This window comes from Sphaerodactylus townsendi, linkage group LG09 (genome assembly GCF_021028975.2).
Source record: "Sphaerodactylus townsendi isolate TG3544 linkage group LG09, MPM_Stown_v2.3, whole genome shotgun sequence".
NCBI lineage: Eukaryota > Metazoa > Chordata > Lepidosauria > Squamata > Sphaerodactylidae > Sphaerodactylus > Sphaerodactylus townsendi.
Genome location: NC_059433.1, coordinates 52676245 through 52748333, shown reverse-complemented (window position 1 = coordinate 52748333; position 72089 = coordinate 52676245). Strand labels below are relative to the sequence as shown.

Genomic DNA, 72089 nt, shown 5'->3' with positions numbered 1-72089 from the left:
GAAGTCACAAAACAAGCCATTCCTGGCCTGTCCCAGGATGCCTGGCTTAGGTATTCTGCTATCCCTTGAAATAGACTGTGTACCACTGACTTCAGCTCAATAGTTCCCTTCATGAAAGGCTCACTGATGTCTGTTTCCCAAAAGCAGTTCTGCACAGTTCATGGATAGCTGCCTGACAACAGAGAGCAGTGGCAGAGACTTAGTGGAAGTGATGTGTTCTGCATTTCAAATAGTAACTTACAGCTGTATTATTATTATTAATTGAATAGCCAGCAGAGAACTTTTTCTGAAATGAACAGAAAGGCCTCATGCTAAGTAGGATAGCCAGTTTCCCAACTGCAGATGTAAAGTGAATAAAAACAAGCTGCTGTTTAAGGCGCACTTAAGTGCTTATACTGATCCATCATTCCAGATTAGAAAAAGAATTACCACTTTTATGTCTTAATGTATGTCCTGGCAAAAGCAAAATGTGTGGATGTATTAAAATGCTGTTGGTTACTTTTCAAAAGTGGCTCACAGGGAGATATATGTAAATCTGTCCATTAAGAACAATAGCAGTGATTTTTGCATGAGGTGATACAAATCGTGCTGAAGCATTCTAAAGTTTTGCATCTATTGAGAGTCACAAGTAAAGCAGGTGGAGCTCCATTATACTGGAAAATTTACAGGCACTATAGAGAATGTACACTAAGAAGATGAAGTTGGTGGGTGAATCACTAAGGACAAAGCTATTATTTTGTTCTCTCACCTCAATTGAAGATTAATGCTGAGCATAATTTCTTCATGGATATTTGCCTTCCATTGCATTACGGGTCTATCAGGGAAGTTATCTACAAAGTGCACATTTGCAGGGAATAAAAGAAAACCAGAGATGGTCAGCACAAGAGTGACAGAGAGCTGATTCCAGTGTTAGTCCAGTTGCTGCAGCTTAGGTCATCCTCAGAGAAGATAAAAAAGTCCTTTCTCCAATCCACAGTTGGAGCAGTTCTATGAAAGAAGTGCTTTGATCAGGAAACCACATTGACCAGGGAGCACTTTCTCTAAGAAAGGCCTGTAACAAAAGCACAGACATTGTCAGACCCCACACACCCCTTTCCAGAATCACAAGAAAAGATAGATAATGAATTATCTTCAGAAATGTATTCTATTTTAGCTGTGACCCTTTCTTTTAGATCAGGATCTAGCAGCTTTTCTAACCCTGTGAGTTGTCTCTAACAATGAATTCTGTATAGGGTGTTCCTGAAAAGTATTTGAGATTTCAGCTAATATAGAATATGGCAGCCAGATTTCCTGATTAATGTATGTATGTCAGCAGCACATTATACCACTTCTTCACAATCTACTTTGTGATCCAATAAACAGAAATTCGAGAAACTGAAACCAAGAGAAATTGTCTTCTATTGAGCAAATTTCTGATTTGCTGCATATCTACATGAGGGGGTTCAACCCAGACCAGAATTAAAGTCACTGTATAGAAGAAGAAGCAAGCCTTTATTGGCATAGACAACAGTACAACAATAATAAAAAAACGGATTAAAAAGCATGTACAATACAGGTCAAAGGAAATCTACTGGCGTTTAGTAATTTCCAGGAGAAAGTCTGCCACTATCATACAGAGAGAAGGATCAGGGTTGTCCAACAAGTAGTGTAATCTAATTAAATCGGGGAGATGGGGTAAATGTAAAGGAGTAAGATTCACATACTTGGATCTGATTTCCTTGAATCTGAGACAGTGTAGTAATTGGTGGGCCAGAGATTCAACTGAGCCATCGTTACATGGGCACAATCTTTTAGCCTTTTCTTGCTTATTAAATCTGCCATGTAACAAGGCAGAAGGCATAACATTAAACCTGGCGAGCATTATGGCTCTCCTTTGAACAGGGTTTATTAAGCAATACAGGTAGTGTGCCAGTGGCCCCGTTCAAATGGGAGAGAAAAATACAGGGAGGAGCATGTTTTCTGGGCTGCGGTGATTAGGGTAGAGAACTCTCTATCCAATAGTTGACCTTTTAATCTCCTATAAGCTTCTGAATAGGACAAAGGGCAAAGTGAATCCACTGACAGTCCAATAGAGGCCATTTTTTCTTCAATTATGGAAAACCAGGGGTTGGAATGGGTGTCAGAGAGCAGACGGTGGACCAGGGAATTACAGTCTGAAAGAAAATGAATTCACAGCCAGAATCTAAAAGTCTTCAGCCAAGCAGCTGATTCCAAGGAGTTTTGATCTAACTCCAGACAAAGAGCTGCATAGGGCACGCAATTTGGGAGTCCAGTTATCTTGTGAAAAAAATTGAATTGAAGAGAATTCAAGGAGTGGTTAATAGCTTGAATCCAAATTGGGACTCTGTAAAGCAATCTCAAGGCGACTTTGACATTGAAAAATTTGAGGGCAGGAGGGATAAAGGAGTGGCCACTGCTGTAAAAGAATCGTAGTAATGCTGACATACTGTTAGATGTAGCTAGGAAAGCAGCCTTCCTCTGGGTTGCCCATGAAAGGTTAAAGGAGAATGAGAGGCCAAGGTATTTATAGCACTTAACCTGTTCAATTTGGGTGCTTTCATTGCCCATGTGAGCTTCTTAAAACGCCTAGAGAAGACCAATACCTGGTTTTTTTCATAATTAATTGTCAGTCTGTTGGATTCACAGTAATCCACACAGTGCTTCATTAAGCGTCTGAGGCCAACTCTGGATCGAGAGAGAAGGACAGCGTCATCTGCATAGAGCAGAATTGATACATGGGATGTACTCAGTTTGGGGGCATGGCTGTTCACTGCTGAGAGAGTAGAGGGGAGGTCACTTAAGAAAAGGTTGAAAAGAGTGGGGGCCAGGACGCAGCCCTGTTTGACCCCTTTGGAAATAGGAATACTGTCTGTCAAAAGGCCTTCGTAGGAACACTTGATCCGGCAACTGGTATTTGTGTGCAGTTGCCTAATTAAGAACAAGAGTCTGGCATCAATGTTGAGGACAGCCAGTTTTGCCCAGAGAAGTTCTCTCGGCACAGAATCAAAGGCAGCCTTTAAATCAATAAAGGCAGCGTAGAGTTTGTTATCTGCATTGATTGAGTATTTACTGGCTAGGTGTAATAGCACCAAGGCATGGTCCAGAGGACATTTCCCCTTGCGAAAGCCTATTTGTTCAGCCCCCACTGCACCAGATTGGGAAAGCCACAGAGTGGGAAAGCCAAGTTTCTTCAGTAGCATAAATCTTCCCTATCACTGAGAGGAGGCTGATGGGGCGGAAGTTGGCAGGCTCTGAGTGACTTCCTTTTTTATGGATGGGAAACACAGTCGCAGACAGCCAAGTCTTGGGTAGGATACCTGAGTTGTTTACTTGGGTAAAAAGAGTAGCCAGATAGGGGCCCACCAATCGGTATGAAATTTTAGAATCTCTGGAATTATAGAATCGGGGCCAGGGGCTTTCCTTCACTGTATACATCTTTGGCATCATAATGTTCCTCAGTTCCTGAATGTCTAAGTAGTGCTGCCATCTAGTGGTCTCCATTGCTATGTATGGTACCTTTTTTGCAGTCAAGTCACAGCCTAATTATGGCTACCCTGTATGGTTTTCAAGGCAAGAGATGTTCAGAGGTGGGATGTTCAGAGGTGGTTTGTCATCAACTGCCTCAGGAGCATGAGCCTAGTATTCCTTGGTGGTCTCCCATCCACATACTGACCAGGGCTGACTGCTTAGCATCCAAGATCTGACAAGATCAGGCTAGTACATGTTCTCTAGCAAGTCTTCAGGCCAAACACTTATAATATCAGTTAAAAATAGTATAGGGAGATATTAGTTATAAAACCTCAAATGCACATCAGGATGAATGTTGTTTAAATGAATTTCCACAACTATGTATTCATTACAACTACATCCTGAGATTCTCAGACTGAGAATAGCGGAAGCAGGTATTTCGGTTCCCAGGTATCAATGATGCGACTGGCCTCCACGCGGGCTACATAGGGCTCTTCTGACTCTGGCCGGCCTGAATGGAACAACACCTCTCCTCCAAAGCTGTTAGGGCCTACGGGGACCTTAACGAGTTCCGCAGGGCCTGTAAAACGGAGTTGTTCCGCCGGGCCTTTGGAGGGACCAGCCACTGAAATGGTGCCCCAGCCGGCCAGTCATCTCGGCTACCATCTAATGTGGCTTGCCACCCTCCCCACCCCTTCTTTTCTCTTGGGAGAATTTTAACGAAAAACGGGGTTGGTCGGACGCCTTCCCATTATTATTATTATTAGTGTTATGTAACCGCTGTTTTAATGATTTTAATAATTTATTTATTATGTTTTATGTTGTACACCGCCCAGAGCCCCTAGGGGATGGGGCGGTATAAAAGTTTAAACAATCAATCAATCAATCAATCAATCAATCAATCAATCAATCAATCAATCAATAAAATAATTTTTAACTGCAGGTTCAGGTCGCTTTTAAGGATGCTTATTGTCCATTTTGAGCATGATAAATATAGATTGTATGTTAAACTTGCATTGCATCACCAGACATAAATGGGTGTGTAAATAAAGTATTTATTTTCTCATCAGTGACTCTGGCAAAAACAATGAATATAGCTCTTCTTCAGAAATTACACATTAATCTCACAAGGGGGAAAAAATCCTCCCACCAAATCATTCAGGAGGCACATTTTAATGGATTGTGTATGCATCAGATCTTGAAACAATTACACCAAACATTTCCCAAAATACAAAAGCAATTAATAGATTAAACCTTCTTTATTATTCTTTTTGTGTGTATATGTGATTAGTTTAAAGATCAGAGAGGCTAAAGTGAATTAAAGATGGAATGAACACCAAAGCAAAGCAAAGTGCACTTTACCCATAGGTGAAAGAAACAAAATGAAATCACATTGCTAAAGTGTTTGAATGGTTCAAAAAAGGATTATACTTTGAAAGTTCTTAAACATATCTTGCAAAATATAAAGCCCTTAAAGAATTAGATGATGGCATGTTTGGGTTGGATCCAACCAGCTTTTCCAATGTGAAAGAAACAAGGGAGTCCATGTTGACTAATAAAAAAGCTGTGCATGGAAGCACAGGAATTTCGTAGGGGAAAAAAGTCATGTTGAGTGGCATCTGAGTGTGACAGAGGTGAGAAAGCTGTCCAACACTTTGTTTTCAGTAGACTCAATAGCATGGCATGGCAGCTGTATGTGTGTGAACTACCTAAGTGAGCAACACTTCACTGATGCAAGAATAGGCCACATGGTATTTATATCTAGTAATCATCTTTCTGCACTGTTGCATAAGCTCAGAAAGTCAGTCAACTGTAAAGTCACTCTCAATGTGAGTAAAGCACTGCATCTGGCAAAAAATGTCATGCTTGCCATGGGAGACCAAAAAAGTTGGGAGGCCACTGTATGAAGCACCCAAGTATATTTCTTTTTTATGTAGTGGGTACGTGGGGCCTCAGTTCAGACCAAAAGTGTACAGCAAAAGGAGGAGGTTACATCCTCCTCCCCTGACCCACCAATGACATTTTACCAATTTGAAATGGCTCAGCAGAATTGCTTTTTGCCTTGTTTGGGGAAAACAGACAAAACCTGTATGTTTTTTGTCTGTGAATGAATAGCATCTGCTTCAAGTCAGGCTTAATTCCCACTTCCCACATAATTGGTCCTAATATGAATCAGAGTTCCCTGTGTGGCTTATCCAAAAGAAAAACAAATAATGCTTGGTAACCCATAAGGAGAACTTCCAGCGTCACATCTGCTTTGGCACCGAGGGAGAGTGAGATGAATTTTTTAAGCCAGTGGGCAGGCAAAATGGCTCACATAGGAAGCTCAGCTTCAATATCCAAGGGACATTTACAATTTAAATTGTAAAAATAAATTTGTTTGCTCCTCTTTTACACCACCAAGCAAATGGTCCTGGGCTATACTTTGTATGATTTGGACACTATGGCACAGAATACATACTCTAATTATAGTCTCAAATACGTACTCATTTTACAAGAATTCACTGATAGATGCAGTAAGCTTTCAAGCGCTAGTTCAAGATGCATTAATAGAGAGGCAAGAATTCACAGCTCATCTACAAGTAGCTGTTAAGTTGTCAGGCAAGTGAACGCTTGCAGTTAAATTTAGGATTTTAATGCTGCCTTATGAAGAACCAACATGAAATAGTGTTAGTATCCAGAAACAAAAAATGAGAAGCTAGATTGCTAGAAACTGGGTTGCTTAAAGTACAACTCTCTGGCAGAAATATGCCATGCAACAGCAAATCAATACTGAGAAATTCTCACAGTAGAATAGAATGAAATAAGTCAAATACAGAACTTATAGCAATGTGTACAAGGCCCTTGTTTATTCAGCATGAAATTAAAAGAAGCAAAGCAAATTCACAGAGATCGGAAGACAGTAATCACTTACAGTAGGTACAAATAAAACATTCATCAGAGGAAGAATGACAGAAAACGTGGACTATTTCTCTGGCAAAACTGCTTAATTTACCACTGTATGACATGACATCATTCTCCTGTAACAGTTCTGGGTTCAAATATAACGGACCTGTCACAGGGGCTGATCATGTTTCCAAATTTGTTTTAAACATACATGTTAGTAGTTATTCAGTGAGTACTATGAACCCACCAGCCCACGGCATCTCCCCTTTTTGCTTGCCTTTGTGCATCTGCCCACTACAAGTGCCCCAATCCAATTGCTCACTTGTGTGTCCTTCCCCCTGCCACCTACAGGCTCTTCCTCCAGCCCATCATTTCAATTCCTCTTTCCCCAGCAGCTCCTTTTGGCTTCCAAAGTGCACTGCTGAGAGGACCCTTTACAGACAAAAGATCATATGGCTGAGATGAGATTGCTCCTCTCCCATCAGCAAAACAATGATAGCATACAACCTTCTGTGTTCAGAATAAAGATTTCAAAAATTAACAGGCAGCTAATGTTCCAGAAATCAAGACTTCAGAAATTTTTATTGAGCACTAAATTCCTTTAGTAGTCTGACTAAAACTTGACATTTCACAAAAAGCATGATTGAACTTCCTCAGTGTTACAATCCATTCTAAAGAGAGAAATGTTGCTCTTTTAATTTTACCTCTACTGTCCAAGAGGACTGAAAAAACAGAACAGGTATCCAGATCTCTATGAGTAGAGGGCCATCCATGAATTGAGTAGTGGAGATTAATTTTCAGTCCCTTAATGAGGTGCAAATTGCGCCAACACATTAAGCATCAATTATCCTTTAGTTAAATGCAGCCTGTGCATTTTAGTGGCTTATATGTGCACTGATAATAAAGTGCAAATAATTTAGATGCTCAAAGGTAAGGGATCCAATATGAATGCTCCATTTTTACTGGCTCTGGCAACAGAAATGCTGCTTGCACTTGAAAGACTTATTGCCCCTCCTAAATCTCCAAAAGTGTGATATGATAATAGTCTTTTAACCTAGGGCCAATCATCAGGCAAGGGATTCATTTTTGAGTCTCACAAAATTCCTAATCCCAACACTCATAGTGAATTCCTAAAGTCTCCCTGTTTTGTTTGTCTAATGTGGATTGGAAGACCAATTGACAGGGAGAGTGCAATTTTTGGGGTACTTTGCTAAATGGTAATACTGGCAATATGTCTGTGTCATCAGGTCATTAGCATTTGGAGGACAAGCCAGAAAAGGCATTTGCCCAGGGTTCTGCAGATATGTGGCAGCAGATTATATACTGTCAACTATATTTATAGCTTTTCTTATCCTTTAATCTAATTTTGCTTTTCCATGAAAATTGCTTGTGCTGTTGGGAGTGATAATCATGTAATTAACTGTCACCAGGGAAATAGAAATGTTTGACTAAGCCTTGTCAAATGAAGTTCAGCTATTTTACTCCAAAATCCATTTACTTGTAAAGCTTGGAGTGGTTTCTTCAATCCACTAACAAAATTAATATCTGGTATGTTGGGATGGTTATTTTGTTCTCAAAATCAACCCTAGTATTGATATGGCAAAAAAAACCCCTCAAACAATAACTAGAAGATATGGCAATCACAGATAATCATGGCAAATCTAAAACTCTGTACCATATGCTCATCAGAGTTGAGCCTGCCTTGAGTTCATAATTTTAATGGCAATATATAGTATTCAGATTGCTATTCAATCTATTGAGACCTCTGAATTCCATTTTTCTTTAATTTTGAATACAAGCCTGTGACTTGTAATTCCTCACACTCACCTGCATCAACTGCTGTGATAGTGTTGCAAAGGAAACTTCAACACTCCTCCCCACATTCATAACGCTTCTGTACCTTAGAAGTCCTGTGATGTGTGGTTTTTCCCACAGTATCTGAAATCCATACAAGGGCATTAGGCACTCTGTAAAAACTACAATACTCAGGTCAGCTGCCTCTTGGAGGCCCATTCTGCATGGGCCATTTAAAGCGGGCTATGTCCGCTTTCTAACTCGTTTTGTGTGGGACCTTCACATGGTTTCCACTCAGTGGTGGGATTCAAATAATTTAACAACTGGTTCTGGTGGTGGGATTCAAATAATTTAACAACCGGTTCTGGAGGTGGGATTCAAATAATTTAACAACTGGTTGTTTACAAGCACCATTTTAACAACCAGTTTTGCCAAAGTGGTGCGAACCAGCTGAATCCCACTACTGTTCCAACCCCTAAAATGAGTCAGGGTTGCATTTTAGTGGCCAAACCGGGTTTTTCAGGAATCGCTGAAAACACAATTCTTTTGGAAAAACCCGGCAGTGACCTGGCACCATGAGAAGGGGCTGGCAGGAGGCAGGTTTGTTAAGCCCGCCTCCAGCAATGGCGACATCCATGCTGGCACCATCCATGCTGGGGAGGGAGAACCCTCTGCCCTGCAGGCCGCTTCCTGCTGGATAAATGGCCAGGCAGGGTTGGAAGCTGCCAGGCTAAGCAGGCAGCCCAGAGCACAACCCCAGGGCTGCCTTTTTTCTTTTTAGCATATTGTCCCTACATTGCTATGCAGAAGCACACCCGTGTGCAACTGGCGTAGCATGACCAAGTTGGCAGGATGGAGTGAGGGCACTTGGAGGGGATGATTCTCAACTCCTGGGTGGCCCAAATGTCCAGTCTGGACAGTGGCTCTGGGCCTGGGAGGGGTTGCCTGAGCTGGACCTGACAGAGCCTACCTGTCAATCTCTCCACCTCAGCCACTGGAGAGGTCTCTGGGTCTGGGAGGAGTGTCTTGGGGGAGTGACCAGGGAGTTTGGGAGACCTTGGAGGGTACTTGGGATTTGGAAGGCATCTGCAGGGAGAACTGTCTGTCAGGGAAGGAGCGTGGTCAGTGCAGTAAGGCAGTGGTGGGGCTCCACTGCTCCAGGGGTCCATTTCTCACACATGGCCTCCACAAGGGCAGGTGATGGAAGAGTGCCAGGGTGTGGGGTAGCTTGGAGGGACACGGAGACACAAGACCTACTAGCATTCTGGGCCAGTCATCCAGCAGGCATTGGGCAGGAGCCACAGCAACCTGGATTCTTTGAGAGGGTGGACTAAGAGATGAGGCGCCTGGGCCACCAGTGCATGGTCACTGAATGCTATCTCAAAAACCAAAGCCATGAGGCATGAGTACAAGTGTGTGGTCCAGCACAATAAAGGGACAGGCAATGAGAGACCCAGCTGCCCCTTCTATGAGGAGCTAGACCACATACTTGGGGGAGACCAGAGCATCCAGCCCCTGCAAGTTGCCAGAAGCTTCCGCCTGAGGGTCGAGGCTGAGCCTGAGCTAGGTCTGTCCAACCAAGCACTGGCCACACTGGAGCAGGTGTCCACCCCCCAGCCTGACGCAACATCTGCCAGGCCACCCCATGCCCCTTGCAGTCCCCCTGGATTCAGGTAAGAGGGGAGAGGACCTCTATCACCCTGTGCCCCCTGGCCTAGTACAGAGCAACATTCCCGGGGGCTCCCAGACAAATGCAGTCCTCAGACAATGGGAGCCTTGGATGCTTACAGTCCCATTGGCAGCCTCTCCCCCGCACAGCAGTTGCAGCTGCAGATAAGGGCAGAGAGCCTTGAGGGTCCTGGAAAGGGGTGGGGCCTGGTCAGAGTCCATGAAGGCAACTACTGGCAGAGGCTGGAAACATGACTGGGCCCTGACAGCTGCCTGGCCATGCCCCATGTCAACCACCCCAAAAGACTCAATGGAAACATGGAAAGCAATTTTAAATACATAAATAATACATTCTATCCCAATATACTAACATTGACATACCTTTGGAATAACATCTGAGGCTATAAAAAGAAAAGAGCCCTTTATTTGATTTGTATAGGCAGCAAATATGTGAGAAACTCACAAGGAAAGGCAAATCACATTCTCCTTTTCATCTTTTATTCAGACTCCCATCACCCCTGTAGTTTTCTCTTTTGTCCATCACCACCTATTGATATGCAGCCCCCAAATGACAACTTGTGATGATATGTCATGAGATTTCTTTTTTTCCCTTTAAGTCACTTTGGGCTAGTGCTAGTCAGTTCCCTCACAACTTTCTCAGCCCATTAGGAGGCAGGCAATGGCAAACCACTTCTAAATGTCTCTTGCCTTGAAAGCACTTTAGGGTTGCCACAAATCAGCTGTGACTTGACAGCACTTTATACCACCAAGTTGCAACACCATTAAAACTCTCACTTTCCCTCTCCCCTTTCTGAAGAAGTTCCCTTATGCTGAACTGGACCATGGACTTATCAAGGGCAGTACTGTCTACTCTGAGTGGCAGCAGAGACTTCAGGAAGAGACCTTTCACATCAGCATCTACCAGATACTTTTAACTGGGACCTGGGACCTTCTGCATCCATAGCAGATGCTCAGCTACAGATGTCCTAGCCACAGTTTTTCACCTATTTTTCTGAAAACCAGAGGGTTCCCCTATGCCTGGATGGCTCCTCTTTCACAGTTTTCTGATTCACTTAGAGAGGTCATGTCCAGCATTAGATATATTACCAAACAAGCATTCATCTCATAAATCTACACTAATGAGCCATCATTGTTGTGAAACATATATCCAAGTTAGTGAACCTGATCCAGCTATTTCCAAGGGGCATAAAATGTCTAACAGGTAAACAGAACCCCGTACAAATGTTCCATTCATTTCAAGGGTGGAAACAAGGGCAGATAAGCCTGTATTCATCATACTGAGGAACTCTGTATGCTGAGGAACCCTATATGTGAAACTCTGGGATCTAGGACTGTACATTTAGGATTGTAGTTTATCTTTTAGGGTCAAACTGAGTATGAAGTAAGAGATTTGTGATTATAATATACTTCTTTAAAGAAGGTAATAAGCATCCTTGCAAGGTTGCTTTAAAAATCAGGGGTTAGGTCAGGGACATAGGTATAGATTTTTTATGAGGGGGGTTCTGTTTACCCGTCCCTATGGCATGGCCACGCTTCCCCAAGCCCCGCCTCTGGCTCTCCAAGGCTGAGGACAGCAGACTCCCCCGTCCTGGCCTCCCATCCCCCCATCAGCTGGGCTCCCAGCCGGCAGCTGGCAGTTCCTTCTGCCTTCCCCTCTGGGCAGAGGCATAGAGGGAAAATGGAGCCCACTGCAAAATCTGAGTTTTGCGCCCCCGCCTCTGTGATGCTGGAATCCACCCCCAAACAGCATCACTTTCAATGGTGTTTAAACTAGAGAGCCCAAATTCTCCTTTTAAATCTACCTTAAAGGGAGAATCTGGGGTCCCCAGTTAAACAACATTGAAAGTGATGCTGTTTTGGAGTGGATTATCCCCCATTGTGAAACAGCATCGCTTTCAATGTGGCATAGTGGTTAAGAACAGGTGCATTCTAATCTGGAGGAAGTGGATTTGATTCCCTGCTCTGCCGCTTGAGCTGTGGAGGCTTATCTGGGGAATTCAGATTAGCCTGTGCACTCCCACACATGCCAGCTGGGTGACCTTGAGCTAGTCACAGCTGTTCGGAGCTCTCTCAGTCCCACCCACCTCACAGGGTGTTTGTTGTGAGGGGGGAAGGTCAAGGAGATTGTAAGCTCCTTTAAGTCTCCTACAGGAGAGAAAGGGGGGGATATAAATCCAAACTCTTCTTCTAAACTGAGGACCTGAGATTCTCCCTTTAAATTTATGCTGAAGGGGGTGGATTTAAAAGGAGAATCTGAGGAAATTTGGGAGGTGCCTGATGTCAGGGGTGCAATTGTTAAGCTAGCAGCACCAAACTTTTAGGGTATCTTTAGGAGTCTCTCCTAATGATACCACCCAGGTTTGGTGAAGTTTGGTTCAGGGGGTCCAAAGTTAGGGACCCTCAAAGGTGTAGCCCCATCTCCTATTACCTTCCATTGGAAACAATGGGGGATGGGGCACCCCCTTTGGAACTCGATAGCTTTGGGCCCCCTGGACCAAACTTCACAAAGCCTGGGTGATATCAGTAAGCGACTCTCCTGACGATACCTCCCAGGTTTGGTGAAGTTTGGTTCAGGGTGTCCAAAGTTATGGGCCCTCAAAAGTGTAGCCCCCATCTTCTATTAGCTCCCATTGGAAACAATGGAGGATGTGGGCACCCCTTTTGGGAGTCCATAACTTTGGACCGCCTGAACCAAACCTCACCAAACCAGGGCAGTATCATCAGGAGAGTCCCCCAAACAATTCCTGAAAGTATTGTGCTGCTAGCCTAAACAATGCGCCCCCTGCAGGCCAAAAACCAAAAACACTAAAATGTTTTAAAAACCCACAAACGGGTGGGCGGAGCTTCGGACATGAATGGGGAGGATCTGAACCCGAGAACCCCTCCCTTACCTACGTCCTTGGGTTAGGTGGTTGTTTCCTCCTGTCTCCTCCAAAACTGAAATTGCCACAATGAGCATCACTGGGAATGAGAGAGACAGGTACAAGTGCTGTACATGTCTTCTCCTTAGTTGAAGAAATAATTGCATCTCTGAGGTAACATTTTAAATAATGTAAGGGAGGAAAGAGTCAAGCCCTTCCACAAACCTTTCCCAGACATTAAAGATGCTACATGGGACTGATATTTAGATTTTTAAAAACCCTAATTTTTCATTTCATTTGTTAGATGTTATGTCTAGTTGGGTTTTTATCTACCCTGTTTGTGTAAGTGAGGCCATGAATGTATAACACTGCCGTATCAAATTTAATTTGGGTCAACAACATATTTATGATTAAGCAATGTATCAGTCACGGTACTGAAAGGTTTGCGAGCTTATTCCTGTTAGGTTCAAATTATATCATATCATTTCTTGGATAGGTTGTCATTCTGTCATATTTTACAGTGCTATCCTTAAGCAGCTGTAATTGTACATCATGAGAATTTGCCCAGAATGGATTCATTTGTCCTTGCATCATGGATTTTCAGAGTTATGCTGCTCACTCTTTCTAATTAACTAGAATGGTGCCATTGCCAGGTCTAATCACTTGGAAAATGTACTGCTTTCATTTTAAGCAAGCTGACTTAAATAAAGCATTCTGGGGTTCAAAAGCATCTCTCTATTAGTGAACCCTATTAGCAAGTTATCCATTATTGATGCAAAATTGTCTCTGAAGCTGCATTTAGTTTCAAAGAAGGCAACCCACAAGACACCTCAGAGGGCACAATTAACTAAACTCAGGAATGACACCTGACAAGGTCTGCAGAAAAGCCCTTTTATCCAACAGAGCTGCCACAAGATGCTCTTCTTCTGATATTTTCTGACTCTCAGAGCACATATTGACCATGACAAAGCTCATTTAAGTGGGAAATGTTCGTGATTTTCTCATGGAATATAACTGTTCCATATCATTGCCTTCAGATCTACTGTCCTCCAGTTTTCAAATCATCCTTGGGGGGTTAACTGGACAATGACTGTCTTTTCTGCTCTAATTAACTTGCCTTCATTGACCAGCAGGAAAATGATGAAAGAACATGAAGGTCTTTTTAAAAAAAGGAAAAAGAAAAGACATAAAAGTAGCTAATTTGTTGCAGAAAGTTTGAGAAGTAAAATAGGATTTTCTGTGCACTGCCTGTTGCATCGGGCAGCATCACCTCCTTGCTGGCTATTTTTGCTGCTAATTATTACAAATGGAATAATGTCAAGCAACATATGCATGCATACAATTTTCACATGACAAAATATGTCAATTTTGCAGTGTTTTCCATGGAAACATGCAACTTTGACCTGTGGAATCGGTAGGCAATATGAAACCTCTGTACTGGCCAGTCTCGGCATAATTACAGATAGTCTCCTCCCATACTTTTCAGCCCAGCATTAAAGCCTTTTCTCTGTGTCTCACTCCTTCAGAGGTGAGATGGGTGGTGATTAGAGACAGGGCATTTTCAGTGGTGGAATCTCACCTTTGGAATGTTCTCCCCCTTACGTGCAGAGTTACTTGAACTTGTATTGTTGAAGGTTTTCACGGTCGGAATCACAATGATGTTGTGGGTTTTCCGGGTTGTATGGCCATGGAACACTACTGGAACATGGCCATACAACCTGGAAAACCCGCAACATCCTACTTGAATTTATTTATTATTTATTTTGTCGCAACATTTATATTGTGTATTTCTGCCAAATCAGAACCACTATGGTTGCTAACAAAACAACCACTTGTTCTACTGCTTTTCACATTACACCTGTGTATACCTGGGATGGGACTCATTGGTTGAGGCTGTGTGTGTATGCGTGAGAGAGAGAGAGAGAGAGAGAGAGAGAAGTTTGGTGATCAGGCTATTGTGGACCATCCAGGGTGGGGCAAGGCCATTAGCAAGCTGAACAGATCCAGGGATGGAAGTTGAAATTTGAGTAGTGTTGCCAGGCTAAGGTTTAACTGTTCTGGTGGGGTCTTGCTAGAGACTTAATAATAACATTGCCAGCACCAAGATGACATCACTTCCAAGTGATGTTGGAAGCAGCAGCATCATGGCGCTAATGATGTCACTAAGTTCTGTCCCAGCTGTACATAACTGTCGTATTAAAAGCAAAAGAGCAAATGTCTGTTTTAATTGTGAGCTGCTTTGGCAACCCTGATTGGGCAGAAAGGCAAGATATAAATTTTGTAAAACAAAAAATAAATACATAAACTCAGGCAGTCCAGCCCTGGACTCCCTCTGCATGGGTTCTCGTTTACCCAGATATGATATTATTATTTCTACTCTAACTCCTCTGTCAGCAGTGCTAGATGAAAAACACACATGGGTATATGCTAAGGGGGGAAAAACCTTAAATGGAATTCAGCAAACTGACAATGAACCAGAAAAATTACAGCCTTTGCTAATGGTGTTCTTTGATGTGCCTCGTTTTCAAACCCACGTGTTTGCATTTATTGGCTATATTTCTTAAGCCCTAGTTTCTGCTGATTAAAAAAATGAACCATCAGGCTTTGTATCACTGATGATTTATCAGCACAAAGATGCATTCCATTTCTTTATTCTCCTGCTGTGAGTTCCTGTATGGCAATCAGGAAAAAAGTGTGCAAGCAGCAGGTCAGTAACTCTCATTTCCTACAAAAAAAAATCTTTGTTAAAAATTAGACTACCAAAGAAGATAAATCATGGAAACTTTGTGTAGCAAAATAATGAACTAACAGGGCAATACTAAGTGGAGTTACACCAATATAAGTCCATCAGTGAACTTAGAAGGATACAGCTCCGCTAAAACTACCTGGCACAATAGACAGAGAACACTTTCACAACTGAAGCTGAAAATACTCTTCTTCGCACTGTTTTGGATAGGTATGCCAAGAACATATTGTTGAAGGCTTTCACGGCCAGAATCACTTGGGTGCTGTGTGGTTTCCGGGCTGTATGGCCGTGTTCTAGCAGCGTTCTCTCCTGTCATTTCACCTGCATCTGTGGCTGGCATCTTCAGAGGATCTGATAGTTGGAAAGGAAAGCAAGTGGAGTATATATACCTGTGAGTAAAGGTCAATAGGTGAAGGCATCTGAATAGGAGTGGCCTGGCAAGTGAGTAACAATGACGTGTAGCATGTGAGTAACAATGGAGATAGCAAGGTCAATAGGTGAGGCATCTGAATAGAAGTAGTCTGGCCTTTGTTCCCTATTGACCTTTACTCACAGGTATATATACTCTACTTGCTTTCCTTTCCAACTATCAGATCCTCTGAAGATGCCATACAGCCCAGAAACCACACAGCACCCTATGCCAAGAACATCCATTACTTTCAACCCCCAAAATAGAAATTGCATATTTGACTCTGTCATTTGTTTGGCAAAGCTGGTATTTTTGCAATCAGCTTTAAATGTTTCTAGAAACTGATAGTAATGGAATTGTTTTTTAACATTGGTGGTTTCTGCACAGCATAAATATAATGTCTTTAGGACATTATAAAAATGTTTGGGGGAAGAACTTCTCACAGTTCTCTTCCCCTAAACGACTTCAGTCCATTTTATTTCTGTCAACCCAGGTTTTTCAAAAATTGCTAAACTAAAGATCTTTCCCCCACAAACAGTAGGAAACACTTTATTTCTCCCACCCAAACCTCTTATTTTCATTTTTGCAGCTTGCACCTGCCATTTTGTGTGCTAAAGCAGATTTTCCATGAAGATTCCCCACGTCAAAGATTTTATCTTCCCGTTCACTCAGTTTTCTCTGCTTTCAGATCATTTGTGAGCAATTTCACTGTAAAAAGTAGATGAATAAAATTTGTTGTGCCTAGCAATCCCAATCAAGTGTTGTTTTTTCTCTTTTTTGTTTTGAGGGGGATGACTGCAAAGCTATGGTGACATAATTATCTCTGGTGCCTTATGTACCATCTGCTTACTTGAACATCAGCCGGTCCCCTCCCGGGGTATAATGCCAGACGTCATTTATTTAGTTACTTATGGATGGGTTATTACTGCTACTGTTTTTATTGAAATGTATTTATTGTTTTAATTGGGATTATTCGATTTGTGTCTTTTAATTACATTGTATTGGTTGTTATGTTGTAAACCGCCCTGAGCCCTTTGGGGGTAGGGCGGTTTACCAAATTGAATAAATAATAATTTAAAAATAATTAGAGAAGCTGCAATATGTGCATATTTGTGTCACTGTAGCTTCACAGACATCCCCCTCAAAAAAATGGGGAAAACAACTCTTGCAGGGGATCACTAGGCTAAACAAACTTAATTCATCTATTTTTTACAGTGAAATTGCTTATGGATGAGCTGCAAGCAGAGGAAACCTCTGTGGGAATCTTCATGGAGAATTAACTGCAGCACACAAAATGGTGGGTGCAACTGTGAAACTGACAAGAGTTCCACGCAGCAGGTGGGGGGAAAGATCCATTTTGTCCATCAATGCTTGTGTTCTCTCACTGTAGGAACACAAAATTCCAAAATGGATCTTTTAAAAACGTCCTAAAGATGTTATATTTATGCTGTGCAAAATCCACCAGTATCTTTTATTAATAGGTTTAAGTTCACATTTGTTATCTTAAAAATCCAGCAATTCTCTATAAGTAGAACATTTTTCTTGCATATTTCTTATCCACTTCTTGTAATGTTGCTGAATTTACCTCTGTTCTTTTATTCACCTCTTCTAATGTGGTTTGAAGTTAACTAAGGATCTGCACCAAATCTGCAACACTGAGTTTTTCAGGGATCAGTGTCATCTCCTTTGGGGCATTTGATGTATCATGTAGAGGCATGTGTTGCAGAGTCTCTCCTCAATGGGATCTTCAGGTCTCACTGAGTCCTGCTTACCAGCCATATTCTAATTCTTCAGATTACAATTACCAAATCAATGTATTGTCGAAGGCTTTCACGGCCGGAATTGCACTCACAATGGGTCTGTGTGGAGTGGAGTCCTTGTGGATTTTTGGGAGTCCATAAAGACTTTATGGAGTCCATAAAGACTTTATTCTAGACTTTATGGATTCCCAAAAATCTACAAGGACTCCACTCCACTCAGACCCATTGTGAGTGCAATCGAATCCCCTACATATGATTTGGCAAAATTCCTGGCTGCTCAACTACAAATCCATATTGGACTGACATTAAGGACTTTGCTCACTTCATTGAAAAAAAATCAGCAATCTTAAACTCAACCCCAATGACAAACTGATCAGCTTTGATGTGGTTTCCCTATTCACCAAGGTCTCCATAGCAGACACCATGGCACTCATTAACCGGAAATTCCCAAAAGACATCACAGCCCTGTTTGAACATTGCCTCACTACCAGCTACTTCCAGTGGGATAATGAATTCTATGAACAGAAAGATGGGGTAGCCATGGGTAGCCCTCTTAGCCCTGTAATAGCAAATTTTTATATGGAACACTTTGAGGAACAAGCCCTGGAAACAGCACCAAAAAAGCCCACCATATGGTTCTGTTATGTGGATGACACATTCACCATTTGGAGCCACGGAGAAGAAGAACTAAACAAGTTCCTGGACCATATCAACAAGATCCACCCAAACATCCAATTTACTATGGAAAAAGAAAATGAAGGAAAACTGCCATTTCTAGATGTCTTAGTCATCCGCAAACCAAACCAACAATTGGGCCACACAGTATACAGAAAACCGACGCACACAGATAGATATCTACACAAAAACTCCAATCATCATCCAGGACAAAAAAGGAGCACCATAAAAACTTTGGTAGATCGCGCAAACAGAATCTGTGAACCCCACCTCCTTCAAGATGAATTGAATCACCTAAACTGGGCTCTACAGGCTAATGGTTACTCTACTACAGACATCAGAAGAGCTGCAAGACCAAGAACAAGCCACATGAACAAGGATAAAGAGCCATCTAGAGGGAAAGTGTTCTTACCATACACCAAGGGAACCACTGACCGTATAGGAAAACTGATGAAGAAACATTACCTACAAACAATCTACAGACCCACTAAGAAAATTCAACAAATGCTACGTTCAGCAAAGGATAAGAAAGATCCTCTAGCTACTGCAGGAGTCTACCGCATATCATGTAGCTGTGGACAAGTCTACATAGGAACCACCAAACGCAGCGCTCAGACACGAATTAAAGAACACGAAAGGCACTGCAGACTATTTCAGCCAGAAAAATCAGCAATAGCAGAACACTTGATAAACCAACCTGGACACAGAATATTATTTGAAAACACAGAAATTCTGGACCACTCTGACAACCACTACGTCAGACTATACAGAGAAGCCATTGAAATTCACTAGCACATGGACAACTTCAACAGGAAGGAAGAAACCATGAAAATGAACAGAATTTGGCTGCCAGTGTCGAAAAACTCTAGAATCAAGACAGTGACTTATCAGCTCTACACAAACACAGGACACACATATCCCACACATATTGTCTGACAGCAATTTGACAGGGATGTTTGCAACTACCAGGGTTTCTTAATCCACCTCTTATTAAAATTCCCTCTTTTTAATCAGGCTATCCAACTGCAAGAATTGCCTGAGAAAACAGGTTTACAGCATTGTTGAATTTCTGCTATGCACACAATCCAAGGTTTAACTGCATAGCCACAGGATGTAAAGGCAATTCAGTATGAATTTTTAAGGATGAAGGATGGTATTTTTAAGGATGGTATTTTTAAGGATGAAAATGAAAGTTACATTACAACTGTTATGAAGTTTTGGAAATTCTGATGTAGGTGTAAATATTGTTGTACTGGAAAGTGCATAATAACTGCAATACTGTCAGTATCTGGAACAGGCATTTGCATGATAAAGGATTAACCTATGCTTTTGTGCAGGTAAAGGAAAGCAGGATAATCAAGTCAAAGAAACCCATTGTAGACATGCTATGCTGAAATATATAGGAAGAAACCATCTACATAAAATGATCACCCTGAATATTAATTACTAGAAGTGATACATCTGTTTCTTACAGCAAGAACTTTAAGCAAGTAAATGAAGGTTTTTTAAAAACAGTTTGGGGAGATGTACAATATATTGAAACAATATAATTACTTGGAAGAACATGTGTACATAAAGTGCTGTCAAGTCACAGCTGATTTATGACTCCCTATAGGGTTTTTAATGCAAGAGACATACAGAGGTGGTTTGCCATTTCCTGCCATTGTCAATCTCTGCATTATCACTGTGGTTTAGTGGTTAAGAGCAGCAGACTGTAATTTGGAGAACCAGATTTGATTCCCTGCTCCTCCACACATATAGTGGATTCTAATAATGAGAACCAAATTAGATTCCCCACTCCTCCACAAGAAACCTGTTGGGTGACCTTGGGACAGTCACAGTTCTCTTGGAACTCTCTCAGCCCCACCTACCTCTCAAAGTGTCTGTTCTGGGGAGGAGAAAGTGATTGTAAGCTGCTTTGAGACTCCTTTCAGTAGAGAAAAGCAGGGTATAAAAACCAACTTTTCTTCTTCTCCCATCCAAATACTTATCAGGGCCAACCCTGCTTAGTTTCTTCAGTCTGATGAGATTAGGCTAGCCTGGGCTATCCAGGTCAGAGCACTTGGAAGAATATCCCATCCCATAGTCCAGAATGGTTGGAGCCAGGGATACTCAGTAATTTGCCAGTTTGGCTCACAACCTGCTTATCAGTCATGATCAGTCATGAGAGCCAATCTTTCAACTGATATTTTGATTATATATGAATAGTTCAAATGCATCTAGCATCACATGCTGCTTTCTAAGCAACAGATCCCTATCTTGTCTGAATGTTAAAAGACGCACAGTTTTTTAGAGAAATTTTCTTCAGTTAAGGCTTGCAATCAGCTAACTTGCAATCAGTGATGCCAACTGATGCCAATAATCATGAACGTGCATATCCTCTGAAGGGTCATTTTAAAATTTCATTTGTCTGCAAAGACACAAAGAAAGAATGATTTTGTGTAGAAAATCACATGTGTAGAACTGCTTATATCAGTTCCTTCTGATGGATTCATGGTGGGCAGCTTTATATATTAGTTGCTAGTGGTATGAGTCTGCTGGTAAAGACAGCTTCTTTGGAGTTTTCCAAGCAGTAAAGGAATCACAAAAGCTTTTGTTGGTTTTCCTTTATATTCTTTTTATACAGATGCTCTTAAGACACATTCAAGAAAGAAGGTAGAAAATATCTGTAGATATGTTTCAATAACATGAATTTTCTCACGTGTGAAAGATGCATTTAGAAAACCATGCTGAAAGTGATTTTTTTAAAGTTTCTGATCATTCTTGGGTTCAAAAGGCTGCTTTAGACAAGCACAAAGGCCCAGAGCAATTTTTATTTTTTCTCTGATTACTCTCCAGATTTTATTAACAGCAACAAATTTATAAATGAGGAGGGGATACTGTGGCTCAACCAGAAATTCAAAACAAGCCTTTCTTCCTGTGATTGTTCACTGAAAGCAAACATCCCTGATATTTTAATAATGTTTGTTCTTCCTATATGTATGTGTGTGTTTATAGACCATCTCCTTCAGTCCGGTTTTGCCCTTTCCAATGACAGGGAGGGCATTTTTAAAACATTATTTCAGTCAAACTTCTATTTTAAAAACAAATCTCTCTCTTTGGCTTGTGCAAAGAAACAACACAAGCAGGGTCTCTTTTTGTCTCAAATGCATCTAGCAAATGCATCATTGAAAATGCAGCCATTTTCTCCAGGTGAACTGATCTCTGCCACCTGGAAATCTCCAGCCACCTTAGCGATTCTAAGGCAGAAACTACAGAACTAGAGCTAAAGCAAAAAGCAGAGGCTTCAAAGCTACCTATCAACACATGTTTAGAACAGAGTTCTCAGTAAAGATTCCAAGCATCTGGGCAGCCAATAAACCAGTTTTGCAGCCAGCCAATGGTCTTGACCCAAACAAAATTCACTTGAAAATTGAAAAGAGTACAAAGGAAAAGCAGCAAAATCTTTGGACATCTGCCCAATCTTGCATGAAAGTGTGCACTTCAAAGAATGGCAAGGCAACTCAGGGTACAAAACCAGACAGAGCTCATAGATTAAACATATTCTGGCTTCAGTTATAAGGACATAGTTCTGAATAGATTGCAAATAATACCCTTTTGGGGAGCTTAGGGAAGAGAAGAAAATTTAGGAGAACTCAGAGGTATGATTCCCAACTGCAAGAAAGTAAGAAGGAGGGCATCTCTATGTCGAAGGAACTGTTCCAAATAATAAAAGAAGCAAACATTTTAGAATCATGTTACAGAAAGTCCTTTCTTCCTCATGGCAAGTTAAAAATATTCCCTGTGTGATGTTGTTTTTGCTTCGTGTGACATACTATCCTTTGCAAGTTTCAGTGCTTGGGTTTTTCTTCAGTTTTTGCTACTTTAGTCAACAACTGCCCTGTCTGGAACTCTGTGGCCCTTTCCGCACTGCGGAAAGGGCGCCCCTGCACCGGCAGGAATTCTGCCGGTGGAGGGGTGAGAGCCGTTCACACAGGAGCATGCAAGCGGCCCCCACAGAGGCCGGCGCAGGAGAGAAGCTGTTGCTCTGCATCGGAGTCCGCCTCTTCCTCGTCCCCTCTCATCTCACCTCATCGCCCCAAGGGGTCCACCCCTGCTGGACTCCTAAGACCCGCCCGCGCTTCCCTTCGACCTCCAGGGGTCGGAGGACAGCGAGGGAGGGCCTCAGCAGTACAGTAGAGCAACACAGGACGACAAGGTGAGGGGGGGGGACAGGGAAAACAGCATGTTCCCGGCGGTGCCGGTGGGAACACGCTGTTTTCCAAAAACCTCCCTCCAGAAGGGAGGTTTTTGGAGGCAGCCTGATGCCGCTGTGGGGGAGGTGGAGGGGTGCCAGGTCGGCGCTGCTGCATTTCAGCAGCGCCGCCTGTGCAAACGGCTCCCTGGGGACGGCGTTTTTGCCATCCCCAGGGCGCCGTATTTGGCCAGTGCGGAAAGGGCCTGTGGCTGGAACTGAATGTAGTCCTGTCAGTTACTGACTGGACAGGTGTCTTCTGCCCAGCCTTCATCTCACAGTCAGGAAACAGGCTCGGGAAAGCCAGTGTTGGAGCTTATACTTCAGTAACACTTTTCCAGTTCAGTTCTGTCAGATCATTCTTTCAGCAGCATGATTTGAGCAACCTTTGTGCTTCTCAGGTTATTCAGGAAATTTACTTCACAATACCATAAAGGAAGCTTAATTAAGTCTTTCTAAAACTGAAAAAAGAAAATGAAAAAATATTTTCAAAAGTCAGTTGGACATATTCACAAGTGACTTCTAGTTCCTAAGAAAAAAATTATCATTAAAATTGGACCTATCACATGCATCTGAAGGAGAGTCTATAGGAGAATTTTTGATTATAAACCCATAAAATAAGGACATATCTCATTTAAACTAGTAAGATATTTATAAGAGTCTGGCTAACATATGATTGCATGTTAAATTGTGTTAACAATCATCATGTATGTTTGATGCATTTTTGTTTATTTTAGGAGTGGCCTAAGCAGCAGCGAAGCTCCCAGGGGGAGGGGGTGCGTGCGACGCACTGGGCGCACGGATTTGGGTCACGTGGGGGGGGGCACAAAATCCCTCCCCGCAGCGCCCACACACACACTTACTTTAGAAAACTGCGCAGACTGGAGAACAGGCCTTCCTGTTCCAGTGGGAACTACATTTCCCAGAGTCTCCTGGGAAATGTAGTTTCCACCAGAACAGAAAGGCCTGTTCTCCAGCCTGCTCCATTTTCTAAAGTAAGTGACAGTGGAAGTGGGGGGGGTCACCGCAGGGGGGTGCATTTCCCCCCATAGTGGCCCCCCTGTGGTGCCCCCCCCACTTACTTTAGGAAACTGAGCAGGAAACCCTGGGAAATGTAGTTCCCACCAGAACAGGAAGGCCTGTTCTCCAGCCTGCTTGGTTTTCTAAAGTAAGTGGGATGGGGAGTGGGAGTGAGGGGGGCGCCGCCGTGGGGGGGGGGCAAAAAAGCCAGTGTGTGCACCGGGCACACTCTGGCCCAGCTACACCTCTGGGCCTAAGAAGGCAAGACGAGATTAACCAATACCGGAGGTTAACTAGCCCCACCTTTTGTGTTTATTTTGAAGCAACAACTTATATATGAAACATCATTTTGTACATAATTGTACTTACTTTAATATTAATTGTAAATGTACTTGGTACAAAATTGTACTCATTTCAACCAAATTGTAAATGTATAAAGTTGTGACAATTACATCATATAAATTATTACTTATGAAATTGTGTATTATACACTGTGGATAAAATTACCCATATTGTTTGTGGTTTAAGCCATTGGATACTGATTTATATTTTGGCCAAACCTCCAAGAAGGGCCTGGAGTTCTCCCAGATTTTAGAGCTGATCTCCTGAAAGCAGAGATCAGTTTCCCTAGGAAAAAAAGGGCATGTTTGGAGGGCATCACATCACTTCCCTGCCGGCCTTCCCTCTTCCCCAGGCATTACCCCATATCCCCAGAATTTTCCAACCCAAAGCTGGAAACACTGTGTAACTTTTTCATTCATGGCCAATGTCAGGGAAGGGGAAGAAAAGAAAAGCAAATTCAACAGCACTTATGAAGATGACCAGCTAATGTCATACTGAGGTAAATAATGGAATCGCTAGTACATGGAGTGAAAGGAGTCCTGTGACACAGAGTGGTAAGCTGGCCGTACTGAAGTTGAAGCTGTGCTTACAACCCAAGCCAGTTTCAGGTTCCTGGCTCAAGGCTGACATTCTTCTTCTTCTTCTTTAATTTTGCTTAATATTACAGCTTTGTTGGCCTTTCATTACAACTCGAGCCTCACCCAGAGGCATAGGATATTGTAATGTATTGATGTAGTATTTGTGTGGCTTCAGAAGGGATACAGCAGGGCTGCCTTCTGAATCTGACAGATGTTGATTTTGTAAATTTGAAGATGTTTTCATTGCTGCCCTAGTGTTTTCATAATGGTGCCCAGGGCGCCAATTACCAGTGGGATGACCTTAGCTGGTTGGTGCCATGGTCATAGTGACCTTCTCATGTTCTTTTTCAGTGACCCTACTGTCACCAAGTGTTGCTATGTCTGTGATGGTCACTTTTTTGTCCTCAATCACTGTGTCAACACTTTGTCCATTTTGATTCAAAAGTCCCACAAGATCTTGACCACCTCATTTTCCATAACTTTGTCTGGGCAATGTTCCCACCAGTTTGTAGAAGTCCTAATGTTATAATTCTTGCATAAATTGTTGTTGTTGTCATCGTCATCTCCTTCTGAGGTCAATAAATGAGTCAAGTGTAAACTGGAGAACACAACGGCAAACCATCCTGTAAGCATAGTCTGTCTAGTAAACATCTTAATGTGATGTCACCTCATGGGTCAGTAATTACCTGGTGCTTGCATGGGGGGGGGGTTCCTTTACCTTTAATACATGTAGTAGCTATTCCAGCCCCCAGCCTCCCCTCCCTTGCATGCCACCCCTCACTCTCTCCCCTCTTTCACTTCTCTTCCCATGCATGCCTCCCCCTCCGTCCCTTTCCTCTCCCTCCCTCTCTCTCTTCCCTTGCATGCCACCCCTCCCTCTCCCTCCCTTCCCTCTCCCTCGTATGTATGTGTGTATGTGTTTCACTTCCACTCGAGTTACTGCCTATGTACTGTTTCCACTGCTCATATCTGGCCTCTGAGTGAACATTCTAAGCAGCACGAACATTCTAAGGGTGACAGTTACACACTCTAAGTTACACATTCTAAGGGTGACAGTTACACACAGGCAGCTGCATGTTCTTCACCATGGAGCACCAGGAAAAAGGCATTTTACCTGGGCCAGGTGTGAAATTTTAGGTATGTGAACATCTAAAAACACTCTCACCTGGCTGACTATAGTGGCTGGGAATTTTCAGAGGAATTGGCCCAGCAGTTACTGAGTTATACTATCATCAACAAAAACACTGGCCCCTCCCTCCCGTCCCTTGCATGTCGCCCCTCACTCTCTTTCCTCCCTCACTTCTCTTCCCTTGCATGCCACCCCTCCCCTCCCTTCCCTTTCCCTTTGCTAGAGTGGGTGGGTCATATCAAGATGATGGGCCCCTGCCTCCCCTCCCCTCCCTTGCATGCCACCCCTCACTCTCTCCCCTCTCTCACTTCTCTTCCCTTGCATGCCTCCCCCTCCGTCCCTTTCCTCTCCCTCCCTCTCTTCCCTTGCATGCCACCCCTCCCCCTCCCTCCCTTCCCTTTCCCTCTGCTAGGGTGGGTGGGTCATATCAAGATGCTGGGCCCCCTGCCTCCCCTCCCTTGCATGCCACCCCTCACTCTCTCTCCTCTCTCATTTCTCTTCTTTTGCATGCCACCCCCTCCGTCCCTTTCCTCTCCCTCCCTCTCTTCCCTTGCATGCCACCCTTCCCTCTCCCTCCCTTCCCTCTCCCTCGTGTGTATGTGTGTGTATGTGTTTCACTTCCACTCCAGTTACTGCTATGTACTGTTTCCACTGCTCATATCTGGCCATCTGAGTGAACATTCTAAGCTGCACAAACATTCTAAGGGTGACAGTTACACACAGGCAGCTGCATGTCCTTCACCATGGAGCGCCGGGAAAAAGGCATTTTACCTGGGCCAGGTGTGAAATTTCAGGTATGTGAAGATCTACAAACACTCTCGCCTGGCTGACTACAGTGGCTGGGAATTTTCAGAGGAATTGGCCCAGCAGTCACTGAGTTATACAATCATCAACAAAAACACTGTTAGCTTTTTATATAGAGAGATTGGCTGGCTTTTAAAGGTTGTTAATTATAATTATTTTAAGTTTTCTAATTTCATCCTGTATGTTGTGAGATGCCTCAAGAAGACCCCTGAAGAAGCAGATCCCTTCTGTTTTGCAAACATTGATAGTGTAGAAGTACACTTGTCAATGAAAAATTCAAGGGCACTTCATAAATAAGCAATGAATGCAACCCTGTAATTCAGTCTACTCTTGATTCCTGTCCTTGAAATAAGTAGAGAAGAAATGAATTGCTAATTATAGAAAGGCATTGCCTTGCCCACCCAGCAATTTTTTTCTGGCTGTGTTCTGAAAGTATGCTTTATGTAGTATTATCCAGCTTTCTAATTTCTTCTATACCATGAACCTTTTCCCTAAATTGGTAAACCAGCATTTCATTCATTATCAGTAAGTTATACACAAACTGAATAACTTTTTTTTTATTAAAAAAGATGTACCACTTAATGTCAGAGATCTCTATCTGTGCCCTGTGGAACAAACTACAGCTTAAGTTAATGGGCCCATGATTCTTGAAATTCAACAAAATGATCTAAGCAGAGGACATTTTTTCCCATATTGTGTCAGAATGACACAAACACATCTTTACTTGGAGACACATCCCATGACCCGCCCGCATGCTAATTAAAGCAAAGTTGCCGAGGACAAAGGCTTTCAGTTCCAGATATGTAGGAAAACTGAAAGAGAAATATGAAATCTTCAACATCGTCTTAACGTTATGACAATAAAAAGTTGCTCAGTCAGAGCTATTCAGTTAAAGATTTTGAAGGGAAAAATTCACTCAGGGCACAGGAAGTTGGGAGACACTTATGTGTGTGAGAGGCATACCCTCTCTCTCACTCGCTGAGGACACTAGAGGGTGCCTCATTATAATTAGGTTATGTGTCCAGTATTATTTTATTAAGGTAAGAAACAGAAACCTTTGAAAATTCAGTAATCCCAAATAGCTCAATAATATTATAGAGCTACAATGTTTATTTCATTTAAATATAAACATAAGTATTTATACTACAGGTTTTTGTTTATATGAAAGAAAAAGCATTTTACTATAAACTTTTATATTTAATATAAACTATTAAACTATTATATATATTTATTTTTTCCTTTTCCAGGAAGTTTTGCTTTATAATTATCCCATTTCTAGGATGTAAGAAACAGGATACTCACACAGCAGCAAGTTTGACATGAAAGGAACAGACTTATAACTATTGATACTTATAAAAACACTACTCTGTAAAGCTGCTTGAAGTAGTAAATCTTGAGTGAAGACACCTTTAAGTGATGACAGCTGCTATCTTTCAATTTGTTGAATCCCTTAGTGTTTCAAAGGCTAAAGAAATTGCTACTCCTAGTGTTTTAATTCTGTTGCTAGAGTTCATAAGATGGTCTAATGGTGTGCTAGTAATTCCCTCTGATCCTAAAACTGTAATGCATAAAGGCATTTGGCCTCCATGACAACATAAGCTATTTTTCACCATTTTTGCATGCACTACTTACCCAGTGACTGTTTGCTTCACAGTGAGGTTTTCCCACTTTTTTGTACAGGGATTCTCCTGCAAAATGTCCCTAGCTGAGCCATTTTGCCTGCCTGCCTCTTCCTCATTTTCCTGTGCAACTTCCATTTGGGGTGGCCGCCTGCCACCTTTTTGTTGTTGTTGTTGCAGTCTTTGATCTAGACTATGGCCCTTTCCCCACTTACCTTAAGCCCCGGGCTACTCTCCGCAAGTAGCGCAGGGTCCCACTGGACTCCCCACGTCAGGGGCGGCAACAGCGCAGCCGCCCCGACGCTGCCGCTCTTGCGCCCGCTCAGCGCACGGCATCCCTGGCGCTGGCGAAAATGGCGCCTTTGGGGACGCCCAGACGCACGCTAGGGATGCCGCGCGCTCAGAGCAGCGCACAGCAACGGCGGCAGCAGGAGAAGTGGGGAAAGGCCCTATGTTAATTTGTTGAGATTTCCACATGGTGAAAGCCCCCTCCCCTTCTGGTTCTTCTGAAATGGCCCAAAAAGTGGGAGGAACTGCTGATGTTTGGGTAGCAGAAGGCAGGGAGGACCAAGAAAATCTGAGGAAAGTTAAAAGCATGCTGATCTCTTTTGCTTTCCCTGTGAAGGGAGAAGGAAAATGGCACTTTCAGAGTATTTGGAAACCATGGGAATTCTCTGTTCTGAAGTGGGATAACTGTTCTAAAATGGGATATTAATGGAAAATGTGTAACAGAGATCAAACTCGAAGGGAATTTATGCTAAATGTGAAGAAGACCACATTTGCATAAATGGCCTTTCAGTAACTGCTCTGGAATGGTGGGAGATGTGTGGAAGAGGAGCAGGGGTCACTTGAATCTGGTTTATTTGCACAAAACAATGGTCATGGCTTAGTGGAGCCTAAATCATCATTACTGTTGCCACTAAAAAAAGCTGTTGGATGGAGCTGTCCCTGTCCAGCCACTGATTTATACAACAAGCTATGTCTTTTGAATGCATACTGAAGTGTATTTTTACCACCTGTTTTCCTAGAAGAATGAATAATCTGGTCTTATCAACCAATATATTACAACCAAATATGAAAGAAAAACATTATTTATGGTTCTTAACAGTGTGTTCTCAAGAAAAGATAAACATAACCAGTGTCTGCACACAACTGTTTCTGCGGATTGCTGTTGTACTTCTCTCTTGTTTAATTTTCCTGCCTATCTTCATGCTGGTTTATACTTGTCTGTCATGTTTATATCTCACCCTTCCTCCAAGGAGATGAGGATTGTTGTAGTTTATTTATCTGTACAGCTATTCTGTTTTCATGGTTGACCAGAGAGTTACACCCTGGTCTTATTGATCCAGGTATCAGAAATATTTTTAAACTGTTTATTCTGCAGAGGCATGTTCAAAAACCTGCAGACTACCTATCCTCCTCTTTTAAAGAAGCATACCAGATGGTCTGTGGTATAGGTGAAATTCTGGCAACAAATGTAAGACTTCAAAGAAAAATACTTATATTCTTTCAGCATTTCATGATTTTTCTACTATATATTTGATTCAAAGCAGTTGATAATGGCATTTGCAGTGACTTACTCTAGACTAGTCTACTGATGTAATACTAATTTAAACAAATATTGTTGTTGACTAAGGGTATTAGACACCACTGTCTTACACCAAATCCTAATCAATTGTATAGCACTAACAAGCAGATCCAGTTTGGTGCAGAGATTAGATCACTGGGAAGACCCAAATTCATATCCCAACACATAAAGCTCACTAGGTGATTTTGGGCCAATTTCTCTCATCCTAATTATCTCACAAGGTTATTGAACGAGCAAAATAGAGGAAAGGTGAATGAACACTACTCTGAGCTACTCTGGGGAAGGCCAAGATAAAAGTATTGTAGATACACCACAATCTTTCAAATACAGTTAGAACAGCTTAACTTTAGATGGTTCATACCCATACAATTTATTTCAAAGTTTAAGATTGAGTTGATATCTTCTGTTTTTACAGAAGATATGCCTTCCAAGGTTATGGCTATGACATTAACAATATAGTACTTCTGTTTTGGAAAAAGAAACAAATATCAGATAAAGTCTAGAAGTCAGTGAGTGTACAGTCAAGTAACAAGATATAAACAGAGATGAAATAGCATGCTGTTGGAATATGTTCTCCTGACAGAGGGTGCATGTCTTACAAAATTAGCTTCTCCAAGCCTTCTGCTACTGGATGTACCTTTAAAAAAATCCTGATCCTTGTCCAATTGCAGTAAGCAACACTTTGCTACAGACTTTACTGCTGGAATTAGTATTGGTACATTTAACAGAGAGTGACCTATTAAAAAATCAAGATTTGGGAGAGCAAAATAATGCCTTATATCACATATACACCTTATGAAATGGAGTTCCCTCAAGGGCCTGCTTACAACCCAGTGCGTTGAGGGAATTTTCCCTCCCCCCACCCCCCAAAAAGAGAACTCTAATGGACAATATAGCTCTGACTGAGCAGCTTTCTTTCTTTTCTCTTTTCCTCTATCAAAACAAACTTTTAGTAACATGAAGACGGCATTTGAGAGTTTGCGTTGCTCTTTAAGTTTCCCCACATTTATCATTCTATTAAAACATCAAGGGCACTTTTCAGTTAGGCATAGGAGCTGCTCTGAAAATGCTTCAGCAGTTGTCATCTCAAAAGAGGCATTCCTTCTTGAACATGAGAGGGAAGAATGCCTCCTTATGAACAAACCTGCATCTATAGATTTGTAAGTATTTGCGATACATTGAAAATAAGAAAAAACTTTCAGTGTGCTGCTGAATTAATTGGAGGTTCCATTTTAAGAAATCAAAAATGGTTGGACTATTTATATTGAACTAGCTGACTAAACCATGGCTGATTCTGCACAGGCAACATTAGTGTGTTAAATAAGCCAGGGTTGCCTGTGCCGCCATTTGCACGGCAAGTGCAGGTGCCAGCCAGGATCATTGGGATTCCAGTGACAGGAGGTGGCACAATTCACACAGGAAATGTGATGTTTCCCTGTGAACCACGCAGCTGAGAAGCCTCCCACCTGGGAATTCCACCCTGGCCACCTACTGGAACTACACAGTGGCTGTCTATTAGAGAATCCACTCTAATAACAGCCACGTGAGGAATCCAACGAAATGGTGGGCAGAAAGGGGTGAAAATAGAATGCTTCCTGATTGCAGTAGTTCACACAGGCAAGCAGGAAATGTCTGCAACCCAGGTTGAAGGAAAAAGTCACTGATTTAGCAACTTTCATTTAATCCTAGTTTAGGCAAATGTAATGGGCTAGAGAATCTTTTCCCCATGACACTTTTAAAAAGGGCCTGCAGTCATTAAATTCAGCCTGTGCAAAATCACCACATGAGGGCAAAGTTGATTCACACCAAAGTTCCCTAAAGTATCTATATGTGGGCACATAACAACATATATAATGCCTTTATATCCAACAATACATTACTGGATACACCACTACAAAGGATTCCCACTATTTGTGGAGGTGGGAGGGAGACAATAACAAAGTGTATTGGAAATACCACTGACTTGATATATTAACATTATACTTGATTGTCATGACTTGAGTGGCACAGGACTTGACTTTATTACCCTCTATAGAGTGTCATTGCTTTTCTATTGCTTTAGGCCATTTCACACCTGCATATTCACTTGTGCACACAGAAGGATACTGAAAATAACAATGCCTCCCAGATCACTTAAGGATGTCATGGACAAACTATAAAACATGTGCCAATGCACATAAGAACCCCCCTTTTGCTAAAAAAACAACAACCATAACCTTGTTTGGAGAGAGCAATTTTTAAACAGAACAATAGTGGGGGAGAGATGCTTAATCTTCAGCCTGCCAGATGTTTTCCCCTCAGAATCACCTATAAGCTGCATCCTCCCCAGATGCATGATTTCTAGTGTTCATGAGAATGACCAGATTACATATTTATCAAAACTTTATTAATACAAAACATGGTAAAAAAATTCTATACAGTAATACATTTTTCCAATTACACTATACAAGATTTTTACATATATACAGATGCATAGAACTGTAATAATGCACAAATCAACACCAACTTTTTATGATGGACTATCTTAATTATTCTGTGCATTTACTCACTTTTCATTCATTTTCTTTAAGTAGATATGCTCAGGTATCTGATGCATAATGACACTACAGCCAAATTAAAACATAGTGAACCAACTGTACTGTCCCAGAGCATTATGCAGATCTATATTCCTAGTGTCTGCCACATATCTGTGAACTTCCCTATTTAATTAACAAGTGACACTTCTGGATCTCAAAAAGAACACTCTTGTGCAATAATGTGCTGATAATTGCAAGCTTCAATCATCCATGTGGCAGCCTATTCCTTTCTGCATTTTTAAAATGTGAAAGGGGAAAAACATGTCAAATGAAGTCAGTTATTAGCAGAAAAATGTTAATATTCATAGTAAAATCATATAATCATCCGTTTCATCATGTATTGAAACTAATTTTAATATTATTTATAATAAATGTAAACAGAAAGTTAAGCTATGATGAAGTAGGAGAATCTTTCATCAACAAACTAGTTAAAAACAATCTGGAACTCTGACAGCCCCATCCAGAGGGAGGTACAAAATGCACCCATGGGACTGGTATGTGGCCATGTCAGTGAATTTGCCCTCGGAGGGACACTCACCCCAGCAGAAGGGCAATTCCACCAGCATGTAGCTGGTATGTGGCCATGTCAATGAATTTGCCCTCGGAGGGACACTCACCCCAGCAGAAGGGCAATTCCACCAGCATGTAGCTGTGGCCCAACCTGGCACGGAAACTCAGTGCTGGGCATAGCACCAATGTTCCAGCACCCCTGCCTCCACCAGCATAGTGGGAGCAGGCTGGGATGTGGCTAAGGAAGGAACCGACATTAGTTGGCTTCCCCCCAGCCATTTGCCACATTGTGCCAGGACAAGGCCTCTGACTTACACCACCAAAAAGTATGGCACAAGTCTGTTAAGGCCAACAGTGGCAGGGAGGCTGTTTCACTTTACCAGTCCCCCCCCCCCTCATGCTGATGTGACACTTTTCTGGGGGCAATGGCATGGTGATGCCATGGCCAGGTGTATGTTCCCTTGCATGGTGCTATAACTGGCATTCTGCTGAAATCCTGGGAAGGATCCAGCCAGCTTTCTCGCTCAGTCTCATGTGAAGCCCAGTCGACAAGACCCTGGTGGCAAGGGATGTCATGATTACTGTGCCACCTCCAGAGGGCTTTCAGGTGGCATGGGGAGGCAACAAAAAAAAGCTGCCTGAAAACCCTTCAAAAGCTAAATGGAATCATACCACCCTTTGGGGCAGCATAAGTCCAAAGTCCTTGCAGCGGCATTCTCATCTCATATGGCTTTGCCCATGAGTGTTCCATGATCCCAGCATTAACTTGTTGGTTGTCAAAGATGGCCCCTTTACCCTTTTTTCACCAGTGAAAAAAGCTTAATGGGATCCAATCTAATATGTCTACGATTGAGGTCTACAAATTGTCTAAAAAGACTTTTTTGCAAATTAAGTTTTTACAATATATAAGGGATTTATTTGGCATTTGAAAATTTCTGCATAGCTAACATTCTAAAAGTTGAGGCTGTGATAAGTCTGTTCTTTCAACCTCAGCTACTGTGTTTCCAGCTTTAAGACACAACAGCCTTGACACTTTTTGCCCCAGACATTCTACAGAAGCTTTTTAATTTGGTAATGGAAAGTCTGGATAATTAGCAGATACTCCATGCTAACAAGACTTTTCATTTGCATTTCCTCCAATGACATACAAGAGTCATTGTGAAATGCAGAACACCTGTTCACTATTGAGAACACTGCAACAGATGTGGAAAATTGAATTGATGATTGCTTCAACAAAATCTATTTGAAGTGTAGATAAATCCTTGGGAATTTGCCCTTCTTTTCTTGCAAGTGAAGTTTCAAGCAGTTTGTTTTCTTCACAACACTGAAGGCAGCTGCCTGGAAGACCTGGAGTCTTTCAAGAATTGAGTCCATGTATGTAAAGTCAATACGGACACCGTCAGCTTGCAATCTGAGTCAGCTGTTAGCACTGAAAATATAATAAATAAAACCAAATATATCTACTATCAATATGGTTAATAACAAACATTGATGTAAGTAGTGGTAGAAACTATAAGTACAGATTAAATCAGTGTAACATTCAAATATCTTCTGATTTTTTTTTCATTTCTGTTCTGCATCACAACACAAATCACAGATTCCCTAAAGCACAAAGAGAATAAATTCAAATGAATAAGGTCCCTCAAAAGAGCAGCAGTTCTTACCTGCTAGCTGATAGGTTTTTCCTGCCCATATTCCGAGGAGCTGACTCACACTGGAAAAAGCTTTTTATCCACCAACATTTTTCATACAGCTCAGGTAGCCCTGTTAATATATGCGTAGTGTAAGCTAATAAGTAGATAATGTAAGCCCAAAATAAAAACAAACAAAAAAGCTTATTTTAACTAAACAACCCAGAAAAAAATTAAGCACATTCAAGATCCATGGAAACATATGCAAATAGAGTATTCAGACTGAAGGTACCACTGCTTCCAACAGAATTTAAACATGCCTAATTTCTCTGGATTACATTTAAACACACTAAGAGCATAATTACCATGGACGTTTTTGTCCTGATCTGAGAAGTTCACAGAATCAGAGCAGCAAGATGAAGTGCTTGAAGAAACACTGGATTCAGAATTCAGTCGAGCTGTGATGAGAAAAAAAAAAAATAGATCTGACATTAGGGTTGGGAAAGTACAATATTTTATTTTACAAAGACTGCCTCACAGTGCTGTCCTAAACAGAGCTCTACCCCTATAAGTCTGTTGAAGACAGTGGGTTTAGAAGGGTAAAACTCTGCTTAGACTGCGCTATCAGTTTTCTAATTTATGATGATAAAAGGTATCCTGAGACAATTTTTCACTCAGGAATCATGTCACTAACGATAATTCTCCTTTGAGACAAAGAGGGCAACTAGATTCATATAACAAAGCAAAATGAAATGAATAAAATCAACTGCCAATCTGCAGGGGGAGGTTGCAGTTGGGAGGAGGTGTGGCCCTGCACTAATGGAAATGCCCTCCCCATGGCATTTACCCCAGTGGACTGGCAAATTTGTTGGTGGGCATCTGCCACAGCCTTGTCAAGATGCCTGGGCACAGCATGGAGTGCAGCATCAGTACCACTGCAAGCTCCTGGCAGTATACCAGGGGTGTTCTGGAGTCATGGCTGGGGTAGAAGTTACCTTAGTCAGTGTCCACCCTGGCTTTGTCTTTAGATATGAAGTGGCCCAGGGCATGGAATTCTGTCTTTTGAGTGGCAAAATCCCATTGAGTCCAATGAAAGGATTTTCAGCAGCAGGGAGGATTTTTTTGTATTTTGCCTCCTAAGCCACCCAAAAGCCCTCTGGAGGCAGGAAGATGTTGCTGCAGTGACTCCATCCTGGCTGCCCCAGGGCTCTGGACTGGGCTGTCCATTCTTACATTCAAATAAGTACGTGATAAGGATCATTTGTCTCAACTAAATGTTCCAAAGTGCAAGCATTATCCCCACAGGATTCATTTAAAAATTGCTAAAATCTTTCATAGTATGTACACTATAGCCGCTGTTCATTTTCCATAGAAACACAAAGGTACAAGGACCATGTCAATCTCCTTCATCAAAACACACATAATTTCAGAGCAGAAGGCTTACTTCTATAGTACTGGTTCTTTGCCAGAAGGCTACCAGCTGAGGGCACAGCTGCCATCACCAAAGAAAAGCAAGAATTACGTAGATTCACCTGCAAGACAAAAGAAAATGCAATATCTCCATGTGAGTTTGTAAAAGCACAGAGCATACCAAAATATTAGTTTAGATCCATATCACAGTGCAGGCTTCATGGTCCCAAAGCTAGTAGTTCAGATTCCTTAACTGGGAAACACTAACAAATGGAGCATCTACAGATCTTTTCCACATGAGCCCACAGTCTTGCCAACTGTGCTCATTAAACAAAATCTCATAGATTTCAGTGTTACAACAGCAAATTTGTAGCCATAAGTGGTGGTTTACATAGATAAATGTTCTCACAAGTTTGATGTCTGAGAAACACACTTTCAAAAGAGGGGTCATGCAGAGAATGAGAAAAGCCTACTCAGAAACTGCTAGTGAATCATCTATAAGTATGTTACTCCATTGCTACACTGCTCAAGCAACTAAACCATTACAATGAATTCAAAAACATCAGCTCAAAACTATAACAGAACATGAATTGAGCTGAGAAAGCTAAACTCATGTTAGTTTGTTTACTTCATGAGAGCAACCATAGCGTAATGGCTACAGCATCAGATTAGGATCAGGGGGACCCAGGTTCAAATCTCCACGCAGCCATAGAGGTTTGCCAGATGACCTTGGGCCATTTACACATTTTCAGCCTAACCTACGTTAGAGGGTTGTTATGAGGAAAAACAGGCTACAAAGTGAATATATAAAATTATATCCTGCCTTTCTCCTTAGTGGGCTCCCAAAGCTGAATGCATTGTTCTCTTCTCCTTCATTGTAGTCAAATTGCATCTTTGGCCAATGGGAACATTGCTACTTTTTCCTTCCTGACAGGTTGTCCGTCAATACTTCAAACAAATAACCATTGATAGTTCCCGTTAGGTGGGAGGGAGCATTCAGGGAACACCTATTGCTGGCAGATTTTTTTGGACATTCACAGCAGCCTGAGAGAATGGGAGAAACTAGGACTAGGAGCAAGCAGGGGGCGGGTGGAGTTACCTGAATGGCCCCGCTGCTTTTCCTTAGAAGAATCTCGTTCCCCACAACAAGCGCCGGTTTTTCTAACCACCGTTCTGCTAATCGCAGCAAACTAGCCGAAGAGGTAGCTGGTTAGCCAGCTCATGAACAGCCGCCGTCTCTCCTGCTGCTCCTCCAGATTCAGGGCAGTCTATATATAAACAAGCCCTCTGGCGAAAGAACTGCAACTTGACCTGGCTGCTGCGAGGGAGACAGGGAGGGGGCGCGACGCATAAACCGGCTGTTGACCAATTTCCCACTCTGGACTGGTGTCCTCGGCAACCCTCAGAAGGCCAGGTCAGGTAAAGTTCCCCGTGGCTTGAGACAATAACAACAGCGAGGAGCGCAAGGGAAGCACGTGCTGCTGGACTGGCCCGAGGGGGCGGAGCGCGTGCTTCTGCGGCTGGGAACGTCTCGCCCCTGAGCCTCTTGTCCACGGTTGGTTACCAGTGACAGTCTAAGTGGCGTTAACTTAGAGTAACTTCCTAAAGCTGCATAAAATTTATGAGTTGAAAACAGAGGCGTATGGGGGCCAAATGGCACCTGGAGGCAAAAACCCCTCCTGGTGCCCCCTTGCGCGGAGCTCCGCTTACGAATAAGCAATGCTTATGAGTCGGGCCCCAGTTTCCCTCACGTCCCAGCTGCTGGGCAAGAAGAGGAGCCAAGGGGCAGCCCCTCTTCCCAGCCCAGCAGCAGGGGGCCAGTCTCCAGAGGCGTAGCTAGGTAACCTGGAGCCCTGGGACAAAACCTGAGTTAGGCGCCCCCTCCTTCCCCTGTATGGGTGGCCACCCTCCCCCACCATGAACAAACAATGATTTTTTTGCACCAGCTCACAAAACATCTTCCATCCCCCAGCAAAGCATACATGGTTCCTCACCAACTCTCTTTCCTAATTTTGTCTTCACACCAACCCTATGAAGTAAGTTGTTAGCCTGAGAAACAGCTCCAAGCCAGTGCAAGTGGGTATTAAGCATGTAAATCTCTCACAAATTACCCCCAGCAAAACATTTACCAAACAAATGTCAGCATCATCTCTCACAAATCACACCCCTTCCACTTCCAGCAAAACACATGGCTCTCTCCCAGAGGCGTAGCAAGGGAAAATGGAGCCCTGGACAAAATCTGAGTGTCCCCCCTGTGGGCACCCCCCCCCCAACAACAAAAGAATGATATTTTTTGCACCAGGTCATCTCAAAGTCACCATCACATTATAGAACATGCCCCTACTCACAAATTTGCACACCCAGGGCTCCCTAGTTTAAACAACATTGGAAGTGATGCTGGGGGGGGGGGGGATCCACCCCAAAACAGCATCATTTTCAATGTAGTTTAAACTAGGGAGTCCAGATTCCCCTTCAATCCCCTATAAAGGGAGAATCCGCCCCAAAACAGCATCACCTTCAATGCTGTTTAGAGAGTCCATATTTTCCTTTTGAATCCACCTTACAGGGAGACTCTGGACTCCCTAGTTTAAACAACATTGAAAATGATGCTGTTTTGGGGTGGGGTGGGGTGGGGTGGGGTGGGGGAATCCCCCCTGAAACAACATTTCTTTTAATGTTGTTTAGATTAGAGAGCCCGGATTTTCTTTTAAATCCACCTTAAAGGGAGACTCTGGGCTCCCTAGTTTAAACAACATTGAATGTGATGCTGTTTCAGGGTGGATTCCTCCCCTATCCCCAACAGCATCACTTTCAATGTTGGTTGTTATGGGTTTTCCGGGCTGCGTGGCTGTGGTCTGGTAGACCTTGTTCCTAACGTTTTGCCTGCATCTGTGGCTGGCATCTTCAGAAACGTATCACAGAGAGAAGTCTGTTATAACTGCTTCCAGACTTCACTTATAACAGACTTCTCTCTGTGATACACCTCGAAAGATGCCAGCCACCAATGCAGGCGAAAAGTTAGGAACAAGATCTACCAGACAACGGCCACACAGTCTGTAAAACCCACAGCAACCAGTTGAATCTGGCTGTGAAAGCCTTCGACAATACTTCCAATGTTTTTTTAATCTAGGGAGCCCAGATTCTCCCTTTAAATCCACTTCAAAGGGGGTGGATTTAAAGGGAGAATCTGGGGGAAATTTGAGGGTGCCTGTCAGAGGAGCAATCTTTAAGCTAGCAGTACCAAAATTTTCAGGCTATCTTTAGGAGACTATCCTGATGATACTACCCAGGTTTAGTGAAGTTTGGTTCAGGGGGTCCAAAGATATGGACCCTCAAAAGGGTAGCCCCATCTAGAAGAGAAGAAGAGTTTGGATTTATATCCCCCCTTTCTCTCCTGCAGGAGACTCAAAGGGGCTTACAATCTCATTGCCCTTCCCCCCTCATAACAAACACCCTGTGAGGTAGGTGGGGCTGAGAGAGCTCAGAGAAGCTGTGACTAGCCCAAGGTCACCCAGCTGGCATGTGTGGGAGTATACAAGCTAATCTGAATTCCCCAGATAAGCCTCCACAGCTCAGACGGCAGAGCTGGGAAGCAAATCCGGTTCCTCCAGATTAGATACCCGAGCTCTTAACCTCCTACGCCACTGCTGCTCCTATTAGTTCCCATTTGAAACAATGGGGGATGGGGCGCCCCTTGTGGGGGTCCATAACTTTGGACCCCCTGAACCAAACCTCACCAAACTTGACTGGTATTATCAAGAGTGTCACCGAATGATACCCTGAAATTTTGGTGCTGCTATCCTAAAAAATGTACCCCCCTGCCAGCCAAAAAGTGAAAAAACACTACAAATACAAAAAAAACCCACAAACCTGAAACTTTTGCCCTTTCTGACCAAAATGGTTGGGGGGTACCCCATGTACATAGGCAAATAGCCTCTGCCAGTTTCCCTTGGTCCAGCTGTTGGCGAGGAGCCCAGGGGTAGCCCCTCTTCCCAGTCCAGCAGCCAGGGCACTAGTTTCCCTCTGGTCACGTGGGGGGCTGATTTTGTGAGGGGGGGAAGTGACCAGATTAGTTGCACCCAGGATATGGGTTACCCCATGCCCTGGGGCAAATACACCACTGGTTGAAGGCACAGGGGCAAAATGCCATTATGCCCACTGGGAGCTGCCCAGCCCTCCCCGGGGATGTACTAAAAGGAATGCTGAAATTGCCCTTTGGAAACAATGGGGGAAGCTGCTTAAATGACAAGGCATCTTTTGAGTAAAGTAATCCCTATTTTCATCAGATTGTATGCAGGAGCTGCAGTTAAACCATCAATTTCGGTATATCTCTTTGTACTGCATTCCTCAAAACTGTTTTTAGTCCTAGTAGAAATCTGCAGTGTAATCTTAAACAGACTGATACCCTACTAAGCCCACTGATTTTAATGGACAAAAAGCAGTTGCTATACTTAGGATCGATTGTGTTGCTAGATTTGGCCATGAATGTAAACAAGCAACAGAAATTCCACCAGACCTTTGCTTGGTACATTTTCCTGGCATTTTGCAGTGACCTCCTGTCAAAGTCTTAAATGGCAACTTATATTAACACTCCACAATTGGAAACTTGGAGGCTCTCCCTGAGTGAAAATAGTATAGCTGACAAGTATATGAAGTTGAAAGCAGGAACAGCGCTGAAATTAGTAGGATCACTTACTTTATGTGCTGTCACTTTTTTTAATATGCTGAGACACAGCCCATACTTTGGATACAGTAACAGATATAAAATGTGGCCATATTTAAACACATATATTCCATACTTACTTTGCATTTTCATTTGGCTACGTCTATTGAAATATTTCTGGGTAGCTAAATATAAATACACTAATTTTATCTCAATTTTTGGCTCAGTGTATCAACCACCTGCCCAACTATATTTCTTTACTCCTTTTGAGCTTGGCAATCTGATGTGCTAAAAGAGGGCTAAGGCAAAAATGGATTACTGTTCACTTTGGAATTGAAATCAGGTGCCAGCAGTTAGAAAAAGTGAGGTATGTACCACATGGTTAGCTGAACATGTGTTGAGTTTAACATGAGAATTACTCAGCACCAAAAAAATCAAGTGCATGTTGTACAAGAATTGCATGTGCATTCACTGTAATTTGAAAATAAAGTGTAGTCATAGAAAGGTGTACTATCAATTTCTGAGAGCTGCTGAGTAATGAGGACTTTGTATGGACAAGCAGGGAACCTGCTGATACTATGATGATGTAGTTAAAATTTTGACTGTACAACATGCTGTATCGGAGTGGGCTTCAAAGGTCACTTGTAATGATGAATTGTGCTCTCCAGTTCTCGCAAAAACCTTATCATGTTCTACATCGGTATTTGTGCAACTCCACAAATATTGTCCATCACAAAGAGAGGAAAGTTCATGCTCATACAAACACATAATGTTAAAAGGTTACCTGGCAATTATTTCTCTCTGTTGCAAGGGGATATATTATGTGTGGGAAAGGGTAATGTCAATAGAGGCTATGGAATGTGAGGGACGGGAAAGCAGCATGGTCAGTACTTGGATGGGAGACCACCAAAGAAGACTCTGCAGAGAAAGGCATGGCAAACTATCTCTGCTTCTCGCTTGCCTTGAAAGCCCCTTGCTGAGATCGCCATAAGTCAGTTGCAACTTCACAGTGCTACCATACAATATGTATGTCATATGAATACAGACTATCACATGAAGGCAGAAGTAACTACAGTATGGTATTCCTTTGTTAAAGCAAAGGGTCTTCATTACATGTCCTATTTGAATTCATAGTGTATTTTAGAGTCAATTAAAATACATGTTCTGTTGATGCACAAATTATATACTAATCAAGACTGATTAAACACCCCCAGTTCACCATATTTTACTTCGTTCATTTCTAGGACAGCATATGCAAAGCTTGAGGCACTCATCTGAGATTATTTGATAGTCTTCATGTCTTCACCGTTATCAAACAAGTCCCCTTAAGCATCAGAAAAATGTCAAAATCAAGAATAAAGATAATAAATCACAGTCTCATCAGGTAGAATAAACCCTTCTTAACTCAAGACTAAAATTACAAACCAAAGATAGAAAAGGGCTTTGAGTACCTCTCAACAGTGGTGGGATTCAGCAGATTCGCACCACTTCGGCAGAAACGGTTGTTAAAATGGGGCTTCTAAACAACCAGTTGTTAAATTATTTGAATTCCACCACTGCCTCTCAACCTGATCTTCATAAGAGAAATTAAATAGCTACCTCAAGTTTTTCTCCAGTTTAGAATTGCAGGAAAGAAAAGAGAAAATGTTAAGAAACAGGGCAATCAGTTGATTTCTGATCATTTGACTGCTCATTTGGTTACTCATAGCTAAATGCATGAATTCACATTGTATTTGAAGTGCTACGTATTCATACAAAATTTCTGTCCACAGTGTCTGATGATCTATGACTTGGCTGCCTCATACAAGCCAGTCACCACTTGACAACAGTGATCGAGTGATAATTGTGCATGTACAAACCAGATTTTATGCTCATGTTTTGACTCAGTCCAGCCACCCTCATTCTAAATAGTATCAGACTCTTGTTGACACTCCTGCCCTATGTGTGATATAGATGTTTAGAGAGTAACGACAGACATTTCACAGATGTTGCTTCTCCTGGATAGGTGCTGCACTGCCAGACCTGAATCCTGCTGGCGTAAGGGAAGAAAAAGGGTTGGTGAGCGAAGCAAGTGGCTGTCAGCTGGGTTGGGCCAACTGGGTGAGAGCAATTGAGATGGAGCAGTAGTGATCTGAATTCTCTAACGCCGCCACTCTTTTTTTCAGGCCAAATAAACCAGATACTTGGAAACTTTTTTTTAACCACTCGGGCATTTTCTTCAAAACTTCAGTATTCAGGTAGCAGTTGGAAATCCATACCCAAAGAGAGTTTTGTGACACCTGACAGACTAACATATTTATTAGAGCATATCCTTCTGTGAGCTTGAGCTTGCTGAAGTGGTCTCAAGCCCCAGAAAACTTACCATAAATTAATATATTTTCGTATTTATTGCAACAGACTAATTTGACTCCTCTCTGAATTTTGTACCTACTAATGCAGTGTCATCTGTAGTAGATAAAAATTCTACTACATTATATCTGTAGTAGATAAAATTACTGTAGTGGATGAAGATGGTTGGATAGAAAGGGGTTTGTTGCTTTGGCAGCAGAGTTCAGTCCTCATCATCTCCAGTTAAAAAGATCTTCAGTATCAAAGCTGTGAAAGGGCTGGAGAGTCAGCAATAGCCAGAGAATATTGTCCAGGCTTGACAAACTGATGATCTGACAGCTGTGTAGGTTTTGGTTGGTAACGGTGACATTTCAGGGTCAAAATGGGGTGGGGGACAGAATTCATAGCAAGTTTCAAAAGACCTACTCATATGTTTATCCAGAAAGGAATATACAAAGAAAATGTTTCTGTCTACATTCACATGTTATAATAATCAAATAAATAGCTGCACCTAAAGAATCATCACATGTGATCTGAATCAACCATTACAAGTCCTGTTTGCTTGATTCTGCTGCAGGATGAACTGTTGCAACATTAGAATGAGATGATCTAAACATGTGGTACATCTGTCTACCCTAGCAATCTTTACAGGTGCAGAGGAGGGCTATCTCCTAATCAGGTGGTTCTACAGTAGCTATAGCCTCAACAAAGCAAAAACAGAAACCTCTGTAGTTAATTTCCAAATGAAAATGCCAGCTAAACCTTGATAACATTTCAGTACCTAACAAAATTATACAATGTCAATAGTGAGTATGAAAAGCATCTTGATCGAAACAGTCATGATTTTATTGTTTCAGCAAAGGTCTACTAAATAACAGTGGACAGATATGTCAAGAAGAGGCAATAAAAGGAATCTGTAGCCATGCAAAGAATCAAGAGATTCTATTCTCACATAGCAGCAAGTACACCCTGCTTGGCTGCTGCCAGCCCCCACCCCAGAAACAAGGAGCTGGAACATTGCTCTCCCTGTTGCCACTGCTATCCACCTGCTCTCTGCTTCAGCTTCTGCCACCCATGCCTCTCTCCCAGATTGGTGCCCTGAGGTGAGGTTGATGGGCACAGCAGTGAGCCGGGTTGCTGCAATGGGGCTCAACGGCTGAGCAGGAGACGGGTATGCATGCCCCTCTCTTGTGCTGATACCCTCCCACTCCACCCATCCGTCTGCCTGTCCACCTTCCTGTCTGCCTGCCTCTGGCGCCACCAATGCTGGCAACCTGCCTTCACTTGGCCCACAGTGCAGGTGATCAACATCAGGCCTGATCACAGCTTTTCTCTGGGGCAATATTATCTTTCCTGGGTGTTTTGGAGCAGTTCAAAAGCAAAACTGCTATTCTCCCTTGCCACTGCTTCCATTTTGTTTTTAGCGGTGCCCTCCCACTGAACATTACTGGCGGGAACCCAAATGCCCTGGTGGAGGAAAATGGTAAGTGAAAGAGAACTGTTTGTCCATCCTCTAAAGCAGCCATTTCCCTCAAGGGGAACTGATCTCTGTATTATGCAGATAATTCTGGAAAAACTCCAGAACTGGGACCTTGGCAACCATAACCTGGCCTTAGGAAAATATAACTGTCGAGAATTGCACCTTTAGCTAGGATTGTTCTTGTTGAATGGCTGGCTGATGAGTTTGGGGGGGGGGGGCATGTTTCACCTGGGTACTGCTGATTGGTTGATATTATAAATGCTATATGGGGGTTTCACCTGGGGGTTTCACCTGGGTACTGCTGATTGGTTGATATTATAAATGCTATATGGTGGTCTTTGTGTGGGGCAAGGAATAGTATTGTCTGCTATTATCCTACCCGAATCAATTGTGATTTTGAAAGAAAGAGTACATGAACTTTGGAAAGAAAAGCTGGGCTTTGCACAGCAACATGCAGTCAGTTCCTGCTGTTTTTCATTCTCAGACTGATGCAGCAGCATGCTATTTTTATCTTTTCTCCCCTCCCCTTGTTTGGCTGATGCCCACATCTATGCAAACATACATATGATATTAAGAAGAGTACCCTTAGCTAAATATAGTAAGAAAAATGAGAGACTGTGTGGGCAAATACTCTACAAGAACTGAATAGCTTTTTCCTAGATCAGCTTGCCCGAATGAGATCTACTTCTGAGGAAGCATTATCAACTGAAACTACTCATTTAGGGATTCAGCACGTAAACATGCCAACAAAAATGTTATGTCCCTTAATGTGTTGAAATGCGCAGTGGAAGCTTTTCTTGTTATGAAGTTAAATAACTTCTTCGGATAATTGCTTGCAAATGAAACTGATATTAAAGTGAAAACAACTGACAACCCTATTCCCGCCATTCCCATGATGTCAATACTGCTCATGCAAGAGCACCCTCATTTTTTTTCTGGATAATTCTATAGTATGTTTGCACTACAGCAGCAGGAGAGTACTGCTCACTGGTAAGACAGCATGGTTAAAATACAGAAACTATGAAATTGGTTTTTCTATACTATTCTTTGCTACTTTCTTTGCCACTGTTGTATTCTCATCGATAAGGTCATATTCTCAGCTGATCCCCAAACACACAAAAATACTTGCACACTCACACTGTTTAATCCAGTTATATGAACATGGTATCGTTGCTGAGATTAGTTTGAAATTTTTTCTAAGCTTAGTTTGTAAGCTCCCAATGCAAAAACAGCATTCTGGTATTGTCTTATTAAATACAGCAGAGTACACACCCTTAAAATCTGGATTTCCACCTGACAGTTCTCTAGTTCAATTTAAAGTCTCTCACATCACTGAACAAATGGTCCCACCCACCCGCTGCATTGACAAAAGCCACGTGGGGCTGTAGTAATGAGGGGAAATGGGCAGCATTGTGACTATTTCCACGAGAGTAATCTGTGCTGGGTTTTCCTTCTTCCCCAGAATGCCCTGGTACACATGTGCACCACCCAGAATTTCCCCAGTTTTTTTCGGATGTTTCACAAATCAGCTTTGCTCCAAATTTTTGGGAATGATCATTGTAAAGCTTGGATAGCTGCAGTATGGGCGGGAGATCAGAGGTGTACCAGCCAAAAATGGTGCCCAGGGCATGACTGGCTCCCCATGCCCCCTTCCCACCTGGCTGCCCACACCTTCACCTCCCCCCATGTCCCAATTATGGAAGCTCAGCAGCAGGTGGCTCAGATGGGTGCTGCAGCCGTTGCCAGCCTCCCTGTCAGCAGGAGGGCCGAAGAGGACAGAAGCCGACATCAGGCGCCTGCCTGAATCACTCGCCACCTCCTAGCCTAGCCAGGCTCCACAGTGGGCAGCTCAGGTGGGCACCACAGCCACCTTCCCTGTCAGCAGGGAGGCCAGGGAGTGCAGGAGCTGGCATCACGGCACCACTCGCCGCCACCCAGCTGGGCTCAGCAGCATGTGGCTCAGGCAGGTGCCGTGGCCACAGCTGGCCACCCTGTCAGTAGGGAGGCCAGGGAGTGCAGGAGCCAGCCTGCAGCCATGGAGGCCACCTGAGTAGCACAGAGGAAACCACCCCACAAGATCAAATGGCATGTGACTGGGGACATGGGATAACCCATGTCCCGATTGGCGGTATGCCACTCAGGGAGATTCAGAGTTTTCTGTCCATGTGGCTGCTGTGTTCTATGATGCTATCCCTGCTGCAGCCATTCCCTGCTCCTGCTACTGGGGGGCGGGAGGGGGAAGCGCTTTTTATTTCTGCCAAGAACAGTGTATTCTATGAATACCAAGATTGCAAATTCTATGCACATATGCACAGCACTTTTCCTTCACTACGCAGTATCCACATACATCTACTTACCAAAGGTGGACTCCAAATGACATAAATAAAAAAATATTGGGATACGTTTTTAGTGCTACATGGCAGGTTACTATGCAAACTTTGCAATCAACCCTCAAAAGTCTTCAAACTCACACTTTCCCTTCTCTCTTTTAACCTATCTCTCCTTTCTTTTCAACTTTCTCTCCTTTCTCTTTTCATTTATCTCTCCTTTCACCTACCTCTCCATTCTTCCTTTTCACCTTTGTTTCTTTTTTCTCTTTTCATCTACTTCTTTCTCTTTGCATTCATTTTTCCTTTTTCTCTTTTATCTCTCTTTTCTTCCTTTTTCTTTATCTCTTTATCTTTATCTCCTTTATCTTTTTTCCTATTCTCTCTTTCCATCCATCTCTCCATCTATCTCCATCTTTTTTTCTCCCCCCCCCCTCCCGGGAATTGCAGATCTTGTCTTTCCCAGAACATCATAACATTATTGCCAATATTATCAGATCTCAAGAGCACAAAAAGAAAGTTCCTCTCTCATATACAATCTTACCCTTCACAGGCTTTTCTTTTCTAATAATGGGGAAGAATTATGAGAACTGGTTTCTTTTGTGGGGAGGGGAAGAGAAGAATTATGATAGGGAGATAATCAATCACTGAAAACATTCCTTGGAGTAGCGATGTCTACTGTAGAGGTGGTCTTTATTTCATGCCTGTGCTGCATATGAATGGAGCTGCGTGTGTGTAGAAGTATTTCAAGGAAAGGGGGGCATTGCTTTGATATCGTAATCTAAAAAATGGGTTCTGATATTTGGGTGTGTGTGTAATTTTAGTTCTTGTCCAAGAAGCCATTTTCTGCAGCTGCAGCACACCCCAAAACTGAAGCATTCACTTCTGCTGCTGCCCTCGGCCCCATCCCTCCCTCACAGACATGGCAGATTATGTGAGGTCACCTGCAGTCTGCCAACCCCCATCCCACCCTTTTCCTTTCTCACCTCAGCTGTGCTGCATAACTTAGGTGGAAAAACAAAAAAGCCCAATAAAATATAGGAGGGGGGACAGAGCTTAGAATTCATCTCTGCCATTTTGAATGCAAAATTTAGATCCTCCTCCCAAATGTGGGACTGCCACCCTTCAGTGTCTCCTTTGAGCAGATCAAAGGAGATTTTCTTTTGATCTGGCTCAAAGGTGAGAGTCCCAGAAAGCCCACACAGTTTTGTCATATGGAAACACTCATTTTTTTAAATTTCATATGTACTGCTCTCATATTTCATGGTTTCTTGAATTATGGAAGTTCAATAAACTGTGGCATGGTTTCTTGAACTGTGGCAGTATAGTTCAAATTAGCCTATGGTTCAATCTATTTTCGCCCTCCTTCTAATTAAACATTACATATATCCTCATGAACTGTAAATGAAAAACTAAAAGTGTTCCAGGTCAGCTAGGGGCAATAATCACTTGTTATGGCTTATTTGTGCTTCCATGTTAACACTTCAGATAAGGTACTTATTTGGTATGCTCTGTTAATCTCCATATAGTGGTTCTAATCATTAGGGAAAATATTGTAAGGGTAAAAAAAATTCTGAAAACTCTTATAGCAATTGAGACTAATTGTCCATATACTAAAGACACTTGCTTCTCAGTGCAACATATGCTGCGCACTGAAGAAAGCATGGAAGTAATTTGAAGAATCTACTCTTATTACTCTCACAGCTTTTGGGAAGAAGAAGTTTAGCTGTGTGAGGAACAATAATACATTCCATGAGCATCTTGGATAATAATTATGAACTGAAGCAGTTGTCCATAAATGTATAATTGTGTATTTAGAAGTTTCAAGCTTTGGCCTTCAAAGTAGTATTATATATGAAACACACAACCCTGTATAGCACACAGTAGTCAGTCCAGTTCCACATATAGGTTGTTGTTACAGTGCTGCTCATTTATTTAACAAATATGAGTCATTTTAACCCAAACCACCTCAGCATTGTTATCTGAATTGTGCAAAGGCTTCAGAAAATCTTATAAGAGGAATTTTTTTTCAAAAAATACAGCAAGAAAAGCCATCCTCTGCAATGTTTGGTTAGCATATACTTTGCCCACTGATTTTTCTGGGTTTGGCTTATTATTGACTCAGAGTAAGAGATAAACTGAAGGTATGTTGAACAGGTGTCATCATATATGGATTATACTCTCTGCATCTCTAAATAGATAGGAATAAGATCAGCCTGATCCAAATTGATAGTGATTTGTGCCCATGCACATTCATGTTTAAGGTGTTTTGGACCTTTACATCAACTCCCCAGAGGGCATGCATATCTTGTGATCAAGGCAGGCAGGGATAATTTGCTTCACCATTGTGTGTCGCACAGAAGTTGTGGGCCAAGATAATGCCTGTCTTTGTCCCCAGACATGCTGCTTGGGTCAAATCCAGTGGTGGGATTCAGCAGGTTCTCATCACTTGGGCAGAACCGGTTGTTAAAATGGTGCTTGTGAACAATCAGTTGTTAAATTATTTGAATCCCACCACTGGTCAAATCCCATGCGAATCTCCTTCAAGGCCCTAAAAACCAGACCACAGCTTGGACCCACAAAACCAACCAGACCAAAGCACAGCTGATTTAAATGCAAGTTCATAATTATCTGCTTCTTATGCAGCAAAACTGTAAACAGTCCTACTATAAGTCCCATTGACATATTTTTTAATCTATAATCCGCTATAATTTTAAACTATAATTAATAATTCAATATAGTGGGCATTCCTCAAGTACCATGAGCTATTAGAGGAAGGCTCCTTAGACTGGAGAGAGGCTTCAAACTTTGTTTAACAGAGCAGTAGGATGCATAATACTTCATAATGATGCAATTCTTCACCTGGGCCATTTTCAGTGAAGAGAAAAATGTTTAGTCTCATTTTAGTAGTGTAGTTTAGGTATGCTGCAAAACATGTAATTTATCACTATATATTTGTGAACAAGGTTAGAAGTCCATAATATCCTGTGCTACTGCGATCTGATACTATACAGTGCTTTTATTTCCTGGTTGTTATCTGGATTGTCTTGAAAAATTCACATGTCCAGTGATGCTGTCATCTTTGACTGATTATATATTATAAAATGTTTTCTCTGTTTGATTTCTGAAATGACAAAGGAATGTCTTGATGCAGCCACTGCAGTTTAATTTGATTGAGCAGATCGTATCTAAAAATCATAACTTTCCCAGGGCTTTGTTGAAAAGTAAGCAATGATTTTATGTCTTTGTCTTGTGCTTTGCTTAAGTGTGTGTTATGGTGTATGAGTGTTGGCTATACTTATTAGCAGCATTCATAAAACCCAATGTATAGTAGCCCATGAAAGACTAGTTTAGATGGCTGCTTCTTTGACAACTGATTAAGCACTGCAGTGTTAGACTGGAAGAAACACTATTTTGAAATCAAATGGAGACGGCTGCCCTTCAGAATGCCAAACATACGTAGATGAGTCAAAACCTTTTGCTTTGGAACCCAATAGAAACTCCAGACAACATTGAATGGACTTAAATGGCTTATTTAAATCAACTGATGTATGTGAAACAATTAGTTATATTGATAACTGAGGGCAGGCTGTACTAGGATACCTACCAATAGCTGCTTTTATTCTGGCAAATCCACCCTTGCTGCAAACTTAGCCGGTGGCTATTTCCAACCTTGTTCATCCTCACATGCACTTATTAACATATCTCCAGGGGTTAGAAACTTTAAAAAAAAATGAAAGTTGGATATTCAGATGAACTGTTAAGCTCATTGATCAATGATCTAGTGATGTATTGATGTTTTGATGTAAGATATTAAAAACAAGAAAAGAAAACCACTCATCTTCAGGGTGAGGGGAGCAGGCAGAGTGGTTTGACCATGCCAGGCCATTCATTGAAATGTGGATTAGAAGTGGGTGGGAGTGAGTGGGACAAAGACAACAAACAGAAACATTCCACACAAAGAAAAGGGCTACTCAAAACCAGCTTTCAAAAACAGTGGGCTAAGAGTGGCCTCAAAAGAACCAAAAAGGTGGAATGAAAGCTAAAGGCAGAAAAATGTGTACAAAAATCAGCAGATAAACAGAACAAGAAGAAGAAGAAGAAGAAGAAGAAGAAGAAGAGGAGGAGGAGGAGGAGGAGGAGGAGGAGGAGTAGAGGAGTAGTAGTAGTAGTAGTAGTAGTAGTAGTAGTAGTAGTAGTAGTAGTAGTAGTAGTAGTAGTAGTAGTTTGGATTTATATTCCACCTTTCTCTCCTGTAAGTAGACTCAAGGTGACTTAGAAGCTCCTTTCCCTTCCTCTCCCCACAACAGACACCTTGTGAGGTAGGTGTGGCTGAGAGAATTCCGAAGAACTGTGACTAGCTCAAGGTCACCCTTCAGGAATGTAGGAGTGTGGAAACACATCTGGTTCACCAGATAAGCCTCTGTCACTCAGGTGGAGGAGTGGGGAATCAAACCCGGTTCTCCAGGTTAGAAACCACCTGCTCTTAACCACTACACCTCGCTGGCCAGAAGAAGGCCAGAACCTACAAAAATAAATGCAGAAAAAACCCCAATGCACATTCATCTTCTCCCATTCTTCTATTAAAATTGATTCCTTCCAAAGTTGCTTTTTATGTTGCCTCAGATATACTGGGATGTGCCTGGTTGCAACTGTGCACATTTAGTATTCATTACAAACATCAAAACTACAATCTGAAGAGGAAAACGTATGCAAAGAAAAATTAACATTGGGGCAGAGAGAAAAAATTGCAATAAATGCTATTCTAGAGGCATTTTACAAAGCTCAAGTTTTCATTTCCTGATTGAACCTAAAGAGTAGTGGAAGGGGAGACACAGTGGTAACGATTCCAGGAGAAAGAAATTAAAACCTGAAGTAGAAAAAGAGATTGAAAGCCTCCCACAAAAGCCAGCAAGCTGGCAAAATCCGTAATTAAAAAGCATAAAGAGTAGCCTTGGCAACTGCTGTCTATGGCTACATGATGGTTTTTTAGTATAAGCAACTACCCTAAAGCAGGTATGTGCATTTATAATACTGTGCATATGAAGTATTATCCAGGAAATTAAAATATTTTCAGAAGATCCTTGGCACAACTAATTATCAGTCTCCATAATAAAAGAGTAGTTCTCTTCTAACTCAATTTACATGAAGATGAAAAGTGAAGGGATTACATAAATGGGTATCAGATTATAAACAGGTTTAATTAATAGACAACTTGCACTCTATGCTCAGTGTGTGCTGCAAAGAGGTGACTTTAGGTAGCTGTAAGATTTATGTAAGCCTGCAGTTTGACCCCAGATTGTATCAAAGTCTGGGAAAGTACCAGTGGATTTCTGAGAGAAATGAAGGAAAACAACATTAAATTTATACCAGCCAATGTGGCTGTAGGGAACAGGAATTCAAAACATGACCATATTTGTTAATGTTTGTTCACCTTAAATCTTCCAAATTGTATCTTCTACTAATTGCCAGGCAGAGTGGACCAAAGGTTAGCAGTCCTATCTATGAGAATCAAATCAACAGCCAGATTATTCTTTGAAAAGTGTGAATTTTTGCAAGCCTTAGGGTTAATGATTTTTGTGATTAGTACTTGAAACTAGATAGCTGCCTTTGCATAAGCAGTCCTCTTCTTTTTTTTAATGGAGCAACTTCCATCTGTTAGATATCCCTTTTTACTTGAAGAAGACTATTGATTCATGGTCTTGACTCCTGTTCTTCAACTTTATTACTTATCTCTTCTTGAGACTATTAAAACTTGGGACTATGACCCATTATGTATGGAACACTTACCTCAGGGCTCTTCACTGCACAGTGAGGTTGTAGTGAGGTCTCCTCACATTTTTCTGCTTACATGCGAAGAGACACTTACTGTGCAGCTTGTCTGCTGAATACTCACAGGTCTGCTTTTCCTGGTTCTCCTAACTCTGCCCATCAACTCACTCTTAAAGGCACAGATCTCATCACACCTGGTAGTCTCAAGATTGCTGGGTTTGTAAGAAAAAACCTTTTAAATTACTGTTATATCTATATTTCTATTATAGTAGTTATATCAATATTGTAGCCCTTCCAAAAATACCCCCCTCAAATGAAAAAGGCAAAGCAATTCCCTGAATTACATGCTGCTGAAGGAGATAATGTCCTGATACTCTCCCCGCCACACACACACACCCTGCCACTGCTGCTGCAGAAGAAGAGAGAGGCTTGTTATTTTGATATTCCTGTTTTACATACATCATTTTTTCAATATATCTAATATGTTACAAATGCTTGAAATTGAAGTAAAATTTTAAAAAGCCCTCTTGATCATTGGGGAGGGCAGAAGTAGAACAGAGGAGGTGGGGTGGAGCCAAAAAGATGCCCTGCTTGTACTATCCATAGAAATGCCAACTTGTCCTGTGAATTTAAATGAGCACCATACAACCCCCACATCTGCTCCCTGCCACCCCTGTAGTTCTGGGGGGGGGATTCACGCCATCCCTGGAAAGGGGGGGGCTGAGTGTATGGGAATTTTAAGACCAAGCTCTCTCTATTATTATTATATCAAGATATTGATGTATCAATATGAGAATTTAGAGGTCAGTTTGTTTTGGCTAGGCCCATGTGATTGAACTTCTTCTCCTTGACTTTTACTTGCTGGCTACTGAAAGATGCCAGCAGGCACAGGCATATCTAGGGAAAATGTGGGCTGGTGCAAAATCTGATTCCCCTCCCCCAATATGGCAGGTGGCCCCTTTTGTAAGGGAGGCAGGGATTAAAAGACTCCTTGGGCACCTTAAGGATAGCAGCTTGATTGCCACACAAAGAATAGATAGATGCCAATGGCAATAGAATCCCTCATCTCCCTGCCCCATACCTGCTGTCCATTTCCTTCAAGGAAATGCTTTGATAAACTTCTAGGAGCAAAAGAAATGCAATCTATGTCAGCAGCTCCTTCCATTCCCTATTAACCACATTAGGAATGGTGTTTTATGAATATATAGCTGGTGCACTAGGCATTTTATTGTATTTAAAAATTCATGTGTTCTGAACATGTCCTGGTAATACTAAGCCAGTGGTGCTCAACCTGGGGGTCGAATGACCCTTTCACAGGGGTCACCTAAGACTCTCTGCATCAGTGTTCTCCATCTGTAAAATGGATAAATGTTAGGGTTGGGGGTCACCACAACATGAGGAACTGTATTAAAAGGTTGCAGCATTAGGAAGATTGAGAACCACTGTACTAAGTTCAGCACTGAGTGTTTCCTTTCTGATTTTTTCCATGCACTGCCAAACTGTTTGCTAACCAGTAGCACCCTTTGACCCAGTTTTCACAGGGCTCTCAAAACAGGCTGTTGCTGATGTTCTGTTTTTGCTCTGCTTTTCATATGTACAGGGAAACCTTGAAATAGCCAATAGCTTTTTTGTGGAGCAAAGGTGACTGGTGGGCTGAAGGCTAAAAAAAGAAACAGTGCAGAACACTAGCAGTTGCCTTAATCCTACAGATAAACAACATCTATCTGACATTTAAGCAACTTTGAGGCTAAGTTTTCTCAAAAGAAAAAAATGTTTGTCACTTTATATGATCTAAATAATCCCTCATGTCTGACCTAGTATGAGATCAAGGTGCTTAATAACTGTTTGGCTTTAAAAGTCTGGATACTTTTCAGCAACATACATATATATGAGGAAATGAATATTTCACTTGTCCATGGCCTGCTTGCACTTTATTTATTTATTTATGTTATTTGTTTGTTAATTATAGTCTGCCTTTCTCACTGAAACTCAAACAGGATTACACAATGTAAATCAATGCAATCAATTATATGGTACATCTAATAAGCAATGTGATAGGACCATGAATTGAAGCATGTGAAATGCAGCTACTGTCCAAAGCATTACTATTAAAGACAATGTGTTAAAACATTGTAGAACATGGTATTTACATTATTAGAAACATTTTAAGGGTCAGTCTGTTAAGACGTAGTGCTGTTTCTTTCCTCCTGAATAAATCTGTTTTACGTACTTCGTAAAATGCCAGGAGAATGAATCCTAACTTTACATTATTTTTACCCAATGTAACTAGATGTTACCTGCAAAACCACTGTAAATGAACTAGGCTGTGAACTTTTTTGTGCCAAGTGTGGAGAGGCAGAGTTCAGTTAGCTTCCACCCTGCAAAGATTGCCTATCCATGCACACACTTAATATCCACTTCCAGGCAGGAATTTGGAGATATGGTATGCAAGCCAGCCAAATGTACCTAGCCCAAAGGAATATGGATGATCAATTGGCTGTTTGAACGAACATCAAGACCAGCAACAAACAGTTCTTCAAGTACATCAAAAGCAGGAAGCCAGCAAGGGAAGCGGTAGGCCCCTTAGATGACAAAGGAACAAAGGGTGTGCTAAAAGATGGCAGGGAGATTGCACAGAAGCTGAATGAATTCTTTGCATCTGTCTTCACCCAAGAGGAGGTGAGGAACATTCCTGCACCTGAACCAAGCTTCTTAGGAGGCGAATCCGAGGAACTAGCGAAGATAGTGGTAGACAAGGAAGAAGTTCTGGCAGCCATTGATAAACTAAATGTTACCAAATCCCCTGGCCCAGATTGCATTCACCCAAGAGTTCTTAAAGAGCTCAAGCATGAAATTGCTGATCTTCTCACTTTAATATGCAACTTATCCCTGAAATCAGGCTCCATCCCTGAAGACTGGAAGATGGCCAATGTCACACCAATCTTTAAGAAAGGATCTAGGGGGGACCCGGGAAATTACAGGCCAGTCAGTTTGACATCTGTTCCTGGTAAATTAGTAGAATCTATCATTAAAGATAAAATTATAAAACATGTAGAAAAGCAAGACCTGCTGAGAAAAGAGTTTCCAGCATGAAAGCTTTCTGCAGAGGCAAAATCCTGTCTTACAAACTTACTTCAGAGTTCTTTGAGGGTGTAAAACAGGCAAGTGGACAGGGGTGGAACCAGTGGACATTGTCTACTTGGATTTCCAAAAGGCTTTTTTGACAAAGTTCTCACCAGAGACTGTTTGAGAAAACTCAGCAATGAAGGAATAAGAGGGGAAGTCCCTCCTATGGATTAAAAACTGGTTGAGAAACAGGAAACAAAGAAGTGGGTGTAAATGGGAAGTTCTCACAATGGAGAGATGTCGGGAGTGGTGTCCCCCAAGGATCCGCTTTGGGACCAGTGCTCTTTAACCTATTCATAAATGACCTGGAAGTAGGGGTGCGTAGCGTGATGGCTAAGGATTTGCAGATGATACCAAATTATGTGGTGGCTGGGGAGAACCACAAAGGATTGCGAAGAGCTCCAAAGCAGACCTTGATAAATTAGGTGGAGTGGGCTCAGAATGGCAAATGCAGTTCAATGTAGCAAAATGTAAAGTGATGCACATAGGGCAAAAAATCCAAACTTCACATACACGCCATACAGGGTCAGTGCTATCAGTCACAGACCACAGGAAAGGGATTTAGGCGTCTTAGTTGATAGTTCCATGAGCAATGTCAACTCAATGCACTGGCAGCTGTGAAAAAAGGCAAACCTCTATGCTGGGGATCATTAGAAAAGTGCTGAATTGAGAATAAAACTGCAAAGATTGTATCATGCCCTTATATAAAGCAGTGTGAGATGCGACCGCACTTGGAGTACTGTGTCCAGTCTCTGGTCGCCCGCATCTCAAAAAAGGATATTGAGGAGATAGAAAAAGTGCAGAGAAGGGCAACAAGGGATGATTGAGGGACTGGGAGAGCACCTTCCCTATGAGGAGAGGCTGCCAAAAGCGTAAATTGGGACTCTCTTTAGTTTGGAGAGGAGGCTGGGGGGGGGCATGAGGGGGGGGGATATGATTGAAGTCTACAAAATTATGCATGGGGTAGAAAATGTTGACAGAGAGAAATTTTTCTCTCTTTCTCACAATTAGAACCTAGAACCAGGGGCATTCATTGAAAATGCTGGGGAAGAATGAGGACTAATAGAAAGGAAACACTTCTTCACGCAACGTGTGATTGGTGTTTGGAATATGCTGCCACAGAGGAGGTGGTGATGGCCACTAACCTGGATAGCTTTAAAAGGGGCTTGGACAGATTTATGGAGGAGAAGTCGATTTATGGCTACCAATCTTGATCCTCCTTGATCTGAGATTGCAAATGCCTTAACAGACCAGGTGATCGGGAGCAACAGCCGCAGAAGGCCATTGCGTTCACATCCTACATGTGAGCTCCCAAAGGCACCTGGCCACTGCGAGTAGCAGAGAGCTGGACTAGATGGACTTTGGTCTGATCCAGCTGGCTTGTTCTTATGTTCTTATGTTCTTATGAACTACCCACACCAATTGTAATTTTGGAAATTATCATGCAAGGGTCAGGGTGTGCATTCCTGACAATGGCCATACAGCTCATCACAGTCCTATGGCCATACTTGCACAGCTATGTGTAAATTATAGACATGTAGCAACTAGATGTGGACTTTGCATTTGACCTTCAGGACTCAGAAGATTTCAGAGATGACAAACATTAACAGTCTAAAAATATTAGATGTTAGCAATTGTGAAATGATAATGTAAGATTAGTAGACAAAATATATCCATATTGAACAGTTACTGTACTCATGAAATTAAAAGATGTTCTTTTGTGGTGACATAAAATTTCCTACTGGGCTGTTAACATTGATCACATAAAAATCACATAAAATGTGATCCATTCTCGTGCATCTAACTGTGGCATATCAAAATAAATTTCTTCATGTTATGACTCATTGGAAATATAAGAATAAGCTACAGTTGTCTAATACATATAATGTTAGGTTACTAAATATAACTTTAGATGATTAGCTGGATCAGGTAAATCATCCTATGCCATAAACTTTACAAAAATGTGGGGGGAATTAACTTTTTCTTTTATTTGTGGCTTATATCATAAAAACAGTAACGGACAGAGGAATTATTAGTAATAGTTATTTGTAATGGAATTTATTAGCTTTCCAACACTGCTCTAAAATTTGGAAGTGAACACTTGGTTCATGAATGAGAACATTAGAAATACACGTTACTTGATACCACTATGTCAATTTTTGGCTCTTAGCCCACAGACTAATTAAAAACTTTCAAAGGCAGACAATCATGGTGCTGTTGCTATAGTAGCTGTACAAAGAAAGATAGATGCACACACAATATGAGTCTTTTTACTGTTTTGTGTGTGTGTGTGTGTGTAAAAAATATGTCCAAGACTGGATCTACCCATTACTGGGCATCACAGTACTGTACTTATTTACCTCCTGGAGTTTCTTGTGCACACAGTAAAATCCATGTAGTGAATTAATATATTAGTGCAGTATCCAACAAAGTTTGGATCCTGTTGCATTCAGGGCTCTTCTGTGACAGCTTAGTTCTAAATTTTCCTCAGCCATGACTACACAGCCTCTGAGCCCAGCTGTAGGCTAATAAAATAAAAGTCTCATTAAGTAAGTAAGTAAGTAAGTAAATAAATAAATAAAAAGCAAACTCAGCTAATCTCCTTAGCTTGTGGATAATAATGCTAGTGAATCAGAAGAATTTGGTATTCCTAGGCTGGAAATATGAAACTCAAAGGCTTTTAAGTTTGCATTCAAATAAAAGTATTACATCAACTAACTCAAAACATTTATTATGATCAGTTTAAAAAAATTAACAGCACAGTTTATGCAAATGTAAAATTACTACACAAAGATTAGAATTCCTATTCTTATTGTGCTATAATTAATTATACCATATTAATATAATTAATTAATAAATACTATATATATAACTGTAATACTATAAATATAATTAATACTACATAATTAATTATGCTATACTACTACTATCATTAATTCTTAAAACCTTTGGAATATCTGCTTCCTTATGGACAAAGCTGTGGCCAGTGGGAGAAAATGCGTCTTAATGTATCTTTTAAAATGATCTTTGGGTAATGGTATGACATCAGTTTGGGTGTAGGGGGGAAGGATCTGGTTTTACAATAAAGTTTCCAGCTATTCCTAAAGAGAAATGATATGGTTTTTCCCAGAATGAGTCACATTATCACTGAGGGAACTTCCAAAGAAAAGGCCCAGCAATTACAGAGATTTTAGAACTTTCCCCCTAACATTTCTTCAGTACCATTTATAAATTGTCAGATCCTTTATAATTTGAGCCTGGGGGCATAATTATTAAATAAAAGTGGAGATCTGTGATGTTAATAAGATTTTAAAAATTGGCTATCTCCATTATTGCACTTGTTCATTTTCATTATTACATTCATTTTCCTTCTCCTGATTTCAGTAACATTTCAGCTGCAAGTAATATATCCCATCATAATTAGATACTTTTTTTCAAAGACTTTATCCTTCATTTATAGGATACTGCATGCCAAATTTCAGAGAGAGTCCCATTTTCTATAGACAATGAAAAGCAAAATACATTTCTGGCTGTTACTTTTCTTCTATCCAGTTGGGATGAAATCCTCTGAAATAGTAGCCTTCTCGCCCAAGATGTGATTCCTGTCAGTTTTAGAAGAGGAGTTTAGATTTATACCCCGCTTTTCTCAACCATAAAGAGTCTCAAAGCAGCTTTAAAACTTCTTCCCTTCTTGTCTTCATAATGTATACCTTGTAAGGTAGGTGGGGCTGAGACAGATCAGAGCTGATTATGACTGGCACACAGTTATCCAGCAGGCTTCCTGTGTACAAACAAACCTGGTTCACTAGATTAGAGTCCATCGTTCTTCACCACTACATCACAAGGACTTGCTCTTGTCTAGTGTTGTTGTTGAATTGTTATTCACTCTGACCTGGACTGTTTGTTGAAAAAGGGTTGGGTAGTAAGTTAAAAAAAAAATAAAGGACAGAATATGCAAAAAGAGATGAAGAAGGTAACATTAAAGATCAAGGCCAAAGCTTGCTTTATTGGCAACCCAGGAAAGCAATCAGCATGGTAGAAAGGGTATAGTTAATGTATAAAAATAAAATGTCATTGGACATCATGTTTAGGAATACCCTGACATCTCTGTACCACACTTGTATGGATCAGATGAGAACACAACTAACAGAGCTACCATGCAACCCCTCTGCTGTTTATTGGAAAGTGTATTGTTTGCACATGTTCTGCTTGCACCCTCTGGACCACAGATGACATGTAGACTACAGTGCAAGCAGAACATATGTCTCTTTATTTGGAGGGCAAAGCAGAAGGAGTTTGGATTTATACCTCCCTTTCTCTACTGTAAGGAGTCTCAAAGGGGCTTACAAACTCCTGTTCCTTTCCCCACAACTGACACTTTGTGAAGTAGGTAGGGCTCAGAGAGTTCTGAAGAACTATGACTAGCCCAAGGTCACTCAGCTGGAACATAGGAGTGGAGAAACAAATCTGGTTCACGAGCTAAGACTCCACCACTCATGGGGAGGAGTAGGGAATCAAATCCGGTTCTCCAGATTAGAGTCCAGCTGCTCTTAACCATTACACCATGCCACGGTTTCCAAATGTACCATCAGCCACACACCCGGCAACATGAATATTTTCTTTATGCACACCAAAGGTTATAGAGTCAGGATTTGCCAGGAAGATTCTGGGCCTTTCCCCACTTACCATTTGATGCGGGGTACGCGTGGCAAGTAACCCGGTGTCCCGTTGCACTCCCCACTACACCAACAGCGACAATGCAGCCACCCCTATGCTGCCACTCTCCTACGACCTCAGCGTGCATCTTTTTTGATCCTGGACAAAAGGGCACCTTTTTAAAAACCCCGCGCAGAGCGTGGGGCAGTGGGGAGGGTGACTCTGGAGTTTCCCACCACAGATAGTGACATGGATCCTTCTGGCCAATCAGGCCACAGCGGGATGTGCGCAATGAGTGCGCAGCCTTAAAAAAAATTTTTTGTGGAGATTGACGACCATTTGAAACGATGCCTGGCTGGTTACATAGCTTGCATTCACTTAACCATGTGTTCACTTAAAGCCCTTAAAGAACACTGTCAGCCAATACAGGAGCTGTAGTTCAACTGGTTAAGCATTGTATTAGTGTGTGAAAGGTTGGTGGTTCTAGTCCAGGGGCGAGTATTTTTTCCATGTGTGTTTATAATTTTTTTCATTGACTGGTCCCTCCTGTGCTGTATGGGTTAGGGTTTCTCTGGGTTTCTCTGTATGGGTTAGGGTGCCTGAAGTTAGATTAATGCTTGGAACACTTTATGATTTTATTGTACATATTTTATCATTGTCTGAGGGGGAGGGAAGCATGTGTGGCCGCTTGCCCAGCCCGGTGGGTGCTCCTCCTCCTCCAATGTGTGTGTGTGTGGGGGGGGGGGGGAACTAAGCAGTGTCGGCTGATCCTGTTGTCATTTGGATGGAAGACCTCCTAAAAAATTCCAGGTTCTGGGTGCTGCAGGGACAGGCAAAGGCAATGCCTCCATTCCCCCCCCCCCCCGTCACCCTGAGTGGGCTAAGACTAGACGGCGCTTTTCACACACCACAACTGAATAGGGCGGCAGATGAAAATTGAAGTAAACAATTACTTTTTAAAAAACATAAAAGAGCATCTTCGGACTCAGCCCTCTGAAAATCTCTGGAAGTTCCTGCTGATTTAAGTGGGGGAAGGTTCCCAAGCGTGCTTCTTTCGTGTCCATTCAAATCAGCCGGAATGCGAAATGTCTGTTACCTTCGGCTGGAATGGATCATACCCAGCATATTCCCCCTGCCTCTCACTGAAGGTTGCTCTCTCGCTCTCTCTCCCCAAAAGCAAGGCAGCTGACTCAAACAAGCAGCAGCCTCACAATTAGCCCTCAAAGGGAAAATGCGCCGCCCAGAGTCATTTCAGAGGCAGACCCACTCTCCACCCAACTCTGCTCCAAGGTGAGTTGCTCTGAGGTTAACCAGATCTCACTCCCTAGCAAAGGCGCATCACAGAATCCAACTCAGAGCACCCCAGCAGCCTCACTCCACTACCCCACCCCCCACCTGGCAAGTGAGAAAGGACGATGCTGTTTTTATAAGCTGTTTCTTCGTCTCCTCGTTGTGTAAGGTGTCGGTCTGTGCATGCTCGCACAGACGTGAGGAAAAGTTTAAAAAAAGTACCGCCCAGCATCAGCAGCAGCAGTCAATCAGGAAGCCCCTGAGCGGATCACGCGGCAGATCCACGAGCAGTGGGGAATTCAGCATGGCTGCTGCATCGCTGGAAGTAGGAGTCGTTTGGCTGCAGTGGGGACCATGACACCACGCTGAAAAGGTCCCGAATCAAATCAAACCGGTTTATACCACCCTCATTTTCTCAATGGGGAATGGCCCTCTGTCTCTCCAGTTCTTCCTTACTGTGGCTCTCTGACCAGCCACATATGATGCAACCAGGAAAGCATAAATCTTTTGGTTAGAAAGTATGTTCCTCCTTATGCCTCTGCAGTAGTCCTGTATCCTTCTCCTCATCTATCCTTTGTACTCTTTATCTTGTAAATGAAAGCTGCAAACAAGATAAGTTACCTTTATTGTGAAAAAATGTCCTACCAGAATCCTGTGCATGTTTTAATAGATGTAAAATGATTTCTTTAAATAAAAGTTTGGTTTGATTGCCTAGGAAATCTTTTGCTGAAATCACTCCTGTCTCCATCACTTTTTTTGAAAATGTGAGGCAAGGACAGGGTTTATTGGAAGCCCCTCAAGAGTTGACTGGACTCCTCCAGTCTCTTATTCTAATGGAAAAATTGAAAGTGAGAACCAATGTTCTTCCAAGCTATGCCAGAAGAGTTCAGAAACAAGCATCCTTTCCCGTAAGGTGCTGGCAGTTCTGCTTAAAAATATGCTAACTGTTGGGGTTCTGATGTTGATATTATCAGACCCCCATGGATTTAATGCTGCAACATCTTTTACAATTATGAGCTTTTAATGTGACAAATAACCTCCCTATATAGACAGAAGCTATAAAAGCTGTCATTTACATTATAACACATTCAAACATGCTGCTTATAATCTCTAAATGCCTGTAGAATTCTCCTTTATAATTAGGATTTCTATTAGCTGTTGCTAACAAGAAATAATCTCAAAATGTGACTTGATAGCCCTTGTCTCTTTTGATACTGATGCCCTAACCCTTCATTTATGTAGTCTCTCTCTTCTTATGTAGCCCTTTTTGAGGGTATCCTCAGGATTGTGTAATAGCACTACAAAAAAGTTCTGGCTAACTCTGCACAGCAGTTGTTGTTTAACGGAGAAATATACAAGATATTTGATAAAGATGGACATATTTTTCATTCAGCTTTTTCATCACACATGCCTGGTAGAAATTCAGACTGTAACTCTATGGTACACTCCTAGCTGTTAAATGTCACCAAGGTTTCCAGGCTGTGGCAACATAGCAACAAGTTGAAATGAAGAATGTATTTTCATAGCTACAACAGGTTACACAGAATAGAAAATAAGGTAATGATATCCGTACATTATTTAGGACAATACCATGTTGCAAATAGTTATGCTCAGTCAATCTGTCAATTCTACTTACATTTATTCATTTATAATATTTATATCCTACTTTTTCTCCCAATCAACACATCTACTCACTAGTCACAATCAAGGAGCTGGTTGTTCACCAAGCTGTTTAGATGTGTTTGAATAAATTTGGTGATAACTGTTTATGTGTTCAGAATGCTTTCTTGCAACTTGAAAAACCTACCAAGTTCAACATCAGTATTAATAAGACTAACTTCCAGGGAAGTTATTGGGGAAGTGTTGGAAAATGTTGTTTTCATCTAATCATGAAAAATAAAAGAGGTCAAGAGATGTAACAAATCTGCATAAATTACCTCCCATAAAAGACGGGAATCCCTCTGACTAGCATCACTTATTAATTTATTCCATCTCAATCTCATGTCTTTATAAAGTTTAATTTCTATTTTCAGTTTTCATTCAACCACATAGTATTCTTTAGGAACTTCTGTGTGAACTTGTGAATATGAAAAGTACTGCTTATGCAGAATATTAATATACCATCTAACTACTCTAAAATACCTAACATTATAGATCAGGGGTAGGGAACCTGCGGCTCTCCAGATGTTCAGGAACTACAATTCCCATCAGCCCCTACCAGCATTTTTTTCCTATACTGCCTGGAAGTGCTCTGGGGGTGATGTCCTGTGGATTGGGATGCCCATCTTACATTTAACCCCCACCCCATATTAAATGGGCATCTGGATGTTTTATCCTAATATTAGAAACATAAGATGCAAGATCAAAGCAAATTTGTTCTATCTTAGCTGGTGGCATACAGTTATCAAATAAGATTTGGTACAAACTTGATATTAGCTGCCATAGCCAAAGGAGGCAAGGATTGTAACTATGAAATTTCTGCTCTAAATCAGAACTGGCCTTGATATGAGCTGGCCGTTTTATTATTTGAACTGGCTGGAACCAAATTAGTAATAACATTAGAGAATTCCACATTTCTGGCAGTAAAACTGTATCTGCCTTATGAATAATATCTAAAATATCCACATTCCCCTTCTTCGAACTCCATCCAGCATTATTCCATAAGATAACCAAAGGTTGGCTATACATTTAATCAAAGAAATCTGCAATCTTTGTTTATAACGATCTTTCTGTACCAGAAGCCCTACAAAACCATTCAATTCTGACTTTCTTTGACATACAATGGAGGTTCTGACTGGGTCTTGTCAGCTGAGGAAAGATTGTTACTGAAATTATCATTGGCACAATTGTAGTTTAAAAAATCCATTGCTGAGACTATCAGTATTTATTACATTAACTTCCACTGGCACAATTGTAGTTCAAAAAATCCATTAAAGTCCCTTCCTGCACAGACAAACTATATCTCTTCCATTCATTTGGAAGGGTTTTCCTGTTTCCTCAATTTTATCATTCTGAGTGTCCATGAGAATATCCGGTCAGGTTTTGTTTTCATTATTTAATTTAGATCGAAGCCTAAACCTACCATCAAGAGATACAAGAGGTACACACTCAGATTGGACACAGCAGTTCTCCTGCGGCAATTCTGTTGTTGGTTGCAGGTAAACACACCTGTGCAAGAATCACTATTTGAATAGCCCAGGGAAAGGAGCCAAAGAAAGGGAAAGGAAATTGTGCATTTTTTTTCTGACAACAAAATGGTGCAATTAAATTTATGGATGAAAAAAGTAGTATCAACTTGATGCTTAATATTCATCAGTCAAATCAATAAGAAAATATCAAACGTCACTGTGCCATTTCTATTTATAAGTATACTGTGATAATATTTCATTCCTCAGAGTAGATACCTGAAGAATGTGCTACCTACTGAGTGAATTTGCCAGAGTTCTGAAAAGAGGGTAATAGAGTTGGTGTAATTTTCTTGGAAACAGAAAAAATCTTAAAATTGACACAGACATTGACAGGTTAGAGCCTAATCCCATATAGCCATTTCACTTTTTAAAAGGGGCATTTCCAGATCACTTTTTTCCTACCACGGTAAATGCATGGTGATTACTGTCACACAATCCAGCCAAAATTAAGCACTTTTTAGTCATCATTGTGAAGAGGGTAACCACTTTGATTGTATATTGCTATAGCCAAAGATATTCTATTTTTATTGCTGGAAAAGTTTACAAAAAATCTTGTTTTCTCTCTTGTTTTTCACATCGCTTAGGAACAAATGTTTGTAGATAGAGATAGGCTGTACACCCCCCCCCACCCCCACCCCTCAGATCACTCATGGGCATAGAGTCATCTCCAATTACTCTCAGCTGGATCCAACTGGTCAGCTAAAGCCCTGAGAGTTTCAAAAGGGTGGGGTGATTTTCTTACCTTCCAGTGAGTTCTCACAAACTTGATACCTGATTGGTTAATTGATAATTATTTGGTATGGGCAGTTTATGCCATCCATTGATTTCATCTGATTTAGCAGCCATCTTTTTGTGTGTGTCTTTTGTCTATTTTGCCTCTATCTTGCTTGAAGAACTTTGCTTATGCACTGAAGACTTCTGTTATATCTTCTAGCTGGTATTTCTTTTAGTAAGTAAGTGTACTTTATTGTTTTATTGTATGTCTGTAAATGCACCTTATGACTTTGTATTCACTGCCTGTTTTTTGAAAGCTATTATTCTACAACCTTTCTTCTAATTAAAAAATATAAACATTTTGCTTTGTTTTCAGTACTGGTTCAGAACCCAGGACCTGGAAGGGTCTTTGACAATTGTAACTACAGAAATGTTAAGGATGTTTCTCTCCCTTTGGAAACAATAATATTTAAAATGCTTAGTTTTGTCTGGATTGCACCCAGAATTTTGTCATCACCGAAGTTTGATTCCCACCCACCCCATCTCTCACTCACGTACATCTCACACATCAATGATGATGGAGAATATGTTTGAGTCACTGTCAGAGGCATCTATTGGATAGTATCTGCGACATAATTTAGAGGTGATAAACAGATTTTCCTCCTACAATACTCACACAATTTTGAAAAACTTTTCGAAATGTTATAAGTCATTTTTCCCCCAGCTCTTTACTAAGCTAAGGCACTCAGGATTGCTGTTTATTTCAAGCACTGAATCCCTCCATTGGCCTTTGTAATAAATAGAAACTCTTCTTCCTGTAACAATGCACTACCATTAAGTAAACCTTCAGCCTTTTCTCTTTCTCCTTTTATTTCTCCTGTAAAGGGTTTGTAAAACATATGGTTTTTATTATTTCTTTCAATTGTCATAGTTTATTATGTTTTATTGTGATCTCATATTGTACTGTAATCTTTTATTGTACTGTAATCTTTTATTGTGATATTTTATTGTGTAAGCCGCCTAGAGGCTTGGTATAAGGCAGTATATTAATAATTTAAGATAAATAAATAATAAATCTACTACAAAGTTCAGCGCAGTACAGCAGTAAGTATTTGCCAGTAGCAAAACAAGCTAGCATATGGTCTCGATAAAAGGAAAAAAAATGGTTTAGTGTTAATTTAAAAATAACCCAGAACCCTTTCCTAATGGTGGCCAAAATGTGGAACCTAGACATACATATTATAAATTGCAGTGTTTTAATAGAAGTGAGATGATCCAGGTGTCATGATATATATAAAAGAGTAAAAGTTCGCTAAAGGGTCATTTCAAGTTAGCAGAAGGTTTGCCCAACCCCAAGGACAGAGACAGTCAGTCTAGGGGCAAAGGTAGCAAAGATTAACCTTTAACATGATTGGTGAATTCAACTGTAATTCTAGATCAATGAGAGGCTGTTGCCTGGCAGGGGAAAGTATCCCTGATGTATGTATTTGTATATGTGAGTTGAGTCTGAGTTAAGTTCTGAGTATGTTGAACTTTGTTATTGCTGAAGAGTTCTGTATAGTATAATACCAGTAGTCTTGTATAGATAGACTTGTGTAACCTTGCAACTGCAAAAGTAAAAGCCTTCCTATGGAAAGAACATCCGGAGTGAGAATATTCTTTTCCAAATGTGATAGAAGGTTGCAGTGAGTGCAATAAGACTTCTCATCTTACCAGAGTGACTTCGCTTTATACTCTGCTGATACAGGTTCAATTTCTCATTATTCTGGTACTCCCTAAATGTGTAACAGTGGTTATTATGAGATGGGAATACATTCATTAAATAACTACTGTGAGGAATGCAGCCATAAGCATCTGGCTGAGTTTCCCACAGAGGTCCATCCTGTAGTCTTGCCTCTCTAGCACTGAAAGGTGCATTTATGAGCAAACGGAAAAAAGTCATAACCCAAGTAATTAAGTGTGGGATTTTCTCCAACGGCTTTACTGTCTGACAGTCTCAAGAAAGCCTGGGCATTAGTCAAGCAAACATTTTGTGGCTGAGATCACCAGATCATATATGCTTTGGCATGTAGAATTTGCTCACCTTTAAACTTGGACCTAAATTTTCCAATACTTAAGAAATATGCAAGGGATTTAAAAATCTTAAAGATTCCAAAACAGAGAGGAGCTTTTACCTTAGCACATTGTAATCTTTTGCCAGGTGCAATCCCAGTAATCCTATAAACTATTATGTCCTTGAGATGCAGGGGTGCTAGAAACAGAATCGTTTTGCTGCTGTCTTGCAAGAGAGTTAGAGGGGATGTAATTGTGCCACTTTGGCTATGGTCCCAGGGCAGTCAGCAGAACAGCTAACCTTCTTCTTGCTTAAACGTAGCCACAAAGTTTCAGATAGTAAGATAACTGTTCATCAAATTCTAATAATTGCTGGGTTAAAGATTCTATCTTATAGGTTGTTGACCGTAAGCTTTATTGGCAGTAGTAGAAATGTCTACAGGTTCTTCTGGTTGTCATTCATATTCTGTCCCAATTCTTTTGGTCCCTACTGCTCTGACCATCGCCCTGCTCCCATTGTCTCCCTCCCTCTCCCATTCCTCTCTTGTGGAAAGCAGATGGCACAGACAGGAAAAGCAGCACAGACATTTCAAAAGATTTCTAGAACTGAAGGATTATTATTATTTTAGCAATCATACATATCATCACCAACAATGATGAAAATGACTTTTCGTTGTCTCATTAGTAAATGCCCAAATGCACATTTCTAACATGCCAAAATAATAGAGGAAAAGAGAGAAAAGATGTCTCATCCCCAGCCATGACTTAAACTCAATTCTGGGAAACAGAGTTCCTGCTTTACCGACACTGCCTTTTCCAGACATGTGGCAGGCAATCATAATGATAAAGCATTATTCTATATGTGGCCAGACAGGATCTACTGCAATGGCACAGAATACTGATCTGTGCTGTTTTACACCTCTATGGTCTTAATCAACACAGAATTTTAAGCAGTGTCTACTTAATGTGGCCAGTGAAGTATTGAAAAGTAAACTCTGCTTTGTAAATTAGCATAGTGTAATTTCACAGCTCATGGTATCATTTAGCAGAAATTAATTTTGATGCATTCAACAGGAGTAGAACAATATCCTAAGAGAATACCATATTATCCAAGTAATATATTGATTTCCCTGTCTCCTAAACTGTGAGGGGTTTTTTGTGGGGAGGGATCCCCATGTAGCATTTGTCTTGCCATTGCCTTATTTAAAATGCTTAATGTATTCTATTATGCCATCTTCAAAAGTGAGATTAGATTTCATAAGCATTTCATCACAATATATGAACATGAATTGTTTGAGATTTACATTATGAATGCATTTCATTAAAATTATAATCTATAATGAAGTGACTTCTGTTACAGACTGTGTTACTTCTGTTATTTAGAAATGTTATGCTCTGATTATTCAGTGTTTCCTTCCTTTGTAACCACGTTACACTGCATGTAGTTAAAAGGTTAAGGGCAATCTGTCTGCTATTTAGAACCTGTAGTATGATGATGTTATTCGTCTAGTGGCTCATGGTTGTGCAATTTGCAATGGTCTGCCCTAACAATTCCTTTTCTACATTCTTTTTTGTTTACATTGAGATCAAGACTAGTGTTTTGCTCATGGCAAACATGACAAAGTGCTTTAACCCTGTGCAGTTGGAAATATCTATGCAATTATTTCTGGGAAAGGAACAGACTGGTACTGATTTGCATCTAGTGACTCATAGCACTCTGATTTACTGTCAATGAACGCACACACAAATAAGTATGAATATTTATTTTCTCTGACGGGTTGCTAAACAAGTAGAGCTCACATTTTCATATGACCTAAAGCAGACTGTGCCCCATGGATAGGTACTAAGGTAAGGCAGGATAGACTATGAAGCTAAGTTCACATCATATACAAAAGCAGGTGGAGACTTTTTAAGTTGCGGGATACACTGTGGGGCACCTCCATGTAGAAAGGGAGGTCCTTGTGAATCCTGCCATATCCTGATAATCCCTGTTTTGGGAAGCCAAAACTCTAAGGCTGTTTTGTTTAGAGCTGGTCCCAAAACTCAAGTGATCACCTGGTGGTGAGCAAGGCTACAAATAGGGCTAGAGTAGTAGAAAACCATATGGACTTTTTTTTTTGCTTTCTTCAGGTGCATACATCTTTTTTCCACCTCCAAGAAGAAAGTGAATAGTGACTTATCCAAGCAACTAGCATAAACCTGTTCTAAACAAAATGAAGAACAAAAACAGGTAGATTTTGAATCTTCACACAAGTGTCTGAGAGACTCATATATTATACTGTAATAAGTAATAGTTTCAAGCTAATAAGTAATAGTTTCAAAGGAATAAATTATTTACCTAATACTCTTTCTAAAATTAGGCTTTCCTCTGCTTATAATATTTTACTCTGTTCCATATAAAGATGCTGATAGGGTTGTATATTCCTCCACCACATGTTGGACCTTCTTTGGTGTAGAATGCACCGCCTGGGTCCTGGTGTCTACCAAGTCCTGCTCTCTGTCTCTGTCTCTCTCTGTCTCTCTCTCGCTCTCTCCCCCCCCCCAAACACACACTCTTAGGCCCCTTCCGCACGGAGGCGGAAGGGGTTGGGTCGGCGTAATCTACGGCGCCGCGGAGCACTGTTGCCCGGCCGACCCGCCTCTTCCCCGTCCCTCTTCTGTCGCCTCCGTCGCCCTGCTGGCCTCCGTAGACCCGCCCACACTGCCTTCCGACCTCCAGGGGTCAGAGGACAGCGAGGGAGGGCCTTCGGAGGCCAGCAGGGTGATGTAGGCGACGAGGTGAATGGGATAGGGATGGGGACAACAGCGCATTCCCGGCGGTGCCGTCTGCACCACGCCGCCGAGAATGCGCTGTTGTGGCAAAAACCTCCCTTCAGGAGGGAGGTTTTTGGAGGCAGCCTGAGGCCACCCTGGGGGAGGGGGAAGGGAGCCAGGTCGGCGCTGCTGCGTTTTGGCAGCGCCACCTGTGCAAACGGCTCCCTGGGGACGGCGTTTTTGCCATCCCTAGGGCGTCGTTATTGGCCAGTGTGGAAAGGGCCTTAATTTGAAAGTAAAAATACATTCTGGAATGCAGTTTAATTGTAAAATATTTATACTTAACCCAACAATATTTATAAACCCAACTCAGTTACACACCTTTACTCCAAGCTGGCCTTCTTCACATGCCACACCAATGGTGCCAGCTTACTCAGCTGGCCTTCTTTGAGCATTACACCAACAGTGTCCACCAACTCACAGCTAACAAAGCCTCCCTACAGGTCCTGACTGGCCAAGATCAGTGGGTTGCAAGCCTCCCTTACCCAGATCCAGTTTGCTGGCCATGAGCAACTCCCAGACAGACCCATGTCCCAGCAACATCAGAGAAGCGGCCCTGTCTGCCTGCCTGCCCTCAAGATTGTTGGTGATTGTGGACCAGCTCAGAGAGTGGCATACAAAGTTGCTTACAAAGTAATCACCTGTTGTTTTAGACTGAAAAACGTACCTCTGGTTCTCATTTATTTGTTATTGTCTAGCATCTACAAGGTAGGAAATGGAATTTTGACACTTCTGTTATCTAAGGCTTTCTGGCCACCTTGTAAACAAAGCTTCACTTAAATGTAAATATGGTGCATTTAGCAAACATGAACTGCTTTTGTCTAGTCATGCTGGCTTCAATTAAATGATATTTCCATGAGATAATTTAAATTGGGGGGGCGGGGTGGGGGGAAAAGCTGTTGCATATTCCATTAAAAAGAATATGTTTATAATGAGCTCAGAGGGGGAGAAAAGGATGCAAGACCTGATGTTGATTGTTTAGACGCGAGTAACATCCAGCATAACACAAAAATGCTGCTGTAGTGGCAACATCAATTTCAACTCAATATCTTATATCACCAAAGTGAATTATGATATACATAGTATAAATCAGATTCTGCTTCATGAATAAACCTATAATCCATAAAACCTGTAATTTGGTGTTCTGAAGTGACAGCCATCATTATTTGTGCCTTGACACAAATCCATCCTTCTTTCTCACTCACCAAGTCCCCATTACTGTGTTTTTTTTCTTTCCACGTATAATAAAGAGAGGTAATTATTTCTGTTACTTTGCTACACTCAATCCTTCATTACTGGTACTCTACAGATAACAAAAAGGGGAGCTCTTGTACAAGCAAGCCTCCAGTATACAGTATATGCTAGGTGAGGCAGTAATGCATGACACCTCAAGTATTTGGGTGATTGTGGTCTTTATTACTAGTCATTATTTTGTCTGCCTAACCAAACATGGTGCCTTGCAAAAGTGAAGGAAGAGACTGGAAGATTTTCTTAATGCACAAAAGCACAAAGCAACAAAGGAAATGAAAAAGAAATAACAGAAAAGATTATATAAGATTATAAATAAATGTGGTTACACATATAGGCATAGTTTGGTTGCATTTTGAGCAATCACTTGAAAGATGATTTAGCCTAATTTGGGGAGAAGTGTACTGGGCTGTCATGCAGGAGGACATCCCTTCCAGTCATACCATTCCCCAAGATATTGTACCCCTTGACTTGTGTCACTGTTGTGTCACTGACTAAGGCAAGGACATAAGAAGCCTGACCAGGAAGCACCTGTGCTTCTCAGTCAAACCTAGGAGTATTTAGAGAGTGATTTAGAGCTGGTTGTCAGCTTTCCCATACACTCACCTGGAAACTGCCAAATGTATCACAAGCATCGCTAATGTCTACAACTAGTTGCTGAAGGAAAGGATTCTTTTACTAGAATTCCAGATTGCTCAACCA

General features: G+C 41.6%; 1 protein-coding gene across 1 annotated transcript; it reads right to left on the bottom strand.

The window, feature by feature from the left end:
• Positions 1-31971: 31971 nt before the first annotated feature.
• PPDPFL (pancreatic progenitor cell differentiation and proliferation factor like) lies at positions 31972-37147 on the bottom strand. The gene is made up of 5 exons (XM_048507278.1): positions 36829-37147; positions 35764-35851; positions 34685-34777; positions 34353-34452; positions 31972-34117 (listed from the first exon to the last, which is right to left on the bottom strand). Exons 2-5 carry the CDS (start codon positions 35816-35818, stop codon positions 34105-34107), a joined length of 261 nt encoding a protein of 86 aa, XP_048363235.1. The 5' UTR covers positions 35819-35851; positions 36829-37147; the 3' UTR covers positions 31972-34104.
• Positions 37148-72089: the final 34942 nt, after the last annotated feature.

Excerpts from the sequence above, each read along its gene's own strand:
- PPDPFL (XM_048507278.1), bottom strand. The coding sequence starts at position 35,818 with ATGGCAGCTGTGCCCTCAGCTGGTAGCCTTCTGGCAAAGAACCAGTAC. Across the intron at positions 34,778-35,763 it reads AAAGAACCAGTACTATAGAA|CTCGACTGAATTCTGAATCC; the intron begins GTAAGCCTTCTG and ends TTCTCATCACAG. Across the intron at positions 34,453-34,684 it reads TCAGGACAAAAACGTCCATG|GGCTACCTGAGCTGTATGAA; the intron begins GTAATTATGCTC and ends ATATATTAACAG.